The 71,244-nt window shown below is 51.9% G+C and overlaps 1 protein-coding gene across 2 annotated transcripts; it reads right to left on the reverse strand.

Moving 5' to 3' along the window:
- Positions 1–8,749: 8,749 nt before the first annotated feature.
- Positions 8,750–42,397, reverse strand: B3galt5 (beta-1,3-galactosyltransferase 5). 2 transcript variants are annotated; one of them, XM_027929237.2, is made up of 3 exons: positions 42,309–42,397; positions 11,756–11,912; positions 8,750–10,889 (listed from the first exon to the last, which is right to left on the reverse strand). In XM_027929237.2, the coding sequence occupies exon 3, from the start codon at positions 10,887–10,889 to the stop codon at positions 9,966–9,968; it is 924 nt and encodes a 307-aa protein (XP_027785038.2). In that variant the 5' UTR covers positions 11,756–11,912; positions 42,309–42,397; the 3' UTR covers positions 8,750–9,965. The 2 variants fall into 2 exon arrangements, with proteins under 2 accessions (XP_027785038.2, XP_027785039.2); XM_027929238.2 differs by lacking the exon at positions 42,309–42,397 and adding an exon at positions 22,612–22,646.
- Between the last annotated feature and the right edge of the window lie 28,847 nt (positions 42,398–71,244).

Consider the following 71,244-nt stretch of genomic DNA (forward strand, 5'->3'; position numbering starts at 1 on the left):
CCCAGGGACCCCGCCCAGCCCCAGGAGGGAGGGGTGCAGAGGAAGAGCACATCACCCTCCCTGCCCCTTCTCTACCCCTCCAGGCACCTCCTCCTGCAGCCCTCCCGGGCTCCTGCCACCTCCAACTCCTGCTTGGTTTCTGAGGTGGGCCAGGGATGCACAGTGTCAGTGACAGGGACCCGCAGGACAGGGATCTCCACCCGGTATGGCAGAAACTGTAACAAACTTGCTAACGAACGAACGCCAAAGAAAAACGCACCTGCTTTCGTCATTTTATTTCCTTTTAAATGACACTTGGAAACATCAGGAGTCCATCTGCACCTCACCATGACCCTTGCAGACTCCAAAGGTATAATCATAGAATTCACAAACTGATAGAAATGATAGAAAAATATACCTGAGAGAAAAAAATTCCAAAGTCTGCCTGCCTCAGGGCCCAGATCTGTGATTCCAGCCCTGGCCCTCTCCACTCCCCCAGATGTGGGCCTTCCAAAATCCAGGGGAGACAAGGGCTCCCCAACTCTTACGAGGGGGAGCATGGCAAAGTTGCTCAATAGACCTTTCAAATTTCAAAAATATTTTTCCAAACACAAAATATAGAAAACATTCATATGAGAAAAGATTTTTTTGAAAAAAAAAAGATGGTCCAGTGTAGACCAGACACCACTGGCTTTTCAGAAAGAGCCCAAGTTTATCATCTCTATCTACAACTTAGAGCCATCCAAGTCATTACGCTAAGCTAATAACTTTTATTAACGATAAATACCATTTTGATAAGTCATAAATAAACACACATACCACTCCCAAAATGTGACGTCATAAGGTCTGGTAGATTCTCCTAATATTCAGGAGATGACAGTTTCAAATACCCCTCAGTGACATATAAATTGAATTTCAAATCATTTAGAAAAAGCAAAATTTGACCACAAAGTCTCCTCGATTACCCTTTAATGACATTTCTTTTTTTTTTTTTTTAAACAAAGTTGGTGTTACTTATTTGGACCCTTATTTATATGCAGTGCCGAGAATCAAACCCAGTGCCTCACACATGCTAGGCAAGCGCTCTACCACGGAGCGACAGCCTTAGTGACCTTTCGAATCACTGTGGATTTTCTTGATGTCGTATTGGACCAAGTAAAACAAACCACCTCTCCCCCAGCTGGCTGTCCTCAGGGCAGATTGTGACCAAGGCTGGCGCTACTTCCTTGGTCTGCCTCTTTGGGCACCAAGGGACTGGATCCTGGGGTCAGCGGGCTTCACATGGACTTGCCAGGTGCATTTTCGAGTGGTGTTGACATCACATGGCTGATCATCAGAAGCCTGCATGCCTCAGGCACTGAGGTCTTGACCAAGGTAGGAACATGGATGGGGTCCCACGATATGACGGCAGGGGCAGCCCTCAGTGGTGGACTCAGCATGAGCACTTGAGGCCGGGGCCCACACCTGGGCACTAAGGACCAAATGTATGGCACAAAAAGTTATATTGGCCTGTGGAATGGGTCCTTCCTACCTGTACGCATGTATGTATGTATGTATGCATAGCATGTATGTACGTGTAGTGTGCATGTATGTATGGATGGATGGATAGTGCTGGGGCTGGAACCAGGCCCTCGCTCTAGGGAGGCAGGTGTTCTACCACTGAGCTGTGGCCCCGCCCTCTACTCTGCTTAGAAGGGATTACACCTGATAAGTGGGGGATATGTTAATTAATTAAAAGCTAGTTTTTGGTCAGAGGCATTTGTCTTCCCCATCGTGTGAGCTCGCCCAGCCCTCTGGCTCTTCGCCATGCCAAGGGCAGCCTGGTTCACCCTTGGCCTTCAGGGTCAATCTCAGAGCACCCGGGGCCCCTTCTGGAATCAAACTTCAAAAGCAGGAAAGTAGATAGACTCAGGTGTAACTTCCCAGCAGCCACGAGGTAGGGTTCCTTCCATCCTCACTCCCAACAGAACAGGGGACCTTTCGTGCCCCAGAGACATACCGATTCATTTTAAATACACTTCAGCCCAGGGGGATCTTTCCTGAGTTCACAGCAGGTGTCTGAGTCTTGGAGAACATAAACAGATATCAGCAATCAACTACAGGCCTCAGGATCAGGTGTCTGCAGGGACCTTGGCACCCACGTCCAGTCCAGCACTCTAACGCCAGGGCACTACCTCGCTGGTGCTCAGACACCTCCTTTGGGAAGTCCCCTGAGGACCAAGAGATCAGTACAAGTACCTCCCCTCCACCAGGCCCGAGCCAGGAGCCAGGACAGAGAGAGGAGTAAGGCCACAAGAACTCCCCATTTCCAGAGAGACAGCCTCGGAAATGGCCAACACGTCCATCCTGCTGAAACCCATTCTTAATATGTCCATGATGGGAAGAGGTCCTTCCTAATGGGAGACACGAGAAAACACAACCAGCATCTCATCTATCTTTAAAAGGATGCATGGCGGCTGTGATAGTGCATCCTTGGGCTTGTTGATTATTTAATCCACCTCGGAGCCAGGGACCCAGTGTGGAGCGTCCAGGAGAGCCACCGAGGCCCACCGTTCTTTCCTATGGCAACTGTGGGCTGAGCGGTGAGGGAGGGGACGCTAAGAGCACTCCCTGCACGTCTCTGCTTATGGAAACCACCCAGGCTCAGGAGGACGCTGGGTCGGCCTCACCTTATCTCACTCTCACTCCAAACAGCCCCAAGGTCGAGCTTGGGAAGGCTCTGACACGGACTCCGAGCAGTTCCTGCAGTTCAGGCTTCCACGGCTCCAGGCCTGGTGTGCCGTCCTTGTGTAATGAGTGTGCACGTCACTGTGCAAAGGTGAGGACAGGGGAGACCTCTCAAATGCCACACTTCACCCTGACAGCTGAGAAAACGGGGGGCACCTGCTCCCCACTCCTGAACAACCCAACAGCCTGGTGCACTACATACGTAGATCCCCAGATTTCGCTTTCTCCCCCTACACACACACACACACACACACACAGGCAGACACCTGGAGCTGAGCGTCCTGTTATGCAGGAGGACAGATGGAAGGGGTTTGTGTTCTGAAGCTGGACACTTGTTCCAGTTCACAGAGGGAAACTCCAGTGACCAGCTAGCCAGGACAGGACGGGGAGGGGACCCAGCAAAACAGGAGGGCTCTTGGAAAGCCACACATGACCTAGGGCCAATCCTTAGGTTGGAGAGGACCAGGAAAGAGGAGAATGACACTCTGGTCAACATCTGGCAGCAACCAGGACGAGGGACAAGATGGCAGCGCCTCAGGTGACCAGCCCTGAGCTTCCGGGGGAGGCATGCCATGGGGAGACGTGCCAACCACACCCTGTAAGGCTGCTCACAGAGGCCACACATGAAGACCAACAGCCACTGGGCCAGTTACCAAGTCCCACTAAACCCAACTGCTCTGCAGACCAAGGCTTGGTTAAAATCAGAATAGCCACCTGCACTGGCCACAGAGGTCTTCAATGAGACAGCAGTGTGGACACAGTGGACCACATCTGTCCACAGAAAAGGCAATGAGCAGACGCCTGCTCATCCAGCTGTTGAGGAACAGTAGCCCAGCATCCTCTGAACACGGCGCATTCGCTTGGTGGAAGCTCTTTTGGAAAACCCACAGCCCTGACCCTCAGCCTGACCCTCACTCATGACTTCCTGTCAAAGCACCGAGCGAATCTGCCCAAGAAATGGATAAATAAAAGTGAATGGCTGCCGGGGTTTCTGATGCCAAGTTCCAGCCCTGGATGGTCCACTCGCTGGAGGACTTGGCAAAGTCACTCCATTTTTCTGAGCCTCGGTTTCCTCATCTATGAAAGAAGGTTTACTGGGGTTGGTTTTGGACACGGCACATGATTTCTAAGACACCCTCCCTCCCATCTTTGCTTTGGTCAGATTTTCACATGTTCTGAACTCATGTCCAGAACACAGTGCTGTGTGACTTCGAAGAATGTCAAGGACAGAAGAACTCCTCCAAGAGTTGCAGGAAGGATTCAAAGGAAGGGAAGGAGCAAGGGCCTAAGGGCACTCTGCAAAAATCTTGGTTTGCACACAGGTCAGCATGCCTGGTGGTGCACACCGAGAGCACTATTTACACCACCCTACCGCCCACCCCAAGGCACAGCCTAAGCACTGACAATGATCCCAAGCACCTACATCTATTGAGCACCTTACTACGGCATGCTGAGCAATGTCTCTTCCATCTCATTTAACCCACACAAGTATCCCCGGAGGTAGGAACCATTTTTCAAATGAGAAAACCAAGGCAAGTAGGTGAGAGAGCTAAAATGCAGACCCAGGCAGCGATCCCACAGAACTTGCAGACTGTACTCCAGACAACCTGGTCCTGGGGATGAAGGGTCCCCCAGCATCATGCTGGAGCCTCAGACTAAATTCTAAATACCCAACAGCTGTCCTTTCCATGGTCTATTTCACTCATTCCGACTGAGGTTGGGTCCGTGCACACAAGTATATTAACGCACATTATTCTTGCTAAACCCAGAGTCCCTTTATATTTTCCTTTTCTTAGCTGAAGTCTAAAACTTGAGGGGGGAAAAAATTTAATACATTACTTTAAAAGCCAAAGTACGCATGTGCCTATTTTTTGCACAAAAATGACCATACTCAAAGGAATCAAAAACTTTTGAGAATTAAATAATTTTGCCTAGAAGCTCAATTCAGCTCCGGGCCAGGCTTTTGGAACAGCTGGGGCAGAGGTGGACACCCGGCAGGAGCTGGGGCTCGCCTCTGAGGCCGCTCATAGGTGGCGTGGCGAAGGTAACTGCAAACAGAGGTCACCGTGAAGTTCATCAAATGGGCAGTGACGTCCGAAGCAGGGACAGCTGCTGCTCTTGCCACACGTCACTCCCTGCAGCCTGCAGGTGTGTGGCCTTCACATTCACTGACTCCAGGCCAGGACGCTCTGCCCTCGGGACATCTGGGCTTTGTCATTAGACCTGCCGTTTCTGAAAACCGCTCTGGAGCCGGGGATGAGGCTCACGTCTGAACTGGGGGCAAGACTCGGGGGGGACCTGCGAGTGTCTGCCATCTTGGATTCTCGCTCCTCTTTACCCAGCGGGGTGTACGGCTACCGCAGTGTGTTTTCAGACGAGCAGGAGTGAATTTTCTCATAAGCTGTATAGCAAGGTGTCTGTCCTCTGTGCCAAGATGAGGGTCAGGAGGTCCACTCTCCTCCACTGCCACTGGGCACAGAATTGAGGCACCAGCTCCCACAACCCAGGCTTTCCATGCAAAAAATAAGGGGAAGGGGCCGGATCTCAACGGCTCCCTCCTCAAGAAGCTCAGCCACCCCCCTGCCCTGGAAAGGGCTTCCTCGCTCATTCCAGTTGATGGCATCTAAGCACACAGGGAGGGTGACCTGGGGCCCACACATCCCGGACAGGAAGGCTGGAGAATCGGGGGGCCCCAGGGCCATGGTTCTGGGTCATTCTCCTCAGGAACTAAGAGTCCACGGGCTGAGGAAAAGGGGCCAATTGCTAAAATCATCAAGGAGAGGAAGGCGGGTGTGGCTGAGGCAAGATGGCGGCCCGTGGGGCTGAAGTCGGGCCCCCAGGCCACGCGCCCTGTCTGCCTTGCCACGTGAGGCTGCCCCTCACAGAGGTCAGGGGGCACTGCCGTAGAGCAGGTCCCTGTCTTTGGTTAGGGGGACGGTAACACACACGCACTCACGGACTCAGCTGGAACCCAGTGCATTCGTGTCATGGAGACTCCACTCTTCCAGTCCAGGGTCACCTCTTCCCTCTAAACACCGTCCATGAAGGTCAATCTGGTTCCACTCAACGAAACTTGTTATCGTCTACCCCGAGCTAGAACCCGCCAAGAACTCAGAGTGTGTCCGCGGGGAAAGCAGAGACCACGAAGCTCACACCCACGTCAAGTGAACGTGATCGATAAACAACGGAGGCTCGTCGTCGGTCACACACAGTGCTGCCTCGTCAGACCAGGGCACGGAGGGATGCGGGCGGAGAGAGCGGCGATTTCTTATAAGGAGGTCGGGGTAGTCCTCGTTGAGAAGGAAGCATCTGATTTGAGGGGGAAAGGAGTGAGCCATGAGAATATCTGAGGAAAGAGTTTTCCTGGCAGAGGGAACAGTCCGCAAAGACCCCGAGGTGGATGTTCAAGAAAGGGCACAGAGACCGCTGCGGCCGGAGCAGTACTGCTGGTCAGGGAACAGCCAGAGTGAGTGAGGGGAGACTGTAAGGGAACAACACAGGCAGATGACGGTACGAAGAATGTGGCTTTCACTGGGAGACGGAAAGCCACTGGGGTCTCTGAGCAAAGAAGTGAGATTCCATTTTGTGTTACTATCACATAACACCTGAAAGCGGATAACTTAATAAGAAAAGAAGTATGTTTGGCTCACAGTTCTGGAAGTTGCAAAGTCCATGAGCAGGATCCAGCATCTGGAGAGGGCCTCTGTGCTGCATCATCTCACGGTGGAAGGTGGAAGAGCTAGAGGAGGGGAGAGCCAGCAAGCAAGGGAGGGGGGCAACTCATTTTCCTAACAACCTAGTCCTGCGATAACCACACTAGTGCACTCATGAGGGCGGAGCTTTCCACACCTGAGTGCCTCGGTTAGGCCCCGCCCCCAATAGGCCCCGCCTCCTCACACACTGCATTGGGGATTCAGTTTCCAACACAAGAACTCGGGGACACAGTCAAGTCATAGCAGATTCTCTGCTCTACACTTTTGGAGACTCACTCCGGGGACAGACTAAGGCGATGCAGTGAGGGAGGCTGAGGGTCCAGGCGGGAGGCCACTGCAGGACTGCAGGTGAGAGGTGGCGGGTGAGCAAGGGTGGCAGTGGTGAGGGGCACCAGGTGGACCCGGGGTGAGGGCAGAGGCAGCAGCCTTGCAGCCCAGCAACACCTGCAAGACTTTTGCCTGGAGCCACAGGAAGGATGGAGTGGCCACTGAGAGAGTGTCCACTCACTGACACAGGGAAGGCAGCGGGGAGGGGCTGGGGTGGCCGTGCTCACCATGTAAAAGTATGTAGACAGGGGACATGAGAGATGGAAGACCAGAGGGGACCCGCTGGGGACAAGCGAGGTGCCACCAACACAGCGAGGACATTTAGAACACAGGACGAGGCCCCGAGGACTGGGTCTCCCCAAGGACAGGGCAGCTGGGCTGAGCCCACAGACTGCAGCCCGGACGCCAGGGCAAAAGGAAGAACGGGCAGAAGAGATGGAACTGGCGAGGACAGGAGCCAAGGCCAGGAGGCGTCCTAGACGCTGGTGCCTAGAACTGTCCAGGAAGTGACCACTCCCGGCCGGGCCCTGTCAGAGGAGGACTGAGACCTGCCCCAGCAAGGCCAAAGCTGTGGGGCGAGGGGGCCGTGATCTGACGGGGGCGGGGGGGATTTCAGGAGGACCCTGGAGGAGCTCAAAGCCTGCAGCTGGGGGTGGGGGCGGTGGCATGCTGCTTTGCTGCTGTTAGACGGGGAGGGGCAGCTGGTCTGTGTGCCCAGGGGGTGATCCCACAGAGGCGAGGTGGCTGGAGGGGAGGAGAGTGAGGTCCAGAGCAGGAGGCCCAGCCTCCAGATGAGACCAGCTGGGACTTAAGTCCAAAAGCAGAGGCCGCTGCAGCCCCGCGGCTCTCCAGGATCTGGGGGGTGACACGTGGTGGCCGGAGGAGTCTGAGAAGGGTCCCCAGGAGTGCAGGTGGAGCAGTCAATGGGTGAGCTCCAGCCAGCCCCAGGACTGTGGGAGGGGCCAGCTGACAGCCCGGGAGGCCCAGGGCAGTGCTGTGACTCACACAGTGGCCCCAGGGCTCCGGATCCCGTCCTGTTTCTGATACTTTCTGGCTACTCCTCATCTACAAACCACGGACCCTGGCGGCCAGCTGCCCGGGCAGTGGTCGTGAGCATTCAGATGAGGCAGAGCACACCGCGTCTGCTCTCGAGACCACTCCTCTGATGCCCGTGAGTGAAGCCACTGTGCGACCAACCCACCCCTCTCCAGTCCCACTGGGTGTCACTGGAAAAGCACAGACTCTCTGCCCCCATCCACACTTTCACGGGGTCCTCCTCTCAGGTCCTGGGACCCAAACAGCAGGAGCCTGCATTCCATAGCTTGGGAGCTGTGAGCAGCCTCTGGGTCCCTCTGAGCTTCTCTCGTCCTACATAAGTGAGGAGGAGGGCTGGGTGAGCACTAAGGTCCCCTCAAGTTCTAGATCATGGAATAAAGAAATACCGTGGGAGTCAAGGTTTTGCAGAAGATCCTTGAAGAACACACGGAGGCCGTGGAAGGAGCCCACACCTGTCCTCACCTGTCCCTTTGCCAAGGGCTCAGGCTGGTGCTAGACCATCCACGCCAACCTCAGATCACCCACTGAGACCAGTGGCCACAGACCCATACTGGACACAGGCCCTGGCCTCCTGCCAGACAGTCCTTCACTTCAAAGCACCATCATCTGACAAATCAGAGGCAGTCAGTCCCCGGGAACCGAGGGCCCAGGCTCATGGCAAAACCTGGGCTCCAGAAACCATTGCACCCCTCATGTTCCCACTGAGGCGGAGGCGCTTCTGAACCCGCCCGCACGTTCAGAGCAGCCAGGACGAGGAGAACATCCACGAGGCCACAGCACGAGCCAGACACGAGAAATGCCGTGCAGAATGGGCACCAGACCTTTGCAGCACGTTGCCTTTCCTGAGGGCCAGCAAGAGCTCAGCCCGACATTGGCCAGTTCCACAGCCGCATGAAGCCTGGTAAAGTAAAGAGTTAAAAAAAAAAAAAAACAACCACAACACACAGTTCCTTAATGAGGAGCAAGACACTCTGTATGTCACTGGCAGTGGCCAAATGGTCACAGTCCTAGCAGAGAAGTGCCCTCTGTTCACGCAGCCCTGCAAAATGGGCTCACACAATCCTCTGGGGGAGAGAAAAGAGGTTAAATTCCAAACCACAGGACTCAGTGGGTCCTTGGCCATGTGATAAATTCAGTGACGATGACCTGGGGTCAGGTTGGGGGACGTAGACACAGGGAGACTCCCTGGGACCAGGGTCCACCTTAGTGTTTTGTAAATACGGGGTCCTTGAAAGCGGCTTGCTGTGGTCTAGCCAAATGCCCAGCGAGTTCCTGGAATCCAGCATGCCCAGCGGCCTTCAGTCTGAACTCAGTGCCCTAAAGTACTCCAGGGCTATGGCTCGTCCCACTGACCTGCAGCAAAGAGACCAGGTGTCCCTGAAGGCTGGGGACAGGCATCACAACCCTGGGGACATCAGCAGTGTGGCCAGTCGCAACAGGCAACCCTGGAAGCGGCTTCTGAGTCTAACCGACGAAGTCGTCAAGTCAGTTGCCACCTGAAGCTGGGCGAGGGCTGCAGCCACGCAGGCAGCCTACCCTCTGGGATGTGCCCAGGGCTGAGTACCGCGTCGCTAATGAGGACTCAGGGCCCAGCTCCGTCATCCCCAGGGACGTAAGGAACTGGAGACAGACTGGAGTCTGTCTCAGCACTGGAAAGCATCAGGCCAGGAGTGGAGGGGCTCTCTGGAAAGGGAGCCGGGGTGCAGCTGCCAGGCCTTCCTCAGCCTTTACAACACCACCCCCTCCCGAGGGACAGAGGGACCCCACTGGGGGCTGCCAGCCAGATTCCTGCTCAGCTTCCACGCCTGGTCAACCTCTGCTGGCTATAAACCTTGGGACAGAGGCTGTACCTCTGTGGCTACTGTTTCCTTATCTGTAAAATAGGAAGGATAGTGCCCACCACCCCCCAGGGACTCTGAGCCCTGAAATGAGCCAATGCAGGAGGGGACCAGGTGCTCAGCCGGAGCCCAGTGCTCCAGAGGTGGGGCGGGTGTTGCCTGGGGCAGCTTGGTTTAAGCGCACATCATTCTAGTTTGGGTCTGGAGCCCTGAGAACAGTGTCCTCAGGGTCCTGCTCCCTGCGTCCTTCTCACTCCCTCTGTACCCCTGAGGATTCTCAGCAGCGCCATCCAAGATCTTGGACCCACGTGCCACTGGGCTCCACTCAGACCTCGGGACAGTCTTCCTGGGAGGTCTCCAGGACATGCCAGTAGATCAGCAGCTCCTTGGGCGTGATGAAATGGCAGGCCACGATCTTCCTAAAGCGGCACACGGAGAAGCGTAACCCCCCCGGGAAGAACGTCTGCTGGGAGTGGAGCTCCTCGGGCCAGATCTGCAGCTTTGCCAGGCAGAGCCCCACAAAGACATCCTCAAGCTTAATGAAGGGGACGCTCTCGGAGACGTTGTACACCTGGCTGGCCACGTCGCTGGAGAAGACGTAGCCGGTGCCAGAGCAGAAGGGCGGGTACCTGTCCCAGGGGTATTCATATTTACTCACAAACCACTTATTGAACTTCTTCCTGATGGGATACTCGTTGAGCTTCAGGAAGCCTGTAAAAAACCTCGTTGTCCTGTTCTTCTTCAGGAGTAGCTCGGTCAGGTAGTGGACGTTCACAAACATGTCCGAGTCTGTCTTCATCACGAAAGCCACCTGAGGACAGAAGTAGTGGACCCACTCCATGCCCATCATGGTCTTGAGGGTCAGATTGAAGTAGACATCCCTGAAGTTCTTCTGGATGATGTCGCCGTGCTGCTGGCTCTCCTGGGCCACCGCGCTCATCTCGTCCTGGTTGGCCGTGGTCCCCAGGAGGAAGAATGTCCTCACCTGCTTCCCGCTCACTGTCCTCTCTCCCCCCCACGTCTTCCGGATGGCCATGCGAGCGGCCACCTGCTTGTGGGATGAAGTCACCAGCAGGACAAGGAAGGGAGGATCTTGCCTGCAATCGATATCTGGGAGCTGAAGGAACGTCCCGTATTTTTTCTTGAAAATGAAAGGCTCTTCTTTATAAGGAGCCATGCTGAAATACAAGCACAGCGCTCCCACCAACAGCAGGCACGCGTAGGTCAGCCTCAACTTCTGGTAAGCCATCTGCAAGGAACAAGACCAGCCATCAGCCCCCCAAAGCAAGAGGGTGGGAGGTGGGTGCCGAGACAGAGCGAGGCGGGGGTCCTGTTCCACAGCACAGTGGGGTGACTGTGGTTCACACCAGGCGACTGTGTATTTTACAAAAACTACAAGAGAGGAGTGTGAACCTTCCCAGGACAAAGAAACGTACATGTTTAAGGAGACGGAAATGCTAACCACCTGATGTGATCACACATTGAACATAAGTATCAAATTGTCACCCCACAAGTGTGTGCAATTAAAAACATAAAAGTAATTTTTAAACATTGTGAGTGCCCGTGCGGCTGGCTGAGATACAGGAAGGGGCAGACCCGTGTTTAGAAACGCTGGAATCCCGCTGCTTCCAGAGGAGGGGCAGCATGTAAACACACAGGCACAAGGACTGCCTGCAACTCCGGCCTCAGGGCACCGGACAGAGAGCGCAGGGCACTGGGCAGAGGTCCAGCTCTGCAGCTGGCCAGCCCTTTGCCTCCGGGAGTCAGGGGTTTGTGTCCAAGGTGTTGGGACCAGGTCCTCAGCAGGTCTTCAGCCTTGCCCCCGCTACCCCGGGTGGGAAGTAGCTTGCAGGACTGGGAACCACACGCCCACGCCTGGACGCAGGCACTGGGTACCGCCTCCTCTACCTAGCCACCCACTCCCAGAGGACACCCATCTGCGTCTGAGGAGCACACTACCCGGGATTCGGGGAGGGGGTTGCGATTCGTTTTCTTATGCTGCCTTTTCACATCTCCTATCTGGTTTTCTCTCCTCTTCTCCCCCTGGTCTCTGCTGTTCCCGAGTTCGGGATGGTGCATGTTGACATTATAACATGAAGAAAGCAGGGAACTCACGTTTGCTGGGTCGGAGAATCTCTGGTTTGAAAGCAGAGTCACGGGGCAGAATCCAAGAGGAAATCCATCATGAAGCGCTGTCCGTACGACTTTCCACGCAGCCCAGTGCCGGGATTGACTCGTTTGTCAAAAGGATGACTCGGTCTCTCAGCAATCACTAGGAAAAAAGAACACTGTTCAAGTCACCCACGCCTCACCGGCAGGTCCTCACGGCTTGCTGTATCTGTAGTCCCACTTTGTCACCTACCTGTGTGACCCTGAGCATGTGCACCCCACTCACTCCCACCTCACTGTGATCGCCTGTGGAATGGGTACAGTTGAAGCCAACAAAGCCCACCACCCATCCGCCCGTCAACAGTAACGACGTGCAGATGGCTGCGCATCCTTCCAGGTCTAATGGATGGCTCCTCACAGCTTTCCAACCGAGGCCTGGTGACCTGTAGTCCAGCTTCTAACACTTTACCTTATCTGTGGAGCAGAGTGTATGGCTGATGCTTCAAGAATTTAACAGAGGTGAGAAATCCATCAATCCCCAATTCAGAGGCTATGACTTTAAAAAAAAACATCATCTTGAGTGAGAGGCCAGAGGGCCATCAAGAAAAGAAGCTGGTGGACTGAAACGGTGGGGAGTCATTTTGATGCCACAGAGTACCTCAAAATTTCATTAAGTCAAAACTCTAAATACACTAACTCTAAAAGAAATGAAGCTGAAATCCCAGCAGCTCGGGAGGCTGAGGCAGGAGGACCACAAGTTCAAAGCCTCAACAACTTATCGAGGCCCTAAGCAACTGAGAAAGACCCTGTCTCTACATAAAATACAGAAAAGGACAGGGGGTGTGGCTGGGTGTTCAACAACCCTGGGTTATCTCCGGTACTAAAAAAAAAAAAAATGAAACCAATAAATCAATCATAGAGCCTTCTGGAACCAGCTCACTCTTCAGGGAACTTCTCCTGAGGCAGACTTGGCCAAGCTCCTGTTCTGCTCAGAGGACACCGAGTCCCTGTCCAGCTGGAGGCCCCGGTGACCCAAGAGGAATCCCTGCCAGAGACAAAGGGAAGCAGGAAGCGGTCTGCTCCGTGCCCCGGGATGCGGGAGTGCCCCCTTTCTGTCTGTCTTTCTTTGTGAGATCATCCACCTGCATGGCCAGGATATGTAGGTCATTGGGGTGGGGACCTGACCGCATCCCCCCTACACTTTAGGGAGAAACATAAAACCAAACGCGGGGCGGGGGGGGGGGGGGGGGGGCTTTTCTACTTTGCTTCCTTCTTGGATAACTGGCTCTACTCAGCAGGTGGCTTCAATGGTGACCCTTAGGCTGTCATCGCCAGTGGACCTTTTCTCAAGACCCTTCCTGTGGATCTGAGTTCCCAAGGACGGACAGTCATGCCCCTCACTGCACTGGCCTCTGGCTGGGTATCAGATGGCATCCTGGGGTCAGGGTGGGTGCCAAGCCCAACTGGCCAGAGCTCAGCGGAGTCCTCTGTTTCCACGAGCAGCTGGGATATTTTTTTCTGCCTAAAGTGGAGTGACCCAGAAATCACCTCCAAAGTTATAGCTGGAGATCCCGTTTACAAAGCATCTGCATCTTTGATTGAGGACCAGGTACCCAGCCTTCCACTGAGGGTGTGCAATAGGGGTCCCTTGTGCTGGGGCATGGCCCCTGTTGCTCTGCCACTGCAGATTATTTTAAAACTGACAGCGGTTGTGTGTGTTGGTTGACTCTCTCCTCCCCACCACCCCGCCGCCCTAACCTTGGGGAAAACAAGATCACCCTTATTTCTAGGGGAGAACATGGTTTTGAGAAGAGGGAAAAAGAAGTCTCATCTACACACCAGGGGGATACAGTAATTCGGACCTCGGGACTGGCCCGGCAGCACATCTCAGAAACGGCTCTCTCTCGGGGCCACGATCGAGTGAGGACCCCTGGCCCAGCACACCTGGAATGCAGTCTTTGATGCACCCCTTTAAAAGCCCTCTGCTCCCCCTGATGGGCAGAGTCACAGCTCTGGGACAGATGTCCTCTGTGTTTCTCCTTTACTAGCCAAGAAATAAAACTTCTTTTCCCCTTTTCTCAAAACCATGTTCTCATTATTGGATTGGCATCAGGAACAAGGACAGAGCTTCTGCTAACAAGTGGATTCGGGGAGGCACAGAGTTAGCACTGAAACTGCAGCTTCTGGGAGGAGCAGTGTGTGCCTCCAGAGGGCCAATCCCGGGCTGGCTGGGAGGCAGGGGACCAGAGCATAACGCCACTCCGCCTTACCTGGGACACAGCCATGAACAGTAGCCAAGTCTGCTAGGGAAGCCTCACTTTGAAGCACACCTGGACGGGGCTGTGAGCCTGGCCGGCCAGAAACGTAGGCACAGTCCCCCCAGCAGGCTGTGCGTCCAGGCTGTGCTCTGTAACCTGTGAGCACATCCAGAGCCTCAGCTCGCCCAGGAATCACACGCAAAAGCAGCCCCCGCTCCCACCTGCTGGCCTCTGGAGCACTGTGCCCTCTGGGAGTGCCTGGAGGGCAAGCCTGGAGGGCAGGGGCGTGTCTTGCACCTCTCCTATGCCCCAGAGGGCTGTGTTTGAGGTCAGGGAAGGGCTATCTGAAGGGAACCCTGAAGTCAGCGTCCTCACCCCACAGCACATGGAGGAGGGTCCAGCACCCTCCCAGGCCTGATGGGGAGACCCAGCCTTAAGCCTGACCTACAGCTACAGTCCACAGAGATAGAGGGATGGGAAGTCCACATGGTCAAGGACTAGAAGACCAGAGGGGTGGTCTGGAAAGTTCCATTCAAGAAGGGTGGGGCGTCACCTCTTAGATCTGAAGGGAAGAGGTCCATTGTGCAGAGCACACAGCCAAGTCCAATCACGAGGCCAGCCTGGGCCCTACAGAGGAAAGACAGGCTGGAGGTCCATTTTCCATGAGATTAGGGAAGCCGAGGCCCAGGGCTGCTGGCCGCCACTGTTTTCTTTTTTAAAGAAGATGGCCCTCTGCCCGAGTTGTTAGGCTGCAGACACTGTGAACCCTGGGTCTGCCCCTGGGATCAAGCAAGGGGAAGGAGTCTCCAAGGGTGAGCCACAGCAGGCCACCCCAGTGCCCCCCCCCCAAGCAATCACAGAGCAGCGGTGCTCAGTGAGACCCTCAGAGTGGCCCAGGTCCACATGGTAGCAACCCCAGCCTGATGTCCAGCTCCCTGTTGCTGGACTCGGCCCCAGAGGGTCAGGAGGCTGTGCAACTCTGTGGTGTGATGGTTAATTTTCTGTATCAATTTTGTATGACCCGGCCAGGATGTTGGGTCACACATTACCTACGGCCAGGTCTGGGAGGAGTGTGAGGGTGAGATGGCATTTGAATTGGTGGACAGAGGGGAGCAGATGGCCCTCCCAGTGGGGGTGGTGGCATCCATCACTCAGCTGAGGGCCGGAGGAGGACAAAAGGACAGGCCTCCCCAGTGAGGGACTCCCTCCTGCCAGGAGCTGGCGCTCCATCAGGCTCTTCCTGCCTCAGAGCTGAAGGGAAACGTCAGCTGTGCTCTGTCTCAGGCTGGTGGCTTTGGGACTGGAACCTACACCATCAGCTGGACCTCCAGCGTGCTGACAGCAGCAGGCCTGAGCACTTTCCAGCCTCCACAGCTGTGTGGCCAATTCCCGTATAAAGCCTTTTGTGTGCACGTGGCCTGTGGGCCCTGGCGCGCTCCGGTGCGTGCAGGGAGCCCCCGCCCCTCCTGGGCAGCTGTCAAGGATGTTCAAGGGCAGCCTGGGATGTCGAGGTGGCAAAGGTTCTCGGAGTGCTTACAGAAGAGGTGCCAATCACGAAGAGGAGTCGGAAGCCACCCACATACCACCGAAGAGCGGGCAGAGGCGGGAGGCGGAGTCCCTAGCCACACAGCCCAGGGGGTACTTCTAAGCTGCTCAGATGAAAGTCGAGGCTATCTACCTGTCATTAGCAGAGTCCAACAGCTTGCTTTACAAGGGACGCAAGCATCCGACCTCTCTAAGAAAACTGTCAGAGGGATAGGCAAAGATCTACACTAGAGGACCCACTCCCACGCGGGGTCCCCAGACCCCCTCATAACGCTTCTCCTGACAAACAACAAACACATCACAATAACCAAAGGAGCCATCTTTCAGTAGAGCGTGGGGGCAACTGGATGTCCATGTAGGGAGAGATGGGCTTAATGCCACACGAAACAATCAAACCCAGAGAGGTTATATAACTAAAGCTGAAAGGTATGACAGTAAGACTTCTGGAAGAAACACTCTCTGATCTTGGACTGGTTCATTAATTTTAAACAGGACACACACACACACACATACACACACACCCCAGGCTGGGATGATACATGTGCTACCCCTACATCTGACACAGGACAACTATCCAAACATGTAGAGGATCTCTACAAATCACTAAGAAAAGGAGCAAAACACCCACCATTTTACAAAAATAAATTGTGAACAGATATTTCACAAAAAGAAGATACCCAAACAGTCACATGCCCAAGAAAGGTCAGCACCACAAGTCATCAGGGAAAGGCGAACAAAGCAATCTTGAAACACCACTGTCACCCATGAGCATGACCAAAATGAAACTGGAGACAACTCCAAGTGCTGCCAAGAACATGAAGCGGTGGGGTCTATTCTCGCACCCGCGGGCACGGGCAGTAAGACAGCGCTGTGTAGGGCCGTGTCCTTTTTAGCAGTGGACCTAAGTGCTGTGACCCAGCAACCAGGCCTACACTGCCCATGTCCACCCAGAGACACGGTGGAGTCGTTCACAGCAACATGGCTCCTACTTTCCAAAAATAGTTCCTTGAGTCTGGGCCTGAACAGGAGAGAGAGAGACCACACAGTCATTTGAAAAGGGAATTGTTTACTCTAATAAAGGATTTGAGTAATAAGAGATCAACAGTAAAAAAAAAAAAAAAAAGCACAGAGAACTCTAAAGCACACAGGAAGAAGCCACTGGCCCCAGGGCTGAAATCAAGCCCCCAAGGAAAAGCCCCCCAACCGCAGGCTGAGCCCCGGGGCTTGCTGGACAGGCACATCCACTCCAATGACGGGGAGGGGAAGTCCCTGTGGAGCCACATCAGCAGAGCACTTGACCTCCAACCTCTGCAACTCACCAGGCACCTGCCCTCTTGGTGGCCCGGGAATGCTGTCTGGCAGGTGGGCTCTGCTACAAAACCACCAGGGGGCGTCCCTGGGGGAGGCGCTCTCTGCTAGGTGCTGCTGCCTGCTAAGCCAGGGCCCTGGACCAGGAGGGGAAGACTCTCCCCTACTTCTCTAGCACCCTGTGCCAACCAGCCACAGGGTGGACCACACAGGGAAAACATTCAAAGGGCCCAGATCCACTTTCTCCGTCACCAGAAAAGGGTGAATGGAGCCGAACTGCTACACAACACGAACTGCTACACAACACAAGTGTCATGGAGAAGTCCCCATCCCTGGCAGGCTGGGTGAGTGAAGTGAGAGGCACACAGACACAGGCCACTGACACCACGCTGCTAGTCCCCGAGGAGCCCTGTGTTGAGTGAAGAGCTAGGCCTGGCAGAGAAAGCACGCAGAGATCCCACCTAAAGTCAAAACCAGGCAACCCGCCCCCTGGAGGGGGTCAGAGGAGGGGTTACCTTGGGGGGACTGGGAGGAGCACAGGGATCATCAGCGAGGACGTGCTTAGCCATCAGCTAGGACGCGCTGCTTTGCTGTACGTATAAACCTCATTAACACGTTTTGTTTAATTGAAAATAAATCTCATAACAGGAGACATCTTTTACAGAATTGCCCAAATTTACTTGACCACAAATCTGATTTGTTTGGTAATGCACTTCAAACAGAACAGGCCCCATGAAATGAAACCCTGTCCACTCAAGCACTGGTGGCTGCTTTGACAAATCAGCTGGCCAGAGATGGAAGGCAGCATCCCTGACCACATGGTGAGGTTTGCACCATGACAGTATCGCACTGTCAGATCAAGTCATCGTCAGCACCTGATGCCCACTGATACCAGCTCTCAGGCAGCAGAGCAGGTGCAGGAGTCCCCTTGGTCATGTCAGGCAGCTGCTAAGATGGAAAGCAGGAGGAATTGGGATCAGAAGACTGTTCACATCCCGGCTCACTCTGACATGTCCCCAGCACTCTGCACCTATGTCCTCGTCTCCACACTGGGGCAGTCAGGGAGCACTGCCATGGTGACAGTAATTAGTTCTGTCATGACTGACAGCCAAAGAAGTGTGGTGACACTTGGTCATGTCAGCTGGGCCCTCTGCCCTCAAGTTCCGCCTCACCAGAGCCAACGTGGCCACCACCCTTTCTGTTAGCAGACACGTCGGGGGAGCACTTCCTGTGAAATGGGTGGGACCCAGAGGAGAAGGGAGCGTGGTCCCCGGGTTTCTCAGGGCGCCTCGCTCCTGGCTGGCTGCGCACATTTCAGGTCTCAGCTGAGATCCGGTGCACACACGGAAGGAGGGCCAACCTGGTGGTCACCTGCCCCTCAGAGGACAGTGACCCTCCTCAGGGCCCACTGGGATTCCCTCAGCTTGCTGCAGGAGGTGAGTTCTTCCCAGAGCCAGTTAAGGAGCCCCAGCCCCCAACAAACATCCTCCTTATTGGCTACATCCTGTGAACTCCCCCTGTGTTCACACGCATGGAATGAGACCCAGGAGTACCAAGACAATCGGCCCTGTTGAAATAAACTGACCGACATGTTTTCAAAGGTGCCCCAGAGTGGCAGATGCACTTCTCCACCACAACATCTGATAATCGTTTTCAGCTCTGTGTCCAGTAGAAACGGCCTGAGCTTGGAAGGTAGGAGGAGCCCCACCCACACTGGGGATGTCACACCACCATGATGTGTGTGTGTGGGGGGGGGGGGGGTGTTGAACCCCGGGGCACTCGACCACTAAGCCACACCCCCAACCCTTTTTTTTACATGTTTTTATTTAGAGTCAGGGTCTCAGTAAATTGCTTTCGGGCCTTGCTCAGTTGCTGAGGCTGGCTTTGAACTTGCCATCCTCCCGCCTCAGCCACTGGGTTTGCAGTCGCAGTAGAGGCCCGGTGGGTAACTCGGGTGATTTCTTTCCGTGACAAAGTCATGGGCTCCACCACTGTGGCTCAGCACCTGTTCAACTGTGGCCATCCACCCGCTAAAAATTCGCATGCTCAAGTCTAATCCCCTCAAGTCTAATACCTCAGAAGGAGCTCATCCTCACGAAAAGGAGAAATTTGGACACAGACTTGCACACAGAGGGAACATCCTGGGAACGTGAGAGCAGAGACCAAGGGATGTGTCCACAAGCCAGGGAACACCAGGGGTGGCCAACAAAACTCCCTCAGGGAGGAGACAGCCTGCGGCAGATTCCCCCTGAAGGATCCACCCGGCCAACGCCTCAGCCCCCAGCTTCTGTGCAGTGGTGAATTCCTGGTGTTGAGCCTGCTACGTTGGTTTAGCCAGGATCCCCCACCGCATCTCTGGTATCCCCAGCCTGCCTTCAGCCAGAATCATCTCTGGCTGAACAGCCCCTGCGTGTCCTCATAACCCCAGCAGCAGCCCCCTCGCTGCTCCCCAACAGGTCCACGCTGCCTGGAGAAGGGAGCCCCATTCCCTGCGGAGGTCTCTTCCTCGACTGAATGAAATCTGCTTGACCATTTACTGTCCAGCTCTGGTTTCTCCTCAGCAGGGCAGGGAGAGAACAGAGGGGGCTCCTGCCTGGATGTTCAAGGGCAGCTGCGCTCAGGAGGCTGATAGGCAGAGGTGGGGAATCTGGAACAACTCATGAGCAGCTGGGACCTTGGCTGAGGACACCAGGGGCCCACAGTCCTTATCAGGGCTTAGAGGCCCCTAAGTCCAGCATCCGTCTCTCTGCAGCCAGGCGACAGGAATGGCCTCTCATCTTCGATCGTGCCATCTCCAATCAATCCAACAGTGAAGAAGAGGGCCAGAGACTCACGCAAACAGTATTGTTCGCAGAATCTGTGAATCTAGAGAGGGACAGTCTCTTAAGGAATGTCCTACTCTGTTGGGAATGCTGTGACAAAATATCATAGCCTACGGGTGGCTTATGCAACAGATTTACTCCCTTGCAATTCCAGAGGCTGGAGTCTGAGATCAAGATACCGCATGGCCGGGCTCTGGGAGGGCGGTGTCTCCTTGTTGTCTCCTCACATGGCACAGAGAGAGCTCTTCTTACAAGGGCACTAATCCCTTTGCAGGGGCCCCACCGCATGATCTCTATCTACTCACCTCCCAGAGGCCCCCCTCTAAATTCCATCCCTTCAGGGGTTAGTTAGGGCTTCAGCCGGTGAATTTAGGGGGAACGCAATTCAGTCTGTTGCGCACCTACTCTGCGCTCAGTCCTGGTCACTCCTCAAGGACATCTCCTTGGATTTCCCTCAAGGGTCTGGAGGCCAACTCACCTCCCCTGACCCCTCCTACTGGGGAGCTACACTTGGCCTTACAGTTTCGTGTTCTCTCCTGAACACGAGAAAGTACCCTCACCTGGCCCTGGACTGGATTCCATGAGTATGCTGTACAGAGTACAGGCCCCGTCCTCGCTGCAACTGACCCTGGGCTGAAGCTTTCTCCATTTTCCAGGTGCCTTTACTTGCAACTCCCAACTCATGAGCGGCCAAGAACATAACTCAGCATTTATCTGAAACCTGATAAACCTGAAGTATTCTTTTCTGAATGACCCAAATAACAGTGAACAAGGTTACTGCACAATTTTATGCACAGTGTTAAAAAGAAAAAAAGTGGTGTCCAGGTCAGGCACAGTGGTGCACACCTGCAATCCCAGTGGCTCAGGAGGCTGAGGCAGGAGGATCGCGAGTTCAAAGCCAGCCTCAGCAACAGCGAGGCCCTAAGCAACTCAGTGAGACTCTGTCTCCAAATAAAATACAAAATAGGGCTGGAGTTGTGGCTCAGTGGTGGAGTGTCCCTGGGTTCAATCCCCAGTATCCCCCCTAAAAAACACGATGCCCGTAGATTTAGAAAGGTCGATCCACAATGGGATTTTTCAGAAAACATGCTTTAATCACGCCAATAAGCCAAGAATCAAAGTAGTGGGGTGTTTCTTCTGACTAAAAACAAAAAAACCAAACTAATAACACAGCGAAAAAGGATCAGCAGAATGTCATTAGCAGGGTTACTAATAATTCTGTACAACCAACCACGTTAGAAGAATATGAACGTTTTGTAAAAGCTCTTTGGTCGCCCCCGGGTCTGATAAAACAAAGGGGGGTGTCTCGAGCCACAAATAAAACACCTTAAAAACAAAAACCCAAGCTTCCTCTTAAAGAACACCTCCCAGATTAGTGTGGAGTCTCATGGTTTTCATCAGAGAGCCGCAGACGTTGGGCTGCTTGAGTCGGGTCCCATAAGGCACTCGGAGGTGACAGGGATTCGGTGTAGAGCCACAGGCTCAGGGGAAGGAACAGAGGGGTAGACCAGGGAGCAGGCCAACCCAGACTCCAGCAACGGGAGGTGCCCTCCTTAGGCAGCAGGACAAGGAGACCCAGCTTCCAACTGCCCTGCGTGGAACCGTCCCAACTCCACCGGCTTAAACTCTTCAGAAGTTTGGCAATCTTTAAGATGACAGCCCACGCTCTCTTGGCTCACGTTGTCCCCTCCTCTGCTCCAGGTGACCTCCCCCCCTGCCCTCGGGCTACACCTGTTCCCTGACCTTGGCCATGTTCTTCCCGCCCCGTCGGCCATCTTCTGGGGCCTTCTGCTCAGCTAGCTCTCCTTCCCTGCCAGCTCCTTCACGCCCAGGGCACCCGGGGCGTCCGCTGCACCATCCTCACCCAACTCCTGGGATGGCGCTTCCTTAGTCTTCACCCACCATCCCCTTGGGCGGTCACCCCGAGGCCTGCTTTCTCTATTTCCACCATGGTAATGTCTGCCGGCACACAGGACTGGCCCACAGAAGCCAGGCGGAGAGTTTTGAATGCACAGATGCCTGCAGAAGCCAAACGATGCACCGTAGAGACATGGAGTGTCCCCTCGTGGAAACCCACACTGGGCTCCTGGGCCTCTGCTCAGGGCCAAGCGGTCGCACAGCCACGCTCAGCGTGTTGGGCATTCGTGATTTCTGCATGTCTCTTAAGAGGTCAATGGTTTCCGAGAAGAAAGGGAACCTGGCCCAAGTCCAGTGGAGGGGACACCCTGCCCAAGCTTCGCCCCTGCTGTTGGCACAGAGGACGCCGGCAGGCAATGGGGGCGAGGGGCACCAGCAGCCTTCAGAGCCTGTGCCCAGCCGCAGAGGCAGCTGCCGGCTTCCCGCAAGAGCAGGGGACTCTTCTGTCTCACCAGGCCCTTTCTGTTCTCTCTCTTGAAAACGGAATCATGAAAAGCACACAGAATCCATGAAAGACATGTTTTCAAAGGCTCTTTACTCCAGCTGAGCAAGAAGCGAGCATAAAACGCAGCTCTACCGACCCCACTGTGTACTGGGCAGCCACAGGATCAGCACCTGAGCCCAGAATTTTCCTGGGAAGGTGTGTCTTACTTGTGCTTAACAGAGTACACAACACTGACAAGTGACCTGCCCATCAGGACAGTTGGGTTGAAGGGGACTATTATTTTTGCCTTTTGCTCGGCACCTGCCTTGGCAGGTGGCATTTCTCAAAGGTTGTCACATCTGTGTGAATTTGGCTGGAACAGTTGGGTTCAGCAAACAAGTGTCTATTTGAAGTCATGACCTGGTTCCCCCAGCCTGCCTGGCGGCCAGCAGAGACTCTGAGCAGGAGCACATCTAGGAAATATCGCTGGCCTCTGCTCACATCAAAGCCCACACAGATATGGACCCAGAAATCACATGGAGCCAACTATTTACAGTGGCCAGACGCTTGGACACAAACCAAACCAACCTGAGGGTGCTTGTTCACCAGGGGCAGCTGTCCAGGTGGGAAGAACCCAGTCCTCTCCACCACGTTACTTGCTCCTCACAAACATGATCCTCCCCTGGTTGCTAGGGCCACCTTGATGACAACAGACATAAAGTGAGACGTCCTGCCACAGCACCCTGCCCCGTGGAGATCATCATGACACTGGGCCCCAAGAAGCACTGGGGGTCCAGTGTCATGATGATCCCCACGGGGTAGGGTGCTATGGGAGGCCACAGACAGACAGCACCCCTCTTCCCCAACAGAGGACAATCCTCCCCTTTTTAAAACATCCCCAAAGAGGTAGTCTGGCCCCTTGCAACCAATCGTGGATTGCTAAATGTCCCCTTTTCTAGTCTAGAAAATTCACTCGGCTCCAAGCACCTTCCAATCCTGCTGAAAGAAGAAGCCACGGCACAAAGGCTCCCACAGGAGGAGTCTGTGAGCTGCCGGCCTTGAGAGGTGTCCCAGGTGGGGCAGCAACTGAGGAGCCCGGGAACGTAGGACACGAAAGAGTGCAAGGCCAGGGACCTCTGCGGGGGTTTCCTCCTAGAAAGGGAACCAGGAAGACTTTCAGTTCTGGGGTGTGAAGAGATTCGGCTGACTGATGTGACAAGATGTGCCACCACGGTGGTTGTATGTCAGCAAAGGCTGACCTAGGTGTCACCGGGTTGTTCTCTCACTCTGCAGGGCTTGGCCTCTCCCTTCAGAGGGGCCCTGGGAGCACACACCCCTTCCTTTTGATGCTCTAGAAGCCACCAGACAGGTAATGGTCTTCTGGGTGGGAGGGGCCTTCCCTCCCCTCCTGCAGGGCTGAAGTGCAGGAGGAAACCTCCCCTCAATGACTAGAAAGGAGGCGGGAGGAGCTACCAGTGCCCCTCGGTTTTAGGACTTTGAAAAAAGTGCAGCCTCCCACGGCACCCTTTCAAAGTGTAATTTGGAAAGTACGTGCCGGTCCCTGGGCACTCAGTCCCACAGTGACCATTCCAGAGATGGAGGGCAGCGTAATACAGGCCCTCGAGGGAAGGCTCTCCCGAGGAACACAGGCACTAGTGAGAAGACACCTGCGGGAGACAGTCACTGAATGAGAAAGAGCCGGTTCCATTCAGGAGGACAAGTGGGCCAGCTACACAGCTTTGACACTGTGGGAGCCCGGAAGGCCTTCCACCCACCTCCTGGGCACGCTCTGTGTGCTATCAGATCCCCAGTCTCCAGGAACTGGGAAGTGCAGACCCGGCAGGAAGGTGCCTTTCTCCACAGGCACCTAAAGATGCAAAATTGCAGCAAGCAACCACCCAAGGCCACTCAGACCTCCTCGCCTCCGTAGGAAGACAGTGGATGAGTGGGGGCCTCTTGGGAAGTTTTGATTCCAGGATCCCACAATTCTACAGAGGAGGAGGAGCTGGTTGGGCCAAGAACCCTGGCTGAAGAAAGGGAATTGTCAAAAGCCGGTGTGCCCACAGCCCCTCAGGGACATGGGCCATGCCTTCTCTAACCCCAGGGGGCCATCCTCCATGATGCTGGTCCTGGGGCTGGCCAGAGTCAGGAGGGGTCAGAACCTCTGTCTTCCCTCCGTCCTGTCTTCTCCTGACCAGAGGCACATCTCTTTGCTCAGTGCCTCCATCAGAGTCCTCCAGCAGAGCTGCGGTTCTCGTGGGTTCTAAGCTCCACACCCTCTCTCACCTCTCTGGGCCAGGGCATGGTCTCTCGTTGTTTTTATCCCTGAGATCTTCGTTCTATCAGTCATTTAAGAAAGTTGGTATATCTGTAATGGAGTCATTCCTATACCTTAAGCACCATTAAGTATTTTAAAGGCACTTTCTCAATGATCTTCACAGTGACTCCATGAGTCATTTCCACCCTGACTTTAAAGATAAGTCACTGAAACTTGGAGACATTGAGCAGAACCTGCCCAGCTGCAAACATCCTGGTATTTGACTGCTGTGGCATATGACAGGTCACCCCCACAGGTGGAATTCTCAGAAGCCCTTCCTCGGGTCCACAGCATAAAATGTCCTATCCTAATTGTTGGGACAAATTAAGAGAAAACAGAAGGTATAGTCCCAGTCTGAGACAGAGCCCAAGACGTTGACCTTGAACCTAGAGACCTCTGCTGGGCCAGATTCAAATCTGAGCCGGGCATCGCCAAGAGACTCAGACTTCCAACCCGGCCAAGCCAGGCCTTCGTCTGCAGATGTGTGTGGTCAACAGCAGAACAGCCAGGACCTGGACAGCTTAGGGCCCAGAAGGCAGCCCTGGGCAGGCGGAGCCAACCGTCGCAACCAGTGGTGGCCAATGCAGCCAACTGAGTGATAAACGGCATCTGGCAGACAGCCATGTCCCTAAATTTCCCCTGCTCCCCAAATTCTCCCACCCTCTGGCCCGCCCCTTCCTCCCATCCAACCCCAGGAGCTCACACCCACATTCCTTTCTCATTGTCCTCCATTTCCAACCTTCTTCCACTTCTCAGGACAGCAACCAAGCGTGACTGTTTTCAAAGCCTGTGCCACAATTCCATTATTGTATCTTAAAGTCAACTTAATAAGACCAGATGCTGAAAATTAGACATCAGACAGCACAGGGTCAGTGAAGGCAAAGAGGGGTGTGGCCAGAGGTGAACGCCAATTCACCACACAGAAGGGATTTACTGTGGTTCAAAGGAGCTGAAAGCCACCGACACACCCAGGTAGCCCTGCGCAGTCAGCCCTGCCCACTGATTATAAAGATCTAACCCCATGCCCAGGGGTCCACCACCGACTCCATTCAAAACCATTTGACTTGAATCAGGCCCTGAGCCTCTGTTTCCTCAAACAGAAAACACGGAAGGTAATACTTAAACACAGGATTGCCTAGAGGGCAAAAAATAAAACAAACATATTTGAAAGCAATTTTTAAAGCAGGAAGAAGCTCTCAAATGTCAACAGTTCCTACCTTAAATCAACACATTTGCACACTTGGAATCTTGATTCTAGAACAAAAAGTTCCATTCTGAGAAAGGGATTTCTACATCATTACAGGAAGAAACCAGGATCACTGAAGGACTCCTTCACCCACAAGATGGCAAGGACTTCGGTTAGGTTCACACCAAAGGGCTTCAGGGATGTTTCTATAGTCCTCTTAAGAAAGCAAAGGCTGGGGCTGGGGCTGGGGCTGTACAGCCCTTGCCTAGTACATGTGACTGGGTTCAATTCTCAGCACCACATAGAAACAAATGAAGTGTCCATCTACAACTAAACAAATAGTTAAAAAAAAAAAAAAAGAAAGAAAGCAAATGCTAATAGAAAACCAATTTCATAATTGCCACTTGTGCATAAATATTGTGCAGGCTACAGATACTGGTACCCAGTTCACAGCCTAGGACTTGTCAAAGTGCCCCCACAGCAATATTCTGCTAACCACCTTGAACTCACCTTGAAGGAAAGTCAGTGTCATTGCATATAACAACTGCACAAATTTCAACTGACCTTTCCCTCTTGCACTTGGGGGTACCGCAGTTTGTGACTCTACGACAGAAATTCCTTTCCCCCTTGCACCCCTAGTTTCGTGACTCCCTATGACCAAGGCATCAAGGTGCAAGAGCTGGGCAAAGCCGCCCTCAGAACTTCAAGGAGGAAGCTGTCCTTATCACTGGCCCCTCTAGATGATCCAGGACAAACACTCCTGCTACGGCAGAGCCCACTCAGCCCACTATCAGAAAAGCACAATGGCCACTTCCCAGTGGCCACCTCTGGGTCAGGAAAGAAATGGTCTAGAAGGACGGGGTATTGTATCTGCCTTCTACCCATCCTCAGGAGTCCAGGAAGCCCAGGACCTAGCTCAGTGGGACGGAAGCCAGGGAGGTGCGCAGATACTTGCTGAATAAATCATCTGAAATGGACAGTTTCCGCCTCTGTACCTGTGAAGTGAAGGCCAGAGCCTCCCAGAACCACTGAGCTCCCGGGCCCTGCCCACGCATTCCTTCCTCCCCAGGAGGACACCTCCGTCCCTGGCCTCAGAAGGATCCTCAAGCCCATCCTCTGGGATCCAGGTTTGTGACTGGTGGGAGGCTGACACCTTCCTCATCTGTTCCAATGACAATATGGATGAACAGAGAGCAATGTAAATGGCACAGGTTTTCCTGTTGATGACAGCCACGTCCTACGGCATTTCTGCTTTCAGAGTTATTGCAAAACAGAAATTCACTCCCTGCAAGTGTTTTAAATACCCTTCCTCAATCACCTGACCTGACTGAGGAATGGATGAGACCCTTCCTCAATCATGCTTCCCACTCTTACTTCCTTTCCATTCCAGACCAAGCTTCCAGAACAGACAGCCTGCGGCCATCACTTGGACTGCCTCCTGCTGAAATCCCACTGAAATCCTGCGTCCAGCCACCCCCATTCCTTCTCTGAAACCATGCAACAAAGGTCAGGGAGCAACTGAGTCAGAAGGAGTTAGCCCAGGAATACCCACAGCCTCTTCTCCTGATCTCTCAGGAACGCTGGCCTGTTCTAGACACAGGAACAGGGTGACAGAGAGGACAGAGATTTCTGAGCAGGGCAGAGGCCACCAATAGAATAGGACAGAGCCAGTGTGGAAGTCAGAGCTAGGAGGACCAAGGAAAACTCCAGCAAGGTCTGGGTGGGACGGACTTTGGAGAGTTCAGGGACAGGGCAGCGAAACCCGGGAGGACACACAGAGAGAATCTAAAGTCAATGGTTTAGATAAGAAGTGTTCTTCAAAAGCTCCTGTGTGAGAAACAGGTAAAAGCATTCAGAGGAGAAGTTATGAGATCATGAGAGCTTAACCTGATCAGTGGATTAATCTGGATTAACTGGGTGGTAACTGTAGGCAGGTAAAAATTAATTAAAAAAATAGATTAGAAATTTTGATAGGTGTGAAGACCAGCATCTACCTGTGTTAGCCAGCTCTTCGTCACTGTGTCCCAACAACGTGACAAGAACAACTTAAGAGGAGGAAAAGTTTATTCTGGCTCCTGGCTTCAGAGGTTCAGTCCATGGTGGGTCCCCTCCACAGCCGGGGCCTGGGGTGAGGCAGAGGTCATGGCAGAGGGTGTGGTGGAGGATGCTTCAGTTCATGAATCCAGAAAACAGAGAGAGCGTGAGATGTCAGGGGGAAAACCCAGAGGCTCACCCCTGGTAACCTCCTTCCTCCAGCCAAACCTACCTGCCTACAGTTACCACCCAAATAATCCAGATTAATCCACTGATCAGGCTAAACTCTCATGATCTCCTAACTTCTCCTCTGAATGCTTTTACCTTTTCTCACACATGAGCTTTGGAAGAACACTTCTTATCTAAACCACAGCATTCCACTCTGGCCACCAAAAGATCATGCCCATCTCACAGTGAGAAATGTTTAGTCCATCTCCAAGGTCCCCACAGGCTCAACACTTCAGGCATTGACACAAGTCCAAGTCCAAAATCTCATCTGGGACTCAAAGGCAAAACAGAAATTCACTCCCTGCAAGTGTTTTAAAACCTGTGAGTCCCAGGGAAACATCAAAAGCAAGTCACATATAACTCACATATTGGCACAGAGTGAACATCTCCAAAAAGGAGAGAAAGGCACATAGAAAGAATGGATAAGACCAAAGGAAGACCAAACTCCATCTGGGCAAACAAACCCAGTGCTCCACATTCAGCACCCGGGACCCACGGCATCCTCTCCCCGAGGCTGCAAAGCTCACCCCTGTGGCCTGGCTGGGTGCAGCTCACATGGACTCTCTCGGCTTGTTTCTGTGGCTTTCCTCAGCACACAGTCCACCTTACTGGCATCTCTTCATCTTGCAGGTCTCCACTGCAACAGTGGCTTCCTTCTCAAATGTTGAGAGCCACAGTTTAGTCGGAATGACGCCTGGCATTTTGCTAGAGGGAATGGTTGAAAGGTGACCCTGCTCTGGGATTAGGGCGGCTCCTGGATTAGGGCGGCTCCTGGATTAGGGCGGATCCTGCTGGGATTAGGGCAGATCCTGCTACCTAATTAGGGAGGAGCCCACTACTTTGGAGTTCCGCGGGGTTCTGAGAGAATTGGCGCCCGGAGCTCGGTGGAGGCAGTATGTTCCCGGGAAGTGTGTGTAGAGTGCCAGTGAGAGTTGGGGAATAAAGAGTTGCTGTGTGAACCTACAAGGCTGTGTGGCGGCTCGGTTATTTGTGCCCAGCCAGACTGCGGCACTCAAATCTTAGGCATCCATCTCTCAGGGGCCGCCCGCAGGAACTCTGACCCTACTATCCCTTGCTCAGCCTCCCAGGCCTTCCTTTGAAATCCAAGTGAAGCCTCCATGCCTGCTACCTCCAACATCCTGCACCCCTGCACCATGTGGATGACACCAAGTCCTGCCACCACCTTGAGCAGCAGCCAGGCCTCCTGGGACCATGACTACTGTGGCCTCCGACAACCTGGGTGGCTGAGCATGATGAAACAACTTCCTAGTCCCACTACACCTCCCACCCCAGGCAAGCAGGGTGCACCCATGTTCTCTTCTCAAAGAGAACTCTTACTTTTATACCCTTGAGTCTACAATGGGTTGACCCTGCCAATTCCTGAGATGCCCTCAAGCCAAATTACCAAATGTCTATATGTAAAGTACTTAGAACCCCTTTAGTGGCTATAAAGTCTTCAGTGACCACACTTTCTTGTGCCCCAGTTTTACATGAATTTTTCTGGCCAAATTGAATGTTTTTAAAAATTTTTTTGCTCTGCTTTCTACTCCTAGTTATCACAGTAAACTTGGTTAAAAGCCACAGCAATCCTTAGGCCTAAATGCTAAAAGCTCCTTTGAAATTTCCTTTACCAGATTAATTTGTCCATCTCTTTGAAATTCAGCCTCCCAGAAAGTCTCAGGACCCAGGCAAAATGTAGACAATTTCTTTGCCAGAACATAACACAAACGGCCTCTAGTTCTTTCCAGTGGGTCCTCCTTTCCCTCTGAAAACTCAGGAGCACAGCCTCCACTGTCCGTCGTCCCGCAGACATTCTGGTCTTCTGACTCCCCGCAGAATGGCCCGTTAAGCTCTGAACAACACTCTGAGTCTCCTCCAGCCTGTGGCTCCAGACTTGGCCAAACTCTTCCCACAAACTGGTTCCAAATGTTTCTGACCCACATGGTCGGGCTGGTCACAGCAAAGGCCCCATTTCTGGATACCAATTTTTGTTTTAGTCAGTTTCCCATTACTGCAAAGGACTTAGATCTGAAAAGAACTTGGAGAGGAGAGGTTCGTTTCAGCTCACAGTTTCAGAGGTTCAGCCCACGGTCAGCAACTCCATAGCCCTGGGCCCAAGATGAGGCAGAACATCATGGCGGAAGGGCCTGGTGGGGGAAGCTGCTCAGCTCATGACAGCCAGGAAGGAGAGAGGGGGTGCCAGGGACAAAACCCCAAGGGCCAGCCCCCAGTGGCCTGCTTCCTCAGTCACACCCACCTGTCTATAGTTACCACTAGTCAATCTATTCCAGTGGGTTAATCCCCTACTGGGTTACAGCTCTCACAATCTGATCATTTCACCTCTGAGTGTTTTTGCATTGTCTCACACGTGAGCTTCTGGGAAAATGCCCCATATCCACATCACGACACCGTCTTTGGTGTTCTTTGGAAGATGACAGTAAGAGTGGAATGCCTTTTAGAATGTCAGACTGGACACACAGCAGGTGAGACTTTGAAAGACACAACGTGGAGACAGCAGCAAGGCCTGGCTCTGTGAGCTGTATCTCCCAGGATCTGTCTTCCTTATGCTTCGGACCAAACTTTTCTTCTTGTGAATATAAACATCCTTGACTTTATATGGACTAATTTCTCTTTTCTCTTTCTCCTCCCTGAATTTTTACTCAAACTCTCCTATGTGGCCTCTTCTTCCTCCTGCTGGTCTCTCTGCTTGGCTGACTGTCTCCCTTACCCATAGCTATGATCACGCATCCAGCAGCCTCAATCCTACTCTCCTTGGCACCCTTTGCCAACCTCACATCTACAGATCCAAAGGGCATCCCAGGAACACCTCAAATCCCACTCCTCCTTTCAGGAAGAAGGGCCTAGAGTCTACCAAGTGACATAGGCAGCAGACCCGCCCATTCCCACCACCTCTGTTTGCAGCCCGCAGACTCACCCTCCACTCCTGCCCTCACCTCCGCTCCTGCCTCCAGGCTGTCAGTCAGAACGTCTCCCTCCACACGCCTGACAGTATCGCCCCAACACTGAAACTTTCCATCGACGGCCCCTCGGCCCACAGCGCACACACTCCACTGAGCCTCGAGCTAAAGTCCTCTGAACACACCATCTTGTTTCACACTTCGGGACTGTTTTCTCTGTCCTGACTGCCCCAGGTCTACCGGTAGTCTCCTCTTAATCCCCCTGAGCCACCTCAAACTTTGCCCCGTCAATGAAATCTGCCTGATATTTCCCCTAAAAGTAGGCTTGACCAGCATCCCTCTCCATGGCACCAACCAGACTCCTGGAATATACACACCTCTGTGTTGTCCATCATGTCATAGACAACTGGTTGACATCTCTCTTCTTCACTGCAAGTGGCTTAGGCACAGGAATTGTGTTATGACATTTATTTAAATCTCAACACCCCATACAGTACATTTCACATAATAGATGCTCAATAAAAATTTACTGGGTGAATTAACAGATACTTACTGTTGAGGACTGAATTGTGTTCCCCTCAAATTCATATGCCAAAGGCCTAACTCCCAGCACCTCCCTACGTGATCCTATCTGGTTGCTGATATAACTTGTTAAAAGAGGTCACACTGGAGGGGAGCGCTCGTCCAATATGACTGGTGTCCTTTTAATTAGGGGAACTTGGACATAGACACACACGGAACGCCAGGTGGAGATGACAGCAGAGATGGAGGAGTCGTTTCCTCTGACAGAGCCTTCCTTATACCACCCAGCAGACACCTTGCTCCAGACCTCTGGCCCCCAAAACTGTGAGACGATACGTTTCCATTGAAGCCACCCAGTCTGTGCCAATTTGTTACAGCAGCCCTAACAAACCAATACACTTGTGAAATTCGATGAAATTGAGCGACTTAATAAATGGCTCACAGCAGTCATGACCTGAATATCTTCTGCGAACTTTCTAAGCAGCGACTTCAACAGCACATTCCATTCTGTCGGGAAGCACTTCCTCCCTTCTCTAGGAATATTTTTAAAGAAAAAAAAAAAAGTGGGTTTTTTTTCCCCCACAATAAGCTTTCTTCATCAGGTTTGTACTTGTGTCTAGAAACACTCTACGGAGACCGACAGTCATCAAAGAGAAGACAAACGGTTAAATTAAAGCCACCAAGACAGCTGGGAGCTATTTCCAGAGTCTGAGTCTCCACCCTTTCCCCTGCAGTTCCTGTCTGGTCTCACCTCCCAGGACGGACTGCTCACCTTGGCCACCTCAGCCAGTCACAGCTTTGCACTGATCCACACAGACCACCTTCCCGCAGCCAAGAGAGCCCGGCCCAACTCAGTCGGCTCCGAAGAAAGACCACACTAACATGCAGACGTCACCCAGAGGAACGCAAGTCACCTCCAGGGGTCTTTCCCTGTTTCTCACTTGAAAGCACAAAGCCAGCACAGATGCCACCAACCGATGCCGGAAGTCGGGAGAGAGGGAGAGGGAGGGAGACAGACTTCACTCACCTGGGTCTCCAAGTCCCCATTCCCAACAGTTCTGAGTGAGTCCCGGAGGTGGCAGGAATGTGGCTGAGACGGTCAAAGGGGGTATTGACAGAGCTCAGACCCGGGTGCGCCAAACACTGCCCCCCCAGCGCTGGGCCTCCTGTGGGATCTGCCCCCAGCTCCTCTCACACACGACTCCCTCCGGATCTGGCTGCAAAGACATTGCTTTTCCTAAGATAACTTTGGCAGGAAAACCACAGATTCTAATGTGACATGATTCACAGCTATAACATATGACACTTTTTCAAAGCTCGTTAAAATTGTTAAACATTGATAGGTTTGTTGGAGAGTCCGCCTGTTTCATTTAAAGACGCCTCTTAATTTTTTCACAGGTATCTGGCTTTGAGGGCTGGTTGTTACAGAACAGGCTCCACTGTTTTCCCATAAAGACAAAACTGCGATTTGCTCCAAGATTTTATTGAAGATATATATTCTACTCGAATTTTAAACATCAGGTGGGAAAACAAAACTCCAAGTTTATACTGAAATAAGTGTCTATACGAAAATAAGCACTATTTCCATGTTCTAGTCATTTTCTTTTTAAACCAACTTCTTTTTAAACCAACTGCATGCACTTCTGCACATCGACAGAGCAGTACGCAGATTGCAGGGGAAACGTGCCGTCATCTAGTCACAAGCAATAAATTGGGAATTCCTGGGAATCAACACTAAAAACTCCCCAACCACTTAGAAAGGAAGAAAATTAACTATGAGATCAAAGGAAAAACTAAATGTGCAATAACATTATTTATAAAATAAAGCAAATAAGAATACTAGGTCTATTCCCTTTGATGCATTCAAAATTGCTTTTAGAGGTAAATGCATAGCCTTAAATGTTTTCTTTCTTTCTTCTCATTTTCTTTTCTTTTGTTTTTCTTTCTTTCTTTTGTTCTTTCTTTTTTTTTTTTTGGATACTATGTGTTCAGCACAGAGGTGCTTTACCACGACCCAACCCATTTTATTTTTATATGAGGCGGAGTCTTGTTAAATTCTCTAGGATGACCTCAAACCTAACGATCCTCCTGCCCCAGCCACCTCAGTAGAAGGGATCACAGGCCTGCACCTCCGTGCCCAGCTTAAGTATTTTCATTATTAAAAAATAAAATGACCAAGCTGTGGAAGAATTTAGAAAACAAAAATTATAGAAAACAGCAGTAACACTAAGACTAAAAGTAGGATGAAGTTAATTCAAATATTAAAATGAAATATTTCTGACATCTACAGACACTCACACTCTCTAGAACTGGACCCAGCGCTGTGATCCAATGACCACAGACAGCAAAGGGTCTGCAGGGCAGTGTCACTGGGAGGTGCAGAGGCTGTGGGAGGTGGCCCAGCAGGAGTCCTGAGGTCTAAGGCCAACTGCCCTGGCAAGGATCACAGGACCTGGCCTGTCCCCTCTCTCTATTCCAGTTCAAGACACGACTGTTTGCTCCTACACGTCCCCCTGTGATGTGCCACCCTTGCAGGGGCCAAACCAATGAGGCCACTGGATCTTGGTCTGGAACTTCAGAAACTGTGAGCTAACTAAACCTCTTCTCTTATAAAGTTAGTTGTCTCATGTACTTTGTTGCAGTGACATGAAACTAACACAGCAACCACAGTAAGAACTCAGGCAATGATCTGGACAGTCCCTAAGACTTCTGTGATTTCATCTGTTTGACTTGTGAAGCCTGAAGTCCCTTCTCACATCTTCTCAGGATGTAACTCCTCCCTGTGGTCCCCTTCAGTCCACTGTGCACAGCAACATTTGTGATTTCCCCTCCAAAATAATGCAATTCAAAGAAACTGATGAAAGGTCAAGTTCTTCCATCTTTGAAGCGGCACCGACGTGGCTGTGTAGGCGCCAGCGAGGTCAGAACTGGCTCCAGGAAATGTGTCCTGTGGCACTATTTTGTGCCACAAGAAGTGGCCCGCTAAGGTACAGGGGTGGCCTAGTTACCATCAACCTCTAAAAGGAGAGACACTGCAATGGCAAGAGTGGGACAATGTCTAGGAACAAACAATGAAGGACAAAGAAAGTAATTCAGAACACAAGAGGCCAGACGGGGGGGAGGGGAGGTGGGGAGGACGCCCTGAAGACACTGCAGAAAAAGCACACCAATGCCCCCGTGGGCGCTGACTTGACCCTTCCTGCGTGCCCGTCGCTGTTCCGAGAGCTCCGCTTTTGAGCCTTCTGGCCTAGCCGTCCCAGGGACCAGAGGAGCCTCCAGAAGACAAAGGGAGCCTTCCGTACGGAGCCTACAGAAGTCTGGAGCCCAGAAGCTCCCCAGCCAGACACAGCCTCGGCCAAGTTATGTGGTTAAAACCAAGAAGCAGGAAGGAGATAGGAAGGTGACCATGGCAGCTGGCTTAAGTAAAATTCCTCTCCACGGAACCAAGGGCCAAGGTGAGCGCAAGACTTGGGATAAGGAAGAGGGTGGGAAGGAATAGAGCTGTCTGTCCAACCTGAGTGCAGGACAAACCTGGGAAGTACTGTGGATAATCATGATTGGAGGGGGCAGGAGAAATAAATGCCAATGAGTATCTCCCCAGAAAGATTTAGAGATGGGTTTCTCCAAACTGTAAACAACAGCAAAAGTGTAAAAGTGCATTTTTACACAAACTGCTTCAGAAAAAAGAGAATACTCAATATCAGGCAAGGGCAGCAAAAGAAAACTCTAAACAATACCTCTTTTGAGCACAAGAAGAATGTCCTTAAATAACTGACAAATGAAAACCCTCTGCACAGCCAAGGAAATAGGAACATGAAGAGGGAGCCTACACCTGGGAAAAGATCCTGGCCACCTGCTCCCGAGACAGGGGATTAAGGTCCTGAACACACACAGAACTCAGAAAACCTAACGCCAAAAACCCCAATTAGTAAATGGGCAAAAGAACCAAAGAGACACTTCCCAAAAGAAGAAATACAATGGCCAACAAATCTATGGAAAAAATGCTCAACGTCTGTAGCAATCAGCGAAATAAACTAAGATTTCGTCTCACTCCAGTCAGAATGGCACTGATCAAGAACACGAGCAATAACAAATCCTGGTGAGGATGAGGGGGAAACGTGCATTGTTGGTGGGACCGCCTACCACCACTTCGGAAAGCAGTGTGGAGATTGCTCCAAAACTACCAACGTCTGACCACCAGCCATCCCAGTCCTTAGCATACGTCAAAAGAACTAAAATCAGCACATTACTGTAGCACTACAGTCCCATCAAGGTCTACAGCAGCTCACTCCACAATAGCCAAGTTAGGAACCAGCCCAGGTGCCCATCAACAGATGAGTGGCTTAAGGAAGTGTGGCATATATACACACTGGCGCTTTACTCAGCCATAAAGAAGAATGACGTTATGTCACTTGCTGGTAGCTAGAAGGAAATGGAGAGCATGCTAAGCAAAGTAAACTAGTCTCAGTCAAGGGTCTAACGTTTTCTCTCCTATGGAAGCTAGACCAAAATAAAGGGGGAAATTAGAGGGAACCCCATGAAACAGAAGAGAGATCAGTCCAGCAGGGGAGGAAGGGGACTGAGAGGAGGGACCGTGGAATGAAACGGACGTTTGTGTCCCTATATGAATACACCACAGTGAATGGCACATTTACATGTATCCATAATGCACTAAAGTTAAAAAAAAAAAAAACTACAAACAAACAGGAGAAAGATGGGGGGGAGTGGAGGAAAAGGGACAGGGCAGGGAGGAGAGAGGAGGGCCGGACACTGAAGGGGAGCTCACCATAGTCCATGCGCGTATGGTCACGTCAAAATGAACCCCGACAGCAGGCATCCCACTAATGCACTAATAAAGATTGTTGAAACAAAAAAAAATTTTCCACGTTGTGGCTCAAAACAATAAAGAGACAGAACGAGACCATTAGAAAACTCGAAAAGTAGAAAGCCATCACATAATTAACCATAATGAATCCACAAGGGAAAGATCAGGGGCAATCAGGAATAGTGACAAAGGGTAGGAGAGGCAGGGGGTCTGGAGGGGACAGGGGGCGCCAAGGATGCTCTACTGCTGTCTCGACTGTTTAAAGGGAAGCAGGAGTGGCAGATATTGGGACTTAGCAGAGCCGGGATGTGCTCCCACGTGGCCGGGATGTGCTCCCACGTGGCTCGGCTGTTACTCTCTGACTGTTCCACAGGAAACTCTTTTATCATTTGAAAAAAAAAATGACTTTAAGGCCTCCAAGTTACACCCTGAATTTAAGGGCAACGTGAAACCTGACTGAAAACAACTTTTAATTAAATTATAGGAAAAACAAGTAGAGTCTCAATTCACCAATAATGGTGATCCAGGATGCCCAATCGCCTCCCTCTCCTCATACCCTCGGGACACAGAAAAGTGTTCTTAACCATGATATCCAATAAACAAAGCTCTGTGAGGAAAACAAATAAAACTTCACATAAAATAAAAAGCAATGAAGGACAACTCACTTAAACTGTCTCCAAAAGACCAGCCAAACATGCCCTTTTTAAATATATCCGGCAGAGAGAGCTGAGCAAATATGCAGAAAGACCACAGAAAGGCAGGCGTCAGTCAGCTTCCCGGGGCTGTGACAAAACACCGGACAAAATCAGCTTACAGGGGGACATTTGGGTTTGGGGCTTTTGTTAATTTATTCTTTTTAGATATACACAACAATAGAGTATATTTTGACACACACACACGGAGTATAGCTTACTCTAATTAGGATCCCATTCTTGTGTTTGTTCACGGAGTTTCACTCGTAATATATTCATTTAGGAACATAGGAAAATAATGTCCAGTTCATTCTACTGTCTTTCCTATTCTCATCCCCCCTCCCTTCCCTTCATTCCCCTTTGTCTAATCCAATGAACTTCTATTCTTTCCTCCCCGCCCCACCTTATTGTCAATTAGCATCCACCTTTGGTTCGGGGGGAGTGGTTTATTTCACTTAGCGTGACAGTCTCCAGCTCCATCCATTTAGCAGCAAATGCCATGACTTCATTCTTCTTTAAGGCTGAGTAATATTCCATCATGTATATATACCACATTTTCCTTATCCATTCATCTGCTGAAGGGCATCTAGTTGGTTCCATAACTTAGCTATTGTGAGCTGACGTGCTATAAATATTGATGTGGCTGCATCACTGATGATTTTACGTCCTTTGGGTATAGACCAAGGAGTGGGATAGCTGGGTCAAACGGTGGTTCCATTCCGAGTTTTCCAAGGACTCTCCATACTGTTTTCCAGAGTGGTGACAGTTTGCAGTCCCACCAGCAGTGTATGGGTGTGCCTTTTCCCCACACCCTCGCCAACACTTATTGTTGCCTGTATTCTTGATGAGCACCCTTCTGACTGGGGTGAGATGGAACCTCGTCATGGTCTTGGAGGTCTCAGCCCAGGGTCAGCAGGCTGCACGGCTTCTGAGTGAGGCAGAACTCAACAGTGACAGCCTGTGGCAGAGGAGGCTGCTCCCTGGGAGCAGCCAGGAAGCAGAGAGAGAGGAAAGGGCGGGGACAAGAAGTCCTCCAAGGACATGATCTCCTCTCCCACCAGGCCCTGCCTGGAAACTCCACCACGGCCCAAAAGCACAGGCGAGGGAGCAGGCCTGTAGCACACACCAACGTGCAGGATGAAGAAGTCACTCCAGAAAAAAACAGACTCCCAGAGTGGACTGAAAGCGTTCACAGTAGCTGGGCGTGGCGGCACACACCTATAATCCCAGCACCTCAGGAGGCTGAGGCAGGAGGATCGCAAGTTCAAAGCCAGTTCAGCAAAGGCAAGGCGCTGAGCAACTCAGTGAGACCCTGTCTAAAGAAAATACAAAACAGGGCTGCGAGTGTGGCTCAGTGCCCCTGGGTTCAATCCCTAGTATCCCTATTGGCATCAGGTCAATATTGGCGCCAGATCATACTGGCATCAGATATTCACCATTTGAGGTCGGGATCCATTATATCGAGAGGTTCCAAAGTGCCTGCTAAGGGATCGACCCCTCCCAGCTTAGACTCCTGAGCAGCTTATGAGATTCCTCCTGCGGGCTAAGGAGCTGCTGTGAGTGCTGCTCTCCCCGGAGGGACAGCCTGGTGGGTTTGCCTCCTGTAAGACCGACAATAAATCTCTTGCGTGGGATTCCAGTGCGTGGCATGGTCCTTGGACTTTGCGTGGACTCTGTGAGTGTCTTCTGAATCCCCCCCAAAAAAAGGGTTCACAATAAATGATTTACTACCAGGGGAAGTTATAAACACAAAATTGGCAAAACAAGAGATGACAAGGGCACAGAACAAGCTTTCAAAGGGAGCTCGCAGAGTTCCAATGACAAAACACCTCTGCAGAATGAATAAATAAACGAGAAACCCTCAGAAGCAACCAAGACAGAGTTGCAACCCCCAGGAATGGCTTCCGGAAAGCACGGAAAAGCTGCGCTTCATGACAGACACAGGGACCAAAGCGGAGAGGCCAGCCTGAACGCTGTCCCTGGTGATCATTCTGCCGGGCCTCAAATGCCCTGGGCCTATCTTTCTGGCAAAGGCTTTTAAAACCAAGTTTGTTTGTTTGTTTAGTTCAATAAAACTAGTTTGTGTCTTCATTTTCCCACCTCATTCTTGTTCAAAAGCAATATTATTCGGCACAGTGAAGTGCCTGGATAACAACAGGGAAGTACCAACAGCAGTGATAGCTAGGCCTTCGGTAGCCCTGCCGCGTGGCTGCAGATACTCAGAACCACCTGACCCTACAGCCACCCTGATGAAACAAGGGCTGCTGGGATCTTCAACTTCAGTGGAGGAAAACCAAGGAACCAAGGCCTAGAGAAATAAGTGACTTGCCCCAGGTTACACAGCAAGAACCCGGATGCCACGGGATTTGAACCAGGCATCCCACTCCAGATCCTGAGCTCTTGATTATGACCTGAACAGTTATGGAATGAGAAAATGAATGATCAGCTTTCCTTTACCCAATTCAGACTCAAATTCTAGCTCTGTGTCTCCTACTGCGGATGTGGGATGATGGTCAGAATTAGACCAAAAATCCCGCTCGACTGATCCACTGAGCCTCATTACATGCTGCTCCATCTCCTGATCCTGGTTTTCCACCAAAGGCCACACGAGTTTGTCAAAATCTCTGTCATCCCCCTAACCTTTGGCTTCCCTTGGGACACAGGCTCCAGGAACCCCCTCCTTGCACAGGCAAAGAAAAGGGTAGTCAAAACCCAGGGGCAGCCAGACTCAAAGCTGATGGAGCCCCATCCTCAGGTGGCAAAGGCAAAGAGCTGCCATTAGAAGGGCTGGGAGGAGCCCTTCCTGAAGGCCAGCAGGGCGCAGAAGGAAGAAAGGGACAAAGGAGAAAATCCAACCGACAGCAGTGTCCACAGGAAGTTGCACGGCCGAGTTGCCTAATTCTGGGTGGGGCCAGGAGCAATGCTATAGGCTCCTGGTGGCTAACCAGTACAGTCGCGTACAGTCAGGGAGGGGTGTGGTAGTCCATGGTCTGTCAGGTTCCAGGAAGACCAACCCTAGTCAGCATCCACAGCAACCGTGTGATGCCACCCTATTTTGGATCAGCTCAACTTTGCAAATTGCTCCTCATAGCATTATTCTGTGTTGTTCCCCTTTACAAATAAAGCCACCTTTGAATGGCTGAGATGCCACCTGCTGAGGACGACTCTTGCAGAAAAAGGAAACAGACACTGGTTCCAAGACCTCCTAATCAGTCATCTTTCTTTAGTTTTCAGAGCTTGGGACATCGGATGGGTCTTCAGATAACATCAAAGTGTGATCCTCCGAGGACTTAGTAACCCCGTTCTTCAATTAAAAGTGGAATAATGTTTAACTTGCGGGAAATAACATGTTTACCTAAAAGAGTATGGGGACTGGCCTAGGATACAAAAGTCAAGTGATTATCATAAGATATTCCAGCAGAAGAGAAAACAGACCCTGGATAATGAAGACCCCCTTAATATGCATCGTCTTGCCCAATGTCCACAACACCTCCCGTGAAAGCCCTTTGGTGTGTCTGAGCACCTGACAATAGTCTTGTCCATCTTCTCAGGAGCCAGCCCTTGAATAAACTGATTTCTTCCCATCAACTCAGCTCCCAAGTATTGGCTTCCGAGCAGGAAGTACCCAGACTGGGTCTGCTAACACCATTCACCTGGCAAGACAGGCTGATAAACACCACACAGCTTCTTAAGGCCATTGGAACTGGGACTCAAGACCAGGACCTAGTCCTGGCAGAAAACCAAGTCGAAATCCGATCAGAAACCCAGCCCAACGGACAAGCATGCACAAGAGGCAAACAGGCTCCCATGGGACACGAGTGCCTGGGCTCAGAGAACAAGGCAAAGTCCATGCCCAGGAAGAGACAGAGGGAGCCTCTGAAGCACTTCCAGGACCCTAGGTCTGAACCAGCACCTGTCCAGTGCCTGTGGCTGGAGGGTGGGGACGGGGGGGGGGAGGCTCTGCTTTGCTGAAAGGATGAGGACTGTCACCCCTTGGGCATGCCTGGTGACAGCAGGTATGCAGAATCTCACAACATTCGATACCAAAAGTGGTCCTTGATTATTCAAAGCACCTACCTAAGATCTTACAAAAGAAGGAACACCTGGGCTTAAAGAACCTTTGCAAGGACAGGACTCAGGTGACAGTGTAGGGGAGTGTCTACTCTTAGGGATGTACATCCAGAAGTTACCTTCCTCGGGCCTCACACTGGAATCCTCCCCAAACATCAGACTTTAATTATTTTTTATCTCCCGTAAGGAAAAAAAAAAAGACTTGAAAAGAGAGGGGGAAATGAAAGGAGATAGAAAACAGGCCTTAACGCATAGGCATTCCTTTAAGAAATGATATGAGATGTTCTCTCTTTGAAAACAAAATTAAATATCACACACAGCTAATAAGAAAACACCACAAAAGATGGGGCATGTAGATGGAGCATGCACAAGACTGTGTGTGTAGGTGGCACTGGAGATGGAAGCCAGGGCCACCGAGCTGTCCCCTGCCCAAGACTATAAATCAATTGAAATTGATGGGATGATCAGCATACATTTACCCACTAAGGCAACTAATTATTTCCTACCTCTGTCAAACCCTGGAAAGAGCACCCGTGTCACACTCAGCACTCACTGGAGCCTGAGCTTCCCCAGACCTCCCCTTATTAAATTCTACTCCTCCCTCTCTATAACCCAGGGCAACAGAGGAACGAGGGAAACGCAGAAACGGGAGATAATGCCAATGTTGACAAGAAGTCGCATATACATGGCAAAGATTTTTAAAGTTTGTCAGGAAGAATGAAAAATAATTTCACAACATCTGATTACTGCAGATTCGCTTTTGGAATTTCAAAGCTGAATGTGTTCCCCCAAAAGTCAGAAGAAACCTAAACAAAGAGTGAAACCAAAATAGGACAAGATGGGGGGGGAGTTGCTCAAATATAAATATTTCCTGCACGTATTTAACACGCATATGATATCTGTGCGTGTGCACGCAAATACACACACACACACACACCTAGTACAGATGTTGTAAAAAAAAAAAAAAATGCTGATTGCCAAACCTGAAGATACTCACTGTATTGAGAAATGACCTAAGAGCCTTCCTTCCGTCCTCCCCGCAGCCAACACCCCTCCTGTCACTCCTTGGTGGAGAGATGGCTTTTCACCATCTTGCCTATCAGCCCTCACCGCCCCCACTCGCTCTGCAGGGCTGCCTGCCGCAGGCTGCGGGCTGACTCGGTTTTTAGGATTTGGTTGTGCTTCCTAATTGACGTTTCGCCCCAGTGTGATCCCTTACTATCCAACGTGAATTCGCAGGGTGGCCCACCCAGAGACCCAACTTCCCAACGTGCGGTGTGAGGAGTGAGGACACTTCATCAGCGAACACCCGGCGACACCAAGTTCCATGACCTTTGGTCTGTAAACATATTTTTTTCTCCCTTAATTAAAAAATAAAAGAAGGGGCGCTGGACAGCGTGCCTGCAGGGCGCGGCCCCCGGGGCGCGCGGTCACCTGCGCCGGCCCCCACGCCCCCGCGGCCCCAGCGCGGCCCCCACCGGCCCGGTCCTACCGTGCGTGGGCATCTCCGCGGCCCGCGGCCCGGAAGCCCGGCGACCTAGCGCCGCATCCCGGCCCGCGGAGGCAGGGGGCGCGCGGCCGGTCCGCGGCGCGCCGGTCCAGGCCCGGGATGGGTTGCGGCTCGGCGCGGCATTTAGGAGGTGGGCGGAGCGGCGCGGCGATGCGCACGGGAAATCTGATAGGTGAGGAGGCCGCGGGGGCGGGCGGGGGCGCTGCGGCGCGGGGAGGGGGCGCCTGGGTCCCCGCGGCCGGCTCGCGTCGGCGGCCTGACCACCCAGCCCGAGCCCGGAGAGGCCGCGGCGGGGAGCGCATCTTTGACCGAGCGCCAGAAATTCACCTCGGTGGAACTGCTCGGGTCCCCCAGGCCGGTTCTTTGAGTTTGCCGTCCTGCCTTCCCAGGGGACAGTCCCAAAGTTAACTTTGACAATACTCCCGGTGCAGAGAAGGCTGCGGTCCGTGCGTCTCCAGAACACCTCCCTCGCCACTGTGTCTTGGAACGGAGACGCTACTTCCATACCAAAGGTTTGCCTCTGAGCACAGCGGTCAAGGTCAAGTCACCGAGGGCGGCAGTAATTCCCGGGGACAACAATGAAGGAGGCGCTATTGCCTGTCCCATTTTACAGATGAGTAAAGAGAAACAAAGAAGTTAAGGTGCTGGTCCTGGGTCCTACGGCCACAGGCAGAGCCCAAATTGAAAACGAATAGCCTAGGGGGAGGGGGTAGCAGAAGATGATGCCAACAGGACTCGGTCTTTCTCTGGCAGGAACAAATACATATATTTTATACATCTATAGGTATGTGTTCATATATGTGTACATATACATTATATATTCTTTTTTTAAGAGTTGAGGACTTACCATCTGATACAGTGGTCATCAGCCAGGCCCCTAGTAAAATTCCCTGGGGCCAATTCTCAGGCCCCTACGCCAAGCTGACTGAACGTGACTTATTTTCCATAATATCCTATTTTCAATAGCTTCAGAACAATGCCAGTCCTTGTTTCTCAGAGACTAATGTGTGATCAGTTCTGCACAAATAGAGTGGGTTCGTGATGCTGTGGGAATATAGCAAAAATTCAGGGAGATAAGAATCCAAAGTCTAAAACACGTAGGCTCATTTCAGAGAAAGGATGAGGCCGGGGGGAGGGGTGGAGAGGTGTCTGATGGGGAGGAAGGAGGGCTGTAGTAAGGGTGCCCCAGAATCAGGAGCCCGATTATTAGACTCCCACACCATTCGGCACCAGGCTTCCTACTGAAGCTGTTTCCTGGGGTAACCAAGCGTGCCTGGCAGTCACAGCTGAGCAGACCTAGCAGGGTGCAGCCTCTGGCAGGGAGGAGGGGAGGTTGCTGCCTTGGCACCCCTGACCTCTCCCTCCCAGACCCTCAAGGGGGCCCTCCTGCTGCCCTGTCCACCTGGCCTGCCTTCCCCAGTGCTTGTCAGCTACTGTTCACAGAATTCTGGCAGCTGAGGGACTGTGACATGGCGCAGGACCCAGGCAAAAGAGCTCTGCTCTGAGGGGCAGGGTAGGGGGATCTCAGCGGGGAGCTCAGCAGCCTGGCATGGAGCTGCCAGATGAGAAGATGGGCAGGTGAGAGGCCCAGAATGCTGGAGGGGCCTTCCAGGCAGAGGGCAGCAGAGGCAAAGGCCCTGCCTATCGCTCAGGGCTCCTGGCAGACAGCCCACCGTAGCAGAGATCAGGTTGGTCAGTGTGCACTGATTGCTCCTCCCAGTGAGCCCCCGGGAGATGAGCTAGCCTGGCCTGGTCCTCCAGACCCCTGCCCAGAAAGTGACAGCATCCCAGCCGGGAGCCCATGGCCTAAGCACTGGCACTGTGCTTGGCTAAACTATAAGAGGTCAGGTGTGGAATACTGTGTTCCTGACACTCTGAGGTGGGTCTCACGAGCAGGCCATGCACACTGCACCCCTTCCCATGTGTCCCCAACCCTCCCCAGAGCCTGGTACCAATGACAATTGAATAAAATATCACGGAGACCCGGAACGGGATTCTCTACCCCAGCTCATTTGACACATTGAGCCAAATAGTTCTTGGCTGAGGGTCTGTTCTGAGCAAGGTAGGAAGCTTAGCTGCACCTTGGTCTCTTCTCACTATGCCAAGAGCATCCTCACAAGTGCACACACAGGTTGCCACCACCAAAAACATCTCCAGCTTTGCCGAAACTCTCCTGGGGAGCAAATCATCCCCCACTGAGAACTGCTGCAGCGGAAAGGCTTGGGATCAGCGCCCCACAGACAGCCACAGGAAACGGGGGTCACGCCTGCTCCACGGAAGTGGCCACTTATCAGGCTTCGAAGGCTATGCTTCATGGCAGGTGCTGGTCAAGGTCCTCTGCTGCCAGCCCCTGTCACACCAGACTCCCTGCGCACTTGAGCAGGCCCCACTCATTCCCAGCTCGAGACCTCTGCATGCCTCCTCCTCTCCCAGAAGGACTCTCTTGACTTAGACACCCACCGCTCCCTCCCTGACACCGTGGCTGATGCGCGCATGCTCCCACACCTTGTCACTCCCCATTCCTTTGCTATGACTTGGATGTGATTGGTGGGTTCCCCAAGGGTTCCAATGTTGGAAGCTCTGGACCCAGTGTGGCAATATTCAGAGGTGGTGGGACCTTTGAGAGGTGGAGCTTAGTGCAGAGGTAATGAGGTGACTGGGGGCACTGGGCTTGGGAGGGATTAATGCAGTTTCCAAAGGTTGTTATGAAAGAGCAAGACCACCCCTTCCCACTCTCCAACTTCCTGTTTTGCCCAGTGATCGCTCACACATGTGCTCCCATCGTGACACCAACCACTAGGATACCATACAACCAGGGCAGACCTCAACCAAGACAAAATGGATTTGCCACCTCTCTTGGACTGTGAGCCTCCCAAACTGTAAGCTAAATAAACCTCTTTTCTTTATAAAGTACGCGCCCTGGGATTTTGCTATAGCAATGGAAAGCAGATGAATACAGCCTTTAGCTTCCTTGTTCAATGCTGCTACCTACCACTGCAATGGACAGTTGCTTCTTTGTGCTTCTTTGTCCACTGCCAAGGAGACTCTGGAGTGCACTTCCCAGCAGAGGCCTGGCTCATGTGAATGCCTAAGATATGCTGGTTGAATCAGTACGTAGGGTAGTGGCCAGATTGCAGCCATTGTGCTGCAGATGGATGGGTAGAGAGGACAGGGGCTCTTTGCATAATGTAGGCAGCGTGGAAAGGCACAGCTCGGGCCCTTCCTCCCACCCCGCCCCAGGCTAGTGGTCTCGGTATGTGTGAGAATGGGAGCGAGTGCTTGCCTGCCTCTCACTCATCTCAGGGAACTCAAGAACTGCTGGCCAGAAACCCCTGCATTTCTGATTCAAGAACCTGGGTGGCACCAACAGTCCCAGCATCCTCGTGCAAACTTACTTAGAATGATCAGTGTTCCTCTGGAGCCTGGAAAGCAGTTTTCCCAGGGAAGCCACTATACTAATTAGAGTGACGCGCCTGGAAGGCTTTGGGGCCCACAGCAGTTCTCTGAACTGTTAAACAAAGCTCTCGGTGGAGCAAGGTGAAGGGTCGTGGGAACCGAGAGGTGGTAGCGGGAGAGGCTGCGGCTTGGAGCCTGCCCTGTGTGTCGCTGTCGTGTGGCCACCACCCTGGGCCCTGTGAGGCACATAGCTGCTCATGGGGGACACCTGCCCATGCAGGCTGACCCACCCCACACGCACAGCTGACCCTTCCCTGCCTTCAGTGGGTGGGGCTTCAGAGTACACCTGTGACCCCTGCCATCCCAAGAGGACTAGGGAAACATCATCGGCCACGTCTGGATGGCCCTCAGACTTTAACCCACCACCAGGTGTGCCTGGTAGAGACCAGGTTGGTACGGACAGGTTGGCATGTGGGTGGCACCTCACTCCTATGTGTAGAAGAACCACACTGTACTAGGGAGGCTGAGCATGAGGACCGCAAGTTCAAAGCCAGCCTCAGCAACTTAGTGAGACCCTGTCTCAAACTAAAAAATAAAAAGGACTGGGAATGTAGCTCAGGGCTTAAGCTCCCCTGGGTTCAATCCCTGACTTAAAAAAAAAAAAAAAAAAAAAGGAAGAAGAAGAAAAAAAAACCACACTGCCCACATGATGCAGTGGAAAAAAACCCAGTACTGAGAAGTTTTTGATGCATGGAGGTCAAATTCACACTCGAGGAGTTTTCTACTGTGAAGGAGACTTCCCTGTACCCAGAGCTCTGCAGACAGCTGGAAAGAGGCACACAGAAGACAGGCAGGGTCTGGGCCACTTGCAGGAGATGGTAATCATTTGAAGCGGCTACATTCTGAGGTGTTGGCTTCCCACGTTCATCATTCTTTGAGAGAGACACAGAAAAGGCAGACTCTTCTTTCTCCTCGGGAGCACACAGGGGCAGGAGAGAGAGCCACTTCACAGTAACTGACCTTGCCGAGCTCTGGACAGGGATGTAAGGGATGTACAGGGACTTTCTTCAAGAGCCCCCTTCCCACCTGCTGCAGAGAGAGCACTTTGCAGCCTTAGAGCTCTGACCACAGTTGCTTCCACGTCCCTGGATCAGTGGAGACGGAAGTCCCCCTTCAGTTCTAACCAACCACATTGGTCACTGGGACCAATGTAGAGAGGAAGGTATAGGATGTGGGCACCAGGTTCTGGGCACCCTGAAAGACTTCTGCTTCCCACTGCAGATTTCCCCTTGTGGTTGGCTGGGCAGTGTGGGTGAGCAGGGACAGGCCACCAAGTGGAGGGATCCATCAGCAATGCACCTTGCCCTTCAACAGGGACAGCTCACACCTCAACCCAGGGCTAGAGTGAGGTGCACACCATCTCTGCAGCCTGCAGATGTTATTATTTCACAGACAAAACTGAGAGCATCCCCAGTCTCCACTGGGGACAGAAACCTGTGGCCCTTGTCACCCCAGTGTCCCAGGTCTGCAGTGGGACAGCAGGACGTGAGCTCTGACTGAGCCTGGTGCTTGGTACACCCTTGATCATGTCAGTACTGATCCCTCGGTGAAGGACCCAGGAGCACAGCAGTAGGAAGCAGGTGCCGAGGACAGAACCCTGACATGGCGGAGTCCCCCCCCCCGCCCCGACTCTGCCATCCCCGCGTCCTTGGCGGTCTCAGTTCCACGGCAGATGCAGGTTTTTGTTTTTGTTTGCTTGTTTGACACCCAGCCATGTGATCACCCTGCGATCACTTCTGCTTTTCAGAAGCAGTTTTCATCTCCAAAATAAATAAAAAGTGCTGGCAGTGCTTGGAAACACTGCGGCGTGAAGTCTCTTTTCCACGATAGGTTTCACTGGGAAGTGCCTGGGGAAAGGTTTATCAAAGACAATTGGGGAAAAGTTGTTTAAGTATCTTTTTAGAAGTAAAGGTAATGGTGTCAACAGGTGTCCTCGGTGTTTGACGTCCACGAACTCATTTCCTTCTGGATGCAGCTCTGTGAGGTGGGTGCTCTTGTACCCATTTTACAGATCAGATTCAGAGCCCCAGAGAGGTGAGATCATTGGTCCAGGTGAAGCCAGCTGGACAGAGAGGACAGGCATGGAGCTGGGGAGTGGGCACATCGCCTGCCTAGCTACCGGCTTCCTCCCTCGCTTTCCACCACCATCAAATCTACAGCTCAGGGACAGCATCAGGCCCACGGGGCACCTCCCTTCAGACGAGGGAGCGGAGCCAACTGTAGTTGGCAGAGATTTATTTCAAAGGAGGAAACCCCTACAGCCATAATTAGCCACTGTGCTGGAAGCCAGATGAAATGCCTTTTAAAAAAAGAGAAGGAACTAATTACCCTACTTTCATCTGATGCAAAACATCAAGAAATAGGGTGTAAAGCAACAGAAAAGTGAACTGGAGACCAGGTGAAAATGGAAAAGGAAGACGAACACAGAAATGGGTGTGGGTGCGGTCCTCTCCGCAGGGCAGGCGGGGCCCCGGGGGCTCTCTCCCGTGGCCCTCCACACTGTCCTGTTTCGTGGACCTACAACATGACTTTCAAAGGTTTGCACAGTTTGTGTGTACAAAAGCCAGTCCCTTGATATTCAAAATCCATGTAGCAAAAAAAAAAAAAAAAACACAAAACCACACGCCTGCAATCCCAGCAGCTCTGGAGGCTGAGCCAGGAGGATCACAAGTTCAAAGCCAGCCTCAGCAACAGGGAGGCACTAAGCAACTCAGGGAGACCCTGTCTCTAAATAAAATACAAAATAGGGCTGGGATGTGGCTCAGTGGTCATATCCCCTGAGTTCAATCCCTGGTACCCCCTTCCGCCCACAAAAAAAAAAAAAAAACACACACAGCATCCCAGATCTCACGACTGAACCTGGGGAGACCCTGTCTGGACAGTGTTCTGCCACCGGCCTTCTCAGAGCCTTAGCTGTGAGCTGTGCATGCCCAGGCGGGGCGTGAGGATGTCCCCTTTCCCTGACCAGTCTGATGCTGAAATGCGTTTTTTAGAGAAAGTGTCATATGGTAATGTTTCCGGAACCCACTTTGGGTCGTGGGGTTCTGAAACTAGATGTTTATCTGAAACAAACGAACCGGGTTCAGGGCCTCTGCTCTCCCTGCCCTCACCTGGGATCTGTTTGGCATCGCGACACTCAAGTTCATGATCTCAGACAAGAGGAAGCTTGCTGGGGCCTCGGGAACCTGAGGTGGAAGCCCTGCACACAGCCAGGTTTTTGACGTTCCTGGAGCCACACCTCACTGTCCCCAGAAAACAACTGGTGGCTTGGAAATAAAAGTGTTTCCAGCAAAGCCAGGTATCGTGCCGTGTTTTCCAGAGACTGGGTCCCTCTCTCCCTGGCCCAGGAGGACGCGCGTTCCTTGGCCCCCTCTGCACTGCCTGCAGCCAGCAGCCCAAGGGACACAGTGTCAGAGGCCCTGCCCAGGACACCGCAGGGGGAAGAGCCGTGCAAAGGCTGACTGTCCCCACCAGAGCCCAGGGTGCGGAAATGCCACACAAGCCACAGCGCCTGCCCCAGTCAGGCGTGTACCCTGTCACTCCAGGCCACACGCCTCCTCCTGACGGCGTCTCCTCAGGCCTAGGCACGCCGGCGACCCTGACAGTGGCACTGCCTCCCTGTGAGGCTTCTAACAGTCTCCAAGGCACAGAGCTGGGCAGAGGGCAGGGCGAGGGGTGGGAAGCACAGAAGGGGACAGGGCGCTTCCCGCCAGCACCCCCACCCGCCAGAGCTCCCCCTGCTGCTGCCTGGCTGGAGGCACCGTCACCACCCACCACCGTCCACCCTGACCCCGGCAGAATCCTGAGGTCCCCTCACTCCCTGCCCAGGGCAGCCGTCCTCGCCCAGCATGTGTTTGGAGTCCAGCTGCCCTTAACCCAGCCCAGGCCTCACCGCCTGCTGAGGGATACGCTGCCTCTCCCAGGACTGGCCTCCCTTCTGGGCTCCGCTTTAGTAGGATTCTGTCTAATTAGGCCAGGGCCTTCCTTAGAACCGTGATTTCGCCACCAGAGGCACACCCACGGGAGACGTCCGTCGTGTGGCCTGCGTTGCTCCCTAGCTCTCCTCTGCCGAGCTGGTCTCGTCACCAGCTCTGCCCACAGTCCACTGTTTGAGACACACCACTTTGTCACTATTTACTCCTGTCCTACCCCGTCTTTCCCTTCCCAGGTCCCTGGGACACTCCTACTCAGCTATCAAAACCCGTACTGCATGCCACCTTCTCTCCCTGGCTCAGTTAGTGGCTGTCCTTGGGGCCCCTGGGGCCCTGCCCCGCAGCAGGATTCACCACACTGCACTCTGGGGGCTACTCCATCAGCTCACGTGTCTGCCACCCCACTCAGGGGAAGGGACCTCCGTCACCTATGTCCCCAACTGTTGCGTGGCATTACCAGGTAGGTGTTAACCAGAGCACACAGGGGGCCGAGTCATCCCTGCCCGTGTGCTGTGCTCCCGGGAGGCCCGCCCTTGGCATCGTGGAGACTCCTCTTTGTGTTCTTTGGTTTTTCTGCCCCACGGCTGGGAACTGCCAGCCTCAGTCATCTGGAGGGTTACGTGCAGAAGGAGGAGCTCCCAGCTGGGTGGTGCTGGTGAAACCAAAGTTGTGAGATGAGACTAGATTCCCTGCTTCGCCACTTTCCTCTGGGTTCTTGTCTCACAGATCTTGAAGACTGCGGACCATCACAGAAGGCAAGCGTCAACGGAGCAGGGTTTATTTAAGTGCCCTGAGGGAGGGGGGCCTGAAAGCAGAAAGACCCGTTTTGGAGTGCCAGCTTAGGAGACGGTCTACGGTTCTGGGCAGAGCATGGAGCAAAAGCCGTGTTCAGCAGGTGTTGACAAGGCACCCTGACACCACCCAGGTTCACCTCCACCCTCCATTCTGTACCCAACCTCCTCCCATCTGGGTTCACCTCCACCCTCCATTCTGTACCCAACCTCCTCCCATCTGGGTTCACCCCCACTTTCCCTTTTCTACCTCTGGGACAGAGGAGTTGGCTGGAGGTATTCCCGAAGGTGAGCCTCAGAGTCTTTTACATCTGGAATCGGCCTTGGGGTCTAGGGAATGTGTCACCCTGAGCACACCAGATCTCCTCTGAAGCAGGCCTTGGAGGTGCTGGGGAATGTGTCTCCTGGTGAGCCTCCAGGATGGTTGAACAGGGCCCATCATCCTGACTGTCTGGGCATTTTACTGTCTATTACTTTATCCTCATCCTCGGGGACTTGGGACAGGTGCGTTCCAATAGAGGGCAGAGGCTGAGGATACCTGGGAAGCTCCAGTAGTCCTAGGGGCAGCTGGCAGGACCTCAGAGTGCCAGGGACAGGGCCTGGGCGGCGAGCTGAGTCTCTGGCTTTATCATCTCACTTCAGCCCAGGCCCTGGTCACGTGGAAGGACCTGGGAGATGGGAGAGCCTCTGAGTGATCTTTGCTCGCTGATCTGCTGAAAAAGCAGCACTGTGTGATGAGCATGTCAGCCGTGCCTCCTGTGGGGCTTCAGACAAACAAGGCAGGCCCCTCGTGGGGGCCACGTTCCACCACAGAACTAACTAGCAAGTGTTCAAGCCTGTCCTGAAGGAAGTATTGCCAGACGTCAAAGAGCTCCTTGTGTAAGAAAGTGCAGCGCCACACAGTCAGTGTAGAATGTTCTAGAATGAGCTGAACCACCCGAGTTAATAAGTCCAGAAAGCCTAGGAAAACAAACAATGGGTGGGTGGGGCTGGTGGGTGGAGGGTGGTGTGACTCACCTGGGTCTCCAGTTGGGGGAGAACCAGCACTCGCCACACCAAAGGCATCCTGAATCTTTAAAAAAGCGATCATAAAAAAAAAAAAAAAATTCATCTTATTTTATAGTGTGAGAAAATGGTCTAAGCATTAATGGCTAGAATTTCAAATCTCTGAACACTATGAATTTCATGACAATCTATTTCTTTATTTTTTTGGTGATTATAATAGCTGTTCTGATATGCCCTGTTTCCCCGCTAACTTCCTCTGCCCGATTCTTCCTATGGGACAAGCAAAGACAGAGCCCTTGTTTCCTTAGTCTTTGTGCTTGGCCTGTCTCAAGAGACCTAAAACATGGGAATCAAGGATGCATTTTTGGGGTGTCCTCTGGAATCACCCAGGGCTCCCACCTCAGGTCTGTTGCTCCCACTGAACCCCAGTTGAGGGTTAAATTCCCTGCCACAAATTCTGCCTGGCTTCGCCACCTGCCAGTCATTCCACCAAGCCACGGTGCCTGATGAGTCAGAGCCAGGAAACTCAAAGCACCTCCTGCATTAAGTGTTGCTGTGTGGGGACACAGTGCTGGGCCCCGGGGCTGGGGATGTGTGTCCTGGTGGTCCTTGAGAAACGAGCGTCCCCACCCACAGAGCACAAGAGTGAGAAGGGAGGAGGGCCAGAAGGAGACCTCCCTCCCTCCCGCACTGGGCTGGACAGGGAGCCCCTCCTGCCTCCTCTCCACCAGCCGGACCCTGACTCATCTGCCCTCTTTAGCCCAGCCTGACTTCTGTACCTCTGGGACTCTGGTCACCAGCAAGCTCAGCCCTGTGGCTTCCCCACAGGACCAAGTGAGGCAACCTTGTCCCCACCTGTACTGTGGAGATGGGGGCATAGTCACAGAGATGAAGGCGTCACGTGGAGGGCAGATGTGGAGGGAGTTTGCTCGGGCTGCTTAAGGAACAAACTAACTGCTCACAGTTCTGGAAGCTAGAGGTCAGCAGTGGACGTGGCAGCAGGACTGCTTTCTTCCGAGGCCTCTGTTAAAAGGTAAATGGAGGCACAATAATATTTTTTTAATATTTTTTTAGTTGCAGATGGGTACAATACCTTAATTTGATTTCTTGATTTTTATGTCATGCTGAGGATCAAACCCAGTGCCTCCAACATGCTGGGCGAATGCTCTGCCACTGAGCTACAACCCCAGCCCCACAATAAAATTTTTAGAGTTTATTTGAAGCCAGATGTGGTGGCGCACACCTGTAAACCCCACAACTCGGAAGGCTGAGGCAGGAGGATCACAAGTTCAAAGCCAGCCTCAGCAACTTAGTGAGGCCCTAAACAACTTAAGGAGAGCCTGTCTCTACATAATAAAAAATAAAAGGGCTGGGGATGTGGCTCAGTGGTAAAGTGCTCCTAGTTCTATCGCCAGTACAAGGGGAAAAAAATAGTTTCTCTGAGCAAACAGCAATTCATAAATCAGGCAGCTCCAAATAAGAAGTGGCAGAGGGGACACAGCCCACGTGGCTTCAGTCTTGCTTGACTTGCAACATAAGTCAATGCTTATATTAAAGAAAAGTGGACCTGAGAACTAACGGGCAGAAACCCCTGCCTAACATAACTGGGGACCCTAACCCTGGCAGAGAGACAACCAACCGGGGCCACTGCACAACTGCAGCCGGCTGTGTGGGGCTGGGGCTGCCTGGTGACCCACAGACACCAGCTCCACCAACGCCACACGTGTGTAGGAGGCACTGAGAAGCCTGCACACCACATGGAGACAGCTGAGGCCTGCCGGGCCCAGAGGACAACGTGAGTGCCTCCGCTCAGCCATCGGGAGGAGAGCTGCTCGGCAGGCGGGCCAGGAAAGCCGGACCTTGCAGGGCAGGTGGAGTCCTCCCTGAGTGGACACAGAGGATAAGCCCTCCTGGGGCAGATCAGGGTGCACACGGCATGCAGTGGGGGCGGGGGGTGGGCATCACTTGGTCCTGAGGACCATGGCTCTGCTGAGCCCACACATCCATGTGCTGGAAGAGAAGGGGACAGAAGAGGCCTCAGGAGGAGAAGGAGCTGGAGCTCATGGGACGGCCCTTGCAGGACTCCTGGAAGAGGCGGGTGTGATGGGCGGCCCCACAGCAGCACTGAAAGGCCGCGGGCAAGGGAGTGACCACTGAGTTCTGCATCCCCGGTGCTGGAAGGGTAGGCAGGCCTGTGGCCTGTGTCAGCATCCCCAAGAGCCAAAGGAATTTGCCAGAGCAGCATGCTGGCCCCCGACCTGTGACCCAGCGGAGAGACTGTCTCCGTGTCTTGGCTGGGGCACTTGGTACAGCCAAGTACCAGGGACTGGTGGCTTCAACAGTGCTGTTAATTCTACAGTTCTGGAGGCCTGCTGGGGTTAGGGTTAGGGTTAGGGTTGTTAGGGTCAGGGTTAGGGTTAGGGTTAGGGTTAGGGTTAGGGTTAGGGTTAGGGTAGGGTTAGGGTTAGGGTTGTTAGGGTCAGGGTTAGAGTTAGGGTTAGGGTTGTTAGGGTCAGGGTTAGAGAGCTCTCAGGTTCAGACTGCTCTTTGAGCTCCATAGCAGGGCCCCTCCATATCTATCCCACACGTGTCACACAGAACTAACCAATGTCTTCATAATAGCTGCCATTCTGACTGGAGTGAGATGATATCTTAGGGTAGTTTTGATTTGCATTTCTCTAATTGTGAGAGATGACAAACATTTTTTCATATATTTGTTGATTGATTGTATATCTTCTGAGAAGTGTCTGTTCATGTCCTTGTTCCATTTATTGATTGGGTTATTTGTTTTTGTTTTTGATTTTTTTTTTTTTTTGGTGCTTAACTTTTTGAGTTCTTTATATATCCTAGAGATTAGTGCTCTAACTGATGTGTGAGGATAAAAACAACAATAAGTGTTGGCGAGGATGTGGGGGAAAGGCACACTCACACACTGCTGGTGGGACTGCAAATTGGTGCAGCCAATGTGGAAAGCAGTATGGAGATTCCTTGGAAAACTGGGAATGGAACCACCATTTGACCCAGCTATCCCTCTCCTCGGTCTATACCCAAAGGACTTAAAAACAGCATACTACAGGGACACAGCCACATCAATGTTTATAGCAGCTCAATTCCCAATAGCTAAACTGTGGAACCAACTAGATGAATGGATTAAAAAATGTGGCATATATACACAATGGAATATTACTCAGCAATAAAAGAGAATGAAACCATGGCATTTGTAGGTAAATGGGTGGTGTTGGAGAAAATTATGCTAAGTGAAGTTAGCCAATCCCCCAAAAAAATATGCCAAAGGATATAAGGTGATTACCCATAATGGGGTAGGGAGGGGGAGCATGGGAGGAATAGACAAACTCTAGATAGGGCATAGGGGTGGGAGGAGAAGGGAGGGGGTAGGGGGTTAGCAATGATGGTGGAATGTGATGGACGTCATTATCCAAAGTACCTGTATGAAGACACAAATTGGTGTCAACATACTTTATATACAACCAGAAATATGAAAAATTGTGCTCTATATGTGTAATAAGAATTGTAATGCAGTCCACAGTCACGTATTTAAAAAATAAAATCAATTAAATATTTTTAAAATAAATAAATAAACATTTATTTATTTATTTTAAAATATTTAATTGGCTCACTTCACTTAGCAATATATATGTATATATATGAACTAACCAATGTCCCAGCTTCCCAGGGACCCCCATGCTGGTGGCTTAGGGACTTGGCCCACTGGCAGTTGCCCGCAGTGGCCAGCAGGGGCAGCAGCAGCAGATGCTTCTTGAGAAGTGGACCGCTGTCCGGGTCCCTCTGCGGGGGACCCTTGCGTTGTCATTGGAAACACAGACAAGAACAGGAGGGAAGCCTATCACTGGTCTTCTCTTAAATTCCTCTCCATGTTAAAGAGGGTGCAGTGCTGCATGACGCAGGCCGTCAAGAGAGCGGGCATCAACCAGGACTGAGCCGGCAAAATTAGGACACCTGGAGCCCATTTCTGCTCAGATCCCATCACCCCTGCCGGCCATTGGGTCTGAAGGCTGAATGGCTCTCTTCTGATTGGAATCCCTTCTCCCTCAGAGACCAGCCTGTGGCCACTGAGCCACTGAGACTGCTCTCTCCCAGATCCCCCACAAGCCATTCTGGAGCCTGGTGTTCTCTCGGCTGTGACCCTGCCATGGCAAGAAGCCAGCCTGAGCCGTCCTCCTCAGCATCATCTGGGCATCCAGCTGCCAGGTCCAGCGCTGACTAGGTGCACGGCAATGCTCAGCCCCAAACAGAGCCGCTTAGAGTTACAGATGTGTGAATATTGCACTCTCCCCTTGATAAAGTGCAGGGCGTGTCGGTGGAGATAAGAATTTTCAACTACCAGAGGAGATTAAATAAATCTGGGCACCAGTAAAGTGGGAGGGGCCCTGTACAAAAGTCTAAAGGCAAGTCCCCTCCATAACGAGTTCACGGCCTTGGGCAAGTGCTGGCTCATTCTCAGACCTCAGGGTGGGGCACAGACATAGGCCCTGCACACAGTGGTCCTCTGCAGGTGATGAGCGAGAGGATGAATGAGCGCCTACAGGACAGGACGAGATGCGGGGCACAGGTACTGAAACTCAGGCCAGGGGGATTTAGATCCTTCACTGCTCGCTAAAAACTTAAGAGGAACCACGACATACAGAGAGGAAGCAGAAAGGACAGAGGGACTGGCTTTCTCTCAGAAGACAGTGCAAATTGAGACCTGTCCTTCTGCTGGGGATCAGTGCCATGTGGAAACCAGCCTCGTGCAAATGCCCTGGGGTCCTTGGGGTCTTGGTGAAAAGCCAAGTTCAGGGATTCCCATTTCCTTAGTAAGAGAACTATTTGCTCTTCTTTCTTTCTTTCTTCTTTTTTTTCTTTTTCTTTTCTTTCTTAAAAAAAAAAATGTGTCCTGGATGCCCTCATGTGATAACATCTGTTGCCTGAGAAGATAAACACTCATGAAAAGCTTCTAAATTTTAGATGAACTTGTACCTCCTGTTTCACAAGGGCCTCTGCATGTAAAATTTGCTCAAGATCAAAACACACAAGAGCAAGACACTTGCCCGGGACACTCGCTGCTGGGGGTGCCTGTTTGCAGAGCCCCCCTGCAGAGATTTCTGCTCCCCACCTAGAATCCTGGTAGAGTGCAAATATCCTGAACCCCGGTCCAGAGAGTTGACTTTGAAGTTATTTTTCTGGCTCAGAGAATCTATATGATTTAAAGGAATATATATGAACTTCAAGCCTTTGTTTTTTCGTCTGTCAACTGGGGGTAATACTGATTCCACACTGATACAGAATAAGCAGTTGGCCATTTAGAACTTACTAAACCCTAAAATATAAGCAAAATGCCTGGGGTCCTCCTCTGAGCACCAATAACAAAACCCACATGACAACATCAGTACAACTTAGAATTTTATATCAAAATAGTCATCAGGGGGCTGGGGTGTGGCTCAGCGGGAGAGCACTTGCCTCGCACGTGTGAGGCACTGGGTTCCATCCTCAGCACCACATAAAAAATAAAGGTTTCACTCTTCCCTCCAAAAATACTTTTAAATACTTTAAAACAATCATAATAGTCACCAGGCCCATCAAGTTCCTCCACGCCCTGCTCCCCTGGACTCGTCTGGAAACCATGCTTTCTCTTTCTGTCCCTTTGACAGTCATTTTCAAGTCTGGCAAGGCGTGCATGGCGGAGTCCCCAGCTCACCAGATCTCCCCCATGCTCCTGTGGCTGGGGAGGCTTCTCAGGGTGGACTCCTGTCACCGCCTGTCCATGGCATTGCTGCGGGCATTCCCTCTCATCTTTATTTACTGTCCCAAACTCGTCCTCATTATTCTTGTGGCTTACTATAGACTGTGCTTCCTTTAAGTCTTTCTGGGGAAGTCTGCTAGTTTCCATTTTATCCATCTGCAAATGTCTCTCTTGGGTGCTCACTCTTCAGTGATCCTGAGCTAGGTCTAGGATTCCAGGTTGATAGTTATTTTCTCTTGGGCATTTGAAAATGCTTCCAATATGGCACAGACGTTGTAAACCAGGCTGTGAATTCAGAACCTCTGGGACCCGTCCTGGCTCTGTCCATTAATATCTGACTTCAACAAGGGACTCAAGTCTCTGTGCCTTGAGTCCTCGTTGGCAACCTGGGAATAAAATCAGTCCACATCTCCCCGAGTTGTAACAATTAAATGACATCATTAATGTAAAGCACCCGGATCACAATAATGCCCTAAACACCGCTGCCTTCTGCCTTGGCAGCTGCAGCGAAGTCCAAGGGTATCTAACGTGTGTTCTTTTCTGTGAGACCTGACTCTGCCCCTTGCTGACTCAGGGTCTTTGTCTTCATGTCTGGGGCTTCATTCCCATATTTCCAGCTGTTGGCTTAATTTTTTTTAACCTTTATTTATTTACTTCTCTGTGGTGCTGAGGATGGAACCCAGGTCCTCGCACGTGCTAGACAAGCGCTCTAGCTAAGCCACCAGCCCAGGCCCTGTTGGCTTATTCTTACGTATATGCCTTGTGTCCAGAAGGTAAGGATTCATTTCCTTCATTGAGATTAGAAGATTCTCAGCCATTTTTCTTTCAACATTGCCTCTATTTCCTCCATTATCTCTCTCTGGAAGTGCCATAAAATAACTATGGGCCTCTCTCTCTCTCTCCTAAGGAATAACTTCTAGTCCCTTTGTTAATTTTTTTGCCCTACTCAAGTTTTAACTTCAATGGCTTTATTTGTCCAGTTATAAGTTCTATTTGGTTATTTTGCAGATCTTCCAGTTTTTCCATGTCTTTTCATCTTTGCATGCTTCGTTTTCTTTTTGTCCTTGATCTTTTTTCACTGAGTGCTTCATTGTGTGGAACTATTCTTTCCCCTGGGGTCTGGGGGTTGGTCTTGCATGGCGGCGGGTGTATGCCCGCTGACATTCCTGCTATGAATTGATCCCATGTGCCTTTTGTCCTTTGGATGGTGACCTTGGTTCAAAGGGGCTCTACTCCAATCATGCCATGCAGTCTGACTGGAGGATGTGTCCCCAGAAAGCAGTCTACTTCTGCCTGCCACCCCACAGGTGGGGCGTCTAGGAGGTGACAAGGTGGTGAGGTCGAAGGTGACATTTATACACAAGGGAGTCTTATTCAGCCATGGAAACGAGTTTATGTCATCTGCAGGAAAATGAATAGAGCCATCATGGAGCATCATGTTAGGGAAGTGAGTCCAACCCAGAAAGAGAATCAGCACCTGTCTTCTCCCACGTGGAAGCTAGTGGGGAGGGAACCCATCATGCAAGTAGGAGAGAGACCACCAGACTGGTAGAGGGGGCTGGTGGGGCAAGGGGTGGCATTGGGCAGTGAGATTAACCAAACTCTGTTATATGCATGTGCCAATATGCCACCAGGAAACCCGCCATTCTGTGTGATTAACATGCACAAATTAAAATGTAATTTCATAAAACAAAACTTGAAGGAAGGACTTGGGAATGGGAGGTACGGCACGGATGACTGGTTAATTTTTTATTTTAAGATTAAGCAAATGAAAGTATGTTTGTGTGTGCTTCTGAGCTGAGAAGGAGATGAGAAATCGGGGTGCAGGACAGGAAGGGGTGGCCTACCCAGCTACATCCTTGACCAGGTGAATCTGTGTACTCGAGGAGCTCAGCCGGGTCTCCCCTGCCACAGAAGGGAAGCAGAGGGTGTAGGCGCCCACGCTGGCCGGTGCATGTGTGCAGCAGAGGTCTGCGAGGAAGGAGAGTCAGGCTGGAGGAGAGGACGAGGGGAATCAGGGGACCATCCCCTAGCAGGAGGGACGTGACCTGCAGGAGAGCGTTAGTGGCTGCTGAGGTTCACGGTCATGAATCTAGGCAAGACCCCGGGTGGTCACGAGTCCTTCTCCCGCCCACGTCAGAGCTCAGGCAAGCAGTCGTGGCCACTGCCTTCCACGCAGCTCCCAGGCTGAGGGCTTGGGAGGTGAGCAGAGGAAACGGAGCACAGGAGGAGACCAGGACGGGAACACACAAGCAGGCGACCCTGACATGTGACCTCAACCAAGTGAGGAGGGGCAGTGGCTTCAAACTCAAGGGGACCTGGACAAACCCTCCAGCTGCACTGGCTTTTCATTGACTGTAAAAATCACCAGCTTTGGAGCCACACAGATGGGCAATGTGTCACACGCCTCCCAGTAGCTCCCTGGAGGGCACCCCATCGTGTGGCCTGGGGGTCTGAGGAATGTCTGCTGAGGAGGGACAAGGCTGCTGTCCAGGGACCTGACCACTTTTGTCAAAACTTCACAGGGTTATGCAGACGAGCGGCTTCTTTGGCGCCAAGAAGCTGAGGACTCCACCCTCGGATCATGCAGATGCTGAGCGTGGGTCCCCGCAGAGCCGTGAAGATTGATCCTAGTACACAGACCACCAGGAGGTCACCGTCCCCACGCCTCAGAAGGCCCTGCACCCCTAACCCATAAACATCCCCTAACCCGCCCTGGGGAGGTGGACTGGGGGCTTGGGACCCCTTTTCCATGCTTGACCACCTTTGGAACACATGACTCTGCCAAATGCACCACTTCAGTGAGAGGCACACGGCACAGCAGGCAGGATGGGACTGGTTCAGTCACAGCTGCAGGGAAGACAGGGACAGGGACAGGGAGTGGGATCAGTAAGTTGTGTGCAGGTTCTTGAAGGGTCAGACCGGCAGAGTCCTGATACTGTGATAGCCAAGCCAAAATGACTTCATTTTTTTTTTTTGTGACTCCATTCTGTAAAACAACCAGGCCAAGCAGAAGGGTCATGATCTGGGCAAGGTGTTCTTCTCCTTTTGCTCTAGAAACCTTTAAGAACACGGAACTACCTAACGGGGCTCTGTTTCTGTAACTGGGGTGACTGGGCTAACTGTGATTGACTAAGCGTCCCTTCGCCTGACTGCACTGTCGCGCTTCTGTAACTTGGCTTGCTTGCATTTGGACCCCCAAATGTCCCTTTTGAGGTTTTCAGGCTTATAAGGAGCGCCCTGGAAATTGTTTGGGGCTGATCAGGGAAACAGTCAGCCGCCACCAGAGTGCTTCAATAAAGGCTTGATTCGATTACACGTGAGTGGTCTGGAAGTCAGTTTTTGAAATCCCGGGTCAGAACTTTAACTACAACAATACCACAGAAATGGACGAAAAAGCCAGGAGATGGTGGGCAGGGATGGGGACATGCAGCCAAGACTGAGGAGGAATCACATGTTGGTAATGACAAAGCCCAGGGCAGGGCTAGAAAGTTCCAGTAGAACCACCTGTGATGTTGGAAATAACCTCCATCTACAGCCGCCAAAATAGCAGCCTGCAGCCACTCGCACTTGAAATTGTAGCTGGTACAACTAAGAAGCCAAATGTTTACCTATCCTTAACTGTAATTTGGTTAAACCTCAATAGCCCCAAGTGGCTGGCGACTACCATATCGGGCGGAGCAGGTCTGGGTTCTTATGCACCATTTGGATGTGGGGTTTGGGGATGAAGAGGGAGGATCTTTGAAAGAGAGGGATTCAGGGAACTAGAAAAATCCTAGCTGGAAGAATCAACTGTATGTACTGAAGTCACAAGGGATTAAGCTGGATCCCTGATGGAGAGTGACCCTGAGCCAGGAGACAAAGTACGGAGAAATGGGGCGTCAAGAGAGAACGGCAATGAGAGGAAGAGAAGCAGGGAGTCTGTCGACAGGAGCCTCAGAGCTGAGGAGGTTGGGCGGCTCCTGGACGGAAGGTAAGAGCAGGAGGGGCTCCAGGTCCAGCAGAGGGTCTCCCAGAAAGCACACCGGAAATGGCCAAGGATTGGGGCAGGAATGGGAAAGCACAGAACCGGGGATGCCCGCACTCCTGCAGATTAGGAATGAAGAGCGCAGTCCCTGGAACTCAGGGCACCAGGCGGTGGCAAAGGTGGAGAAAAGGGCCAGACTGAGTCATGGTGGACACAGGCCAGCACATGTGCAGCCTGGGGTGCTGGGACATGGACAAGGTGGGTGCCCTCACACCCCTGCAGAAGGAGGGGAGAGACTAGAGGGGGAGCCCCACCCCCAGCCCAGGACTGAGCCCACTGGAAACCCTCTCTGATGGAGAAAAGGCACCCGGGGAGGTGCGCTCCCCTCTGGACACGGGAATACCCTGACCCCTGTTAGAGGATGCGAAATCAAGGCTCCGCGGGAGAAGAAACTTCCACTGGAAGCAATAAAGCTGCATTCCCCTGTGCTCACCTGTAACGCGATCCACTGCGATAACATTCCAGTTAAGTGCTGTGGGGACTTGGTAAAAAGATCTATAAAGAGTTAGGTCGACGTCTTAAAGGCCAAGTGAAGTAGGACCTTTGACCCACTAGGCCTTGAGACACACCTCACAGTCATGGGGATGACACGGCTGTGTGAGCTGGCGTGATGGCATGTGCCTGCAGTCCCAGCTCCGAGAAGGCTGAGGCAGGAGGACCACATAGCAAGACTCTGTCTCCAAAGTTCAAAACGAGGCAGCTTACATGGTACTGTGCCAAGGAGACAGAAGACTGAGTGCTGGGCGAACCTGTGCCTAGAAAGGGGTCTAACCCAGCAAAGATGGTAAGGCCTGTAAGGAAAGAGGGAAAGACAGTGTGGGAAAAGCCGCATCAATTAAAATATAATCGCTCTTCATCATCCATAAATATTGGCAAGCTACACATAAGCTCAACACTAACACGAGAAAGGTAGGACTACAAAGTTATCAGAAAGAGAAAAGAGAGAATACCTTCGTGGATTTGCAGGTAAGGTGGGGCTTCTCAGACAAAATTTCAAATCTAGAAAGATATTAATAAATTTGATTCTGTGAAAATGGAGGGTGTGTGTTCGAAAAGCTCACAGAGGACCAAAATGATCCCCGGCAGGCAGGAGGGGGGCTCCGCGGCAAGGCGGAGCAACATGGTACAGAAAGGTAGCGAAGGGATCCCCAAGAACCCACAAGAAGACACCAGCAACCCAATAGTTCCATGAGCCCAAGCGGTGTGCCAAGGAGCAGGCTACGGAAAGCTGTATGGCTCCGAAGAAATGCTCAGACTCATTAGCAGTCAGAGACACGCAAATTAATGGCACAGCAAATCATTTACACCTATTAGCCTGGCACACACTCAAAAGCCGGCTGGGGCCAAGTGTTGGCAGGATGTGGGAATATGGAACCAGTGGGAGGCAAGGCCAGGGCCACTCTGGAGCAGTCTGGCCAGCTCAGCCTAATTAAGTCTCAGCATCCCTAGGACCCAGCAGCTCCGATACGGAAATAGGAATGTTTGCACAGCCCCTCATGGAGACATGGCGGACGCTCATGGCAGCTCTATGTGCAGCACAGGAGCTCAAGACATCCAGCGTCCCCCAGTGGGAGAGAGGACAATGGAGTGCTTTTCTGCAGGAAGCCACTGGGAGCAAGCACAGGTTAGCTGCACACATTAACACAGATGGGTCTGACTTATCGCTTATTGAAAAAAAAGAACAGATTCATGAGGCAATAATTTGGTACTTATTTTTTTTACTTTGTTATGACAGTAGAATGCATTATAATTCTTACTGCACATATAGAGCACAATTTTTATATCTCTAGTTGTATACAAAGTATACTCACACCAATTTGTGTCTTCATACATGTACTTTGGATAATGATGTCTATCGCATTCCACCATCATTTGTAACCCCGTGCCCCCTCCCTTCCCCTCCAACCCCTCTACCCTATATAGAGTTCATCTATTCCTCCCATGCTCCCACTTCCTATTCCACCATGAATCAGCCTCCTTATATCAAAGAAAACATTCAGCATTTGGTTTGGGGGCATTGGCTAACTTCACTTAGCTTTATCTTCTCTAACTCCATCCATTTACCTCCAAATGCCATGATTTTATTCTCATTTATTGCTGAGTAATATTCCATTGTGTGTATATATGCCACATTTTTTTATCCATTCATCTACTGAAGGGCATCTAGATTGGTTTCACAGTGTAGCTATTGTGAATTGTGCTGCTGTAAGCATTGATGTGGCTGTGTCCCTGTAGAATGCTTTTTTAAGTCCTTTCGGTATAGACCAAGGAGAGGAATAGCTGGGTCAAATGGTGGTTCCATTCCCGATTTTCCAAGAAATCTCCATACTGCTTTCCATATTGGCTGCACCAATTTGCAGTCCCAATAGCAGTGTATAGTGTACCTTTTCCCCCACATCCTTGCTAACACTTATAGCTCAGTTGGTAGAGTGCTTGCCTTGCATGCACAAAGCCCTGGGTTCAATTCCTAGCATCACTAAAGAAAGAAAGAAAAAAAAAAAGTTACTGGTACTTATATTTTTTAAATGACTACAAAACAATGATCCCCATTTTGTAAGAGCATGTAACAAAATGATAGACATTTAATTGAAGGTTACCAGGAGGGGAGGCAGTAGAGCAAGCAGAGCCCTGGGCTCAGCCTGACCCCCGGTGAGACTCAGCAAGTTCCCTAGGCTGGAGGCCATCATGGTAATGAGCTCAACAGGCTTCAGAGCCATAAGGAAGGAGCACAGGAAAGGAATCTCGGGGCAGCCCTGCCCAAAGGCAGCCCTGGAAAAGTTTATAAGCGCAAATATAAGTGTTACTGATACAAAGGGAATTAGAGAATAAAATAAAAGGCGTGTTTGCACAAAGCAGTAATGAAAATGTGCCAAGAACTCGGGAGGGTGACTAAGTCAACCTTCTGAACCTGATGTCCAAGTGGGAATGAGAGAAGAGGAAGGGAAGGGTCGGAGGTGGGAAGAGGAAGGAGATCGATAGGTAAATCGGGTGGAGAAGGCAGCACATTCATGGAGCTGAAAGGAGCCCACTCTGCAGGCAAGATGCCATCAGTGAGCACAGATGACATCCTGAAGGTTTCCTCAAGGCTGGGGACGAGAACCAAACTCAATTTCAGCACAGCGGGTCTCGTCCCATGGCAACAGGCAATTCTGATTGTTCACGGGTCAGAAGCCCAGCAGTCACCCCTCCGTAGGAGAGCTCGGGGCATCCTGTCTTGGGACATCCTGTCTTGGGACATGGAGGTGGTGCAGTCACACCTAAAGTTGTCATCCAGCCCGGGGCCCTGCAGGTGCCAGCAAGCGCCCGCGGCTGAGTTACACCCCCAGCCCACACGACTTGCCTTTATCCTTTGCCAAAGGTGGCAAATACCATAAGGCCCTCCGCAGACACAGGTGGGTAAAACCAAGAGCTGTGCCAGTGTGCAGCCACCACCCATGGTGCTGAGCCGCTGGCTGCCTTTCATCACCACCATTGAGGGGACATTCCACGGTGTGGCAGAGAAACTCAATGGACCTCAGAGGAGGACGGGGCCAAGTCGGGTGTCTTTAATGTGCCCCCCCCAGGTCACCCAGCCTTCTCCCCCTGGTTCTCTGCCCTAGGGAGTTTGAGTTCTTAAGGGCTGGGTCAGTCAGACACAGGCACCTGGTGACCAATGAGCTCCCTTGCTCTGTGGTTTCAAGACTAACTCACCAATTGAGACCCCCTCCCCCAAGCAGTGGACTAAAAGCAGGAAGAACATGTAGCCCTGCCCCCTCCTGCAAGGGGGGCTTTGGTCCCTGCTGTCTATCAGGCTCCTCTGGGGGTCTCTCCTCCCTCCTGACCTTTGGCCCTCAGGTGATAAGGGCTGCTTCCCCTCTGGGCTCTCCCTGTGACTGCAGTAACCCCAGCAGCTCCCCCTATCCCCCCACCCCATTCCTGCTATGCTTGTGGGTCCCTAATTCGAGTGTGCTGTCTACTTCCTGTCAGGACCCTGATCCTGGTGCCCTGTGGGTACGGTAAGATCCAACCATCTCTGCTTCTATGATAGGGTCCTTGGGCAGGCTCTTTTTATGACATTTTTTAAAAGAAACACCTATATTTCTAATCATTTTGCTGTGTATACTTAGCAGGCCTCTTTTCTAAGCTCATAAGGGTTTTAAAGCTTTCTTTATGAGCATTTACTATATTCCAAGAGCTCCGTCAGACACTGCAGGTGCATTTTCTTCCCATGACTCCAGTAGATAGATCCTGTTGCCACCGCAGTTTATGCATAAGGAAGCGGAGGCTCATGGCCAGCATTGCCCTCAGTCAGAGGCCTGCTCATCTAGGGGAAGTGTTCGAGAATCTGGGATGAAGGGCTTTACTGCCTTTGCGTCAGCATTTTGTAGAAAGTTTTGCTGGGCATTATGTTCCTCATCAAATGGCTCCAGGGGCTTGTGGTACAAGCCTCAACACGTCAGCCCGGCACGCGCAGCTCTTGGGTGGCCCGGTGTTGAAAAGCAGTCTACCTTTGCCTGAAGTCTGGAGATCTTTTGCCTTAGTTGGCATAGTGGATTTAATAAGCACCCCCCCAAAAAAAAATTCATGTCCACTTGGAATGTTAAAATGTGAGCTTTATTTGAGCTGGGCACAGTGGCACACACCTGGGATCCCAGCCACTCAAGGCAAGTTCAAGTCCAGCCTCGACAACTTAGTGAAAACCTGTCTCAAAATAAAAAATAAAAAAGGCTGGGGATGTAGCTCAGGGGTAGAGCACTCACCTAGCACACACAAGGCCCTGGGTTCAATCCCCAGGAAACAATGATAATTATTATTATTATTGTGCAGGTATAACTAAGCTAAAGACCTCAAAATGAGAAATCCCTGTTGTAGGGCTGGCACTAACCCAGGGTCTGGTGCTCTTAGAGGAGGAGGTGAGGAGACACAGAAGGGAAGTTCATGAATATGGGGCCAGAGACCAGAGTGATGCTGGCACATCTGAGGGACACCTGAGGCCACCAGAGGCTGGGAGAGGCGAGGAAGGATCCTCCCGGAGCCCGGGCAGGGGGCTCTAGAACCGTGAGAGAACGCATTTTTGCTGTTTTAAGTCACCAAGCTTTTGGCGATGTATTACCGAGAAACTGACCAAGCTGATCAATCAGCCCAGCACAAGCCTGCCTGACCAACACACAAACACGTCCAACCCGAAGCAAACGGTCAGTCCAAGAGAATAGCACAAGGAAAGCTCCAGAGATCCGCCAATGAGGATGTGCGTTTGTGACCCCCTCATCCCATGCTCAGCAGAGGTGAGCCCGCGGGGTCCCTGGCCAGTCCTAACGGGCACCCAGGGCTGACCCAACAGCTTCCAGGGCAAGGGGCGGGGGACACTGTGGGTGCTGCTGCCTCTGCACCTGTGCTTCTGCTTTTCACCCAGGAGATGGTCTGCAGAAAACTCAGGGGCTGGACCCAGCAGCACTTGCCCTGTCACTGGGACCACCGGGCCAGGTCACAGGACACTTGACGCATCAAGTTGGGTGTGTGTCCTTTAGGTAGGGCTGATAGCACAGCGGGAAGCAGTACCAGCATTCTGGTATGTGTCTCGTGTGTGTGTGTGTGTGTGTCTGTGTGTGTGTGTGTGTGACAGATATATATCTTCCTGAAATGTCATAGGGCCATAAAGTGAGAGCAGCAGCCATTGTTCTTTAATGGCCCAACTGCCACCACTAAAGGGCCAGGTCAGGGCACTCCTTGCTAGTTAATGACTCTGCTGATCCCATAAGCTATAAAGGGTTGATGATTGAACTCCATAACCCTTTGGAACTCTTGCATGAGGGGAAAAAAAAAACACCTTCACCAAATTCAGAGAGCACATGCCAAGTGATTCAGGTTTTTTGAAATGCTTGACCATGTAAATAAGAGCCCGTTTCTTCACTGTACAAAGAACCTTCACAAACCAGCAAGGAGCCGCCCCAGGTGGGAAGAACCAGCCCTGGAACCCTTAGGGCACACAAAATGGCCGATAAGCATGGGAAAAGACCATAAACTGGCTCGCAATTAAAGACACGAAGACAAAAATAATGAGTTACTTTCAATACTGGCAAATTTTAAAATTTAAGCATGGGAAACAGGAGTTCGCTCACTCACTGTGGGCTAGAATACAAGAACATCCGAGGAGGGATTCGGTTCCATACATTTTAAGAACACAAATTAACACTGCTTAAATCCTTAAAATATTGTGGAAAAATTTACCTTCTGGATCTCTGCATAAATCACAATAATGTCTGTACAAAAATATTCAGGGTAGCATTATTTGTAATAGCAAATAAGTATAATCTACCCGCAAGATGTATATAGTACAAGCCTGGAGATGTCAGCGTAGTAATGCTATCTGGGTTTTCAGAAGAATAAGAAAACTCTGTAGATGCTCTGTGGAAAGACTGTCTCCATGTTGCACAGATTCACATACAGAGACAGGAAAAGAGAGGAGGGAGGGAGAGAGAGACCACAGGCATCTGCAGCCCCAGCAGCTCTGGAGAGGCCCCAGGGGCCCCCCAGCTGGGACCTCGGAAGGTTTAGTACCCTAATAATGCTTCACCAAGTTAATTACCCTTCCCAAGTTGCTCAGGGCAACTCTTCGCCAACTGATAGGGCCCCCGGGATGAGGGAGACAGTGCTACAGCCCAGAACCCCCACAGGTCCCCACAACTGCCCTGTGCCAGCACACAGGGAACTGGCCTGATTCACAGAGATAGGAGGGAGTGGGGCACAGAGGCACCGGAAGGCAATTAGAGGCCCCCAAACCCCATCAGGAGCCACTGGGCCTGGTGGAACCAGGGCTTCTGGGCACCCGGAACCCTGCTGAGCACTGAGGCTGCATCTTCCCAGGCTCCTCCCCTCACCCTGCCCAGTGGGTCCAGTTCTCTCCACCAGAGGCTTGCTCAAGGTCACACAGCCGTGGAGCAGAGGGCCAGGGAGCCCTGCTGTTGGAGGCTGGATGAAAAACCACACAAGCCCCTGGCAGATCTCACCTCTGTGGCTTTAAGGAACCAAAAACCAAGCCACCCACTGGAAGATGCCACCCAAACTTCAACTGCTTTCATCTTGACCTGAAGATCCCCAAGAAGCTCTGCCTTTGGATCCCCGTGACCACAGCTCAGGGGGGGCCAGAACCAGGGTGGGGATGGGCCTAGACCTGGTCCACAATCCCCTAGGCTTGGAGATCCTCCTTGGCATCCCTCTTCCCTGGGTCAGACCCAGCCAGGCAGCAGCCAAAGGAACTGGTTCACCTCAAGCAAGGGCGGCTGGTAGAAGTGTCCAGATGCACACTCCTTCAGAGGGAAGAGAGGGTCCCTCCATCCCCAGGGCAGGATGCGGCTAATCCTAAAGTCTAGAAGTTTGCACCAACATCTGAATAACATCATCCACCAGCCAAGAGTCGGTGGCTCTCATTGTGACTACAGTTCTTCAAACACATTCTATGCTGAGGCAACATTTTCCAAAGAAATACCTGCAGGGCCTGATGAGCTCAGCCATAACTGAGCCATCCAGCAGAGTCCTATGTGCAGGAAGCCATGCTAACTGTGACTGTCACGGTGCCCCAAGACCCAACATGAATTATCTCCTTTAATTCTCACAACTCTACAAAGTATTACTTTATCCCTGTTCAAGAACTGAAGAATCACCCCCCAAAAAGGTGGAACACTCTTGGAAAATGAGGAGAGCGAGATCACAAAGCCTGGGATTTTTACGATCACAACCTCCAATGCAGCTGCTGACCTAAACTGTCACTAAACCTCCCAACCAGGCATTCCCCCTTCCCTAGAATCCTCCTGCCTGGAGCCTCTGTTTGGGCTCACTACTTCCAGGCCCAGACAACCTGGGATCACTGTGTCTTAAATTTTTAAGATTCAATGACTTATCAGTTGACAGTGAGCATCCCTGGCAAGATGACTGTTGTGACAGCTTCAGAGACCATGCATCTTGTGTGTGTGTGTGTGTGCGTGTGTGTGTGCGTGCATGTGTGTGGGGTGCTGGGGATTGAACCCAGGGCCTTGTGCATGCGAGGCAGGCCCTCCACCAACTGAGCTATGACCCCAGAGACCATGCACCTGGAAGCAACGTGCCGTTTACCTCCCACTTCATTTCTGTGCAGGAAGCAGATGGCAAAGCCAGCAGCTGACCAGCAGCAGCACCGTGCTCTAGCCACAAGGGTGGCTCTGAGACAGGCTCCCAGGACAGGGCAGCTCTTATGCCCTTCCAGACACCCCAGCCACCCTGGTCACCGGGCCCTTTGAAGAACATGTGGAGAGAGCCGACCCGGAGCTCTGAAGGCGCCGTGCAGGAGCCTGCAGCTACAGCGAGGGCACAGCCAAGGACAGGAGGCCCAAGTTACAGGGACATTCGCCAGCCTTGCCTGCATCTCATTAATCTGTTCACAAAACAATTTTTGCTGGGAAGGGGCCACTTACATTCTCCCTGGTGAGTCCTCGGCCTGAAGGTCTGCCGTGGCCACCGCCACACCAGCGGCTTTCCTGCGCCCTCTTGAATACAGTAGAGGCTTTGTTGTGAGAATTAGCCTCCCAGCCAAGTGCAAAGGCTCGGGAGCCACTTGGTTGATGGCGATGCTGTTACCATGGTTACCAGGCTCGCCCTCCACGGTGGGTCTGTGCACCTCGCCATGAAAGCTTGGACTGGGGGGGGGGGGCGGGGGGGGTGGAATACAGCTTCAATTTGAGCCACATGCTAATAAGTTGGCCTGTATGGCCAGTTGTTGATGTCGAATATGAAACAATCCTTTTGGAAAAGGAAAGAGATATGAAAAGAGAACTTTGGCAAAGCCATCTGTAACTACTAACCCTTGGATCTTTATTTTGTTGTCGTTATTGTTTGGAGGCTTTGGGGGTCTTTTGTAGTGCTGGAGTTTGAACCCAGGATCCCACACATGTTGGGCAAGTGCTCTCCCACTGAGCTACATCTCTAAACCTTTTTATTTTTTGACCAGGCTGACCTCGAACTTGTGGTCTTCCTGCCTCAACACCCTAAGTCTCTGAGATTGCGTGCATGTCCCCCATGCCCCACCCGTGTGGGTTTTAAATTCAGTGACACAGCTCATCAGGGGAAATGGGTGCTTCCTGTAGACCTTTGTTAAGAAAGTTTGTTTCTTGGTTTATGGTCACACAGTTTCTGTTGGTTTTATTCTGAAATTCAAAACCACGACCCTCTGACCCTGGAAAGTCCTTGAGCAGAGTGTGGCCTCCCAGGGTCACGCAGAGAGTTTTGCTCTGTAAATGGAATTTGTACCTCTACCCAGATACTCTGCAGTATTTGTCTACTTCATGTCCTGCCAGATAATCCTGTGACAGGTTACTTAGATAAGAAAACTATCCTGAGTCACTGATACAACAAGGTAAAATAAAGGTGACCGATTAAAAGGCATAGTTTATATTTAATAGACATAAATTATTTTTTGAGATCAGAGTCTCTCAAGATGAAGTACAGCTGCACCTTCTCCAGCCCTGAAGGGAAGCGGTGATCTTGGGGGGATAGTAGATCCCTTAATAGCCCCAGGACAGGTCTCCGAGAGTCTGCAGAATCTGGGCCCTGCAGAGCCGAGCTGGACAGAGTCTGTGCAGAGAGAACCACGGGCCCTGGGTGAGGACCAGGGCCTGGGCTCATTGCAGAGGAAAGCCACCCGACCTGCATGCACACAGCCTGACGCCAGGGCAGTTCGAATTTGCCCTGGAATTTAACAGGACCTGCAGGAAGCCCCGAGGACTAACCCACACCAAGGAGGAAACAGTGCCTTCTCTGTGCCCTGACGTTCAGATAAGCAGATATCCGGGAGTCAGGAGCACCAGCTTTGAGGCCCGGGAAGCGTAGGGCCCAACCCCAGCCCTCTGCTAGCCATGAGAACTCAGGGAACAGGCACCGTGGCTGGCTGTCATGGTAAAGCAGGGACAATGACACCCGCTCGTGACGTGCTGAGCCA

Source organism: Marmota flaviventris (assembly GCF_047511675.1).
Source record: "Marmota flaviventris isolate mMarFla1 chromosome 8 unlocalized genomic scaffold, mMarFla1.hap1 SUPER_8_unloc_2, whole genome shotgun sequence".
Taxonomy (NCBI): domain Eukaryota; kingdom Metazoa; phylum Chordata; class Mammalia; order Rodentia; family Sciuridae; genus Marmota; species Marmota flaviventris.

Bases quoted from the DNA above. Each gene is read 5' to 3' on its own strand.
- B3galt5 (XM_027929237.2), bottom strand. From the start codon at position 10,889: ATGGCTTACCAGAAGTTGAGGCTGACCTACGCGTGCCTGCTGTTGGTG.